The 72,089-nt window shown below is 34.4% G+C and overlaps 1 non-coding gene across 1 annotated transcript; it reads right to left on the bottom strand.

The window, feature by feature from the left end:
• Positions 1-23,180: 23,180 nt before the first annotated feature.
• LOC123573715 (U6 spliceosomal RNA) lies at positions 23,181-23,286 on the bottom strand. The gene has a single exon (XR_006698457.1). It is a non-coding gene; the product is annotated as a U6 spliceosomal RNA (small nuclear RNA).
• Between the last annotated feature and the right edge of the window lie 48,803 nt (positions 23,287-72,089).

The raw sequence follows: 72,089 nt of genomic DNA, 5'->3' as shown, positions 1-72,089 counted from the left end.
CCAGATGTTTCAATATTTATCTTCCACCAAATGGCATACTGCTTCTCACGAAAAGTCACGTGTATGTGTGTGTGTGTGTGTGTGTGTGTGTGTGTCTGTATGTGTGTGTGTGTGTGTGTGTGTGTGTCTGTCTTCCCCATGCTTGGTAAATTTACAATCTTCTCAATTGTGAAGCACATAGCCACCTCATAAATGATTCACAGGGTGCCCAGAGGTATAGTTAAAGAGGACAAACTGATGTTATGAATACGTGTTTGCATAAAGCTCTATTAATAATACATTAGTTCCCTCTTGTAGAGCTCAGGATATAGTGCCTCTGTCCAATAATGGTGAGCATGAAACTAGGCAATTATTTATTATGAAAATGTGTCTGCCAGCACTTCCTTTCACTCTTTGTAATAATTGTCTCAGAAGAATAATGATGAAAGTACAAGAAGGCATTTAAAATAAATGTTGTACTATAATATTATTAAAAAGCAGATAATCTTTATTAATTTATATTTCAGTAAATTGTCCTTATTTCTTAATCTTTGCTGGTGGAATACTACTAGAAATTTACACATTGTGCTAAAAATATGCTAGCAAAGGTGTAACAAGGAAGAAAATGTTACAATTATCCTTCCATTTAGCAAACTTCTTATAGCTTGATGACTTTCTAACATGTTTGAGAAGCATTTTTGTATGTACCTTCTATATAGATATAGATAACAGCTATACTAATACTTGTAAAGTGTTATATTTGAGGAAATTTGAGGAAATGTTATACACATTTTCCTCAAATTTGAATTATTTTTACCTAGTCCATCATGAAAATAAAAAGTCCCTAAGAAAAACAAATCCTCTGATTAAAGCAAGTGTCTTAAACATATTTCATTTATACCCACAATGTCCGCAAATTACTAAAATGACCATAATGAGGTTTTTAAAAGTATTGCCGACAAGAACAAAAGCAAAGATGAGGAAAAATTGGAAATATATATTGGGATTCAGAAGGAAGATAAATGATAATTGGCTTATTTGAACCAAAAGTTCCGAAATCAAGACAAAATGAAAATCAATTTATATCATAAAATTCCAAAACACTAAGGAAGATGTGGCTGTGAAGATTTCATAAAGAATGAAAATGAAAAGATTATGTGGCAGTATTTTAAAGAGGCTAATGGATCTGTTTTACAAATATGAATTTTCTCTAAACCCCTGAAAGAAGCATGGAGGTTATACCCTGCAAAGGATAAAAGGGAAGATCTCCTGACGTCAGGTAAAATAGGGCACTCAGGTGTCACAGAGAAGAACAGATATTGAGTATGTAATTTTGAAATGTAAAGACCACAACCTACTTTCTTCATATGCTAGAGAAAACATTGGTAACTAGGAGGTTTAAAATTAATGTAGGATACTGGAAGTTTTCCCTTTAAATGTAATGAACCCAAGAGAAAATTCATAAAGATAATCTTACTGAGTGTTTGTGTGTTAGGGGAATAGAAAATGGTCTTTTTGGATCAGTTTCTTAATTTTCTATCACTAAATACAAGTAACAGCTAAGGCTCACCACATATTTATGAAAATATCTAAAATCGAAAGCAGAAGTAAAAAAAAATAAGTACAAATTAAACAAAACAGAGATAAGGCTAGAAAAATAACACATTAAAAATTACTGTTAATATTCTTAGCCTCTTAAATACATGTGATAAAAGAATGCTGTAATACATCACACACCGGGGCCTATCATGGTGGGGGGGAGGGATTGCATTGGGAGTTATACCTGATGTAAATGACGAGTTGATGGGTGCTGACGAGTTGATGGGTGCAGCACAGCAACATGGCACAAGTATACATATGTAACAAACCTGCACGTTGTGCACACGTACCCTAGAACTTAAAGTATAATAATAATAAATAAATAAATAAATAAATAAACAAAACAAAACAACAAAAAATAATAATTTCAAAATAATTGCCACACCAGTCTCCTGTGGTCAAGATTTAAAAAAAAAAAAAGTACTTACTTATTATTAAAAAATGAAAATTGAATATATGATAATAGAAATTTTAAATTCAGTAGAAATATTGGAAAATAAAGATGCTTTCAAAAGTCTGCACAACTCATTTTGTAACATGAAATTACAAATATTTCATTTTCTAATAACACTTTTTGTGCCCACATACATTATTGATAAATAAATACTATTACAGTTACAGTTATGTTTTATATTATTTTTATTCACAATTAGACTAATTATAAACATAAAATGTAACAAGTCACATAAAAGGTCACATTTTATTCTGGAAATAATCTTGGACTAGTATGATTCTGTCTTGCTAACTTACTTTGTATTTAATTATATTGTTACAAACCAATATTTGATAGGTAATATTCCAGTTTGGGACACAGCCAAAACAATGTAAAAAATATGTGAATTTTATTACTCCATTCTCACACTGCTATGAAGAACTGCTTAAGATTGGGTAATTTACAAAGAAAAGAGGTTTAATTGGCTTAGTTCTGTGGGCTGTATAGGAAACATGACTAGGAGCCCTCAGGAAACTTACAGTCTTCGCAGAAGGTGAAAGCGACACAAGCACCTTATTCACATGGTGGCAGAAGAGAGAACACAAAGAGGGGAGTGCCACACACTTTTAAACTATTAGATCTTGTGAGAACTTACTCACTATCATGAGAACAGCAAGAAGGAAATCTGCTCCCTTTGATCCAATCACCTCCTACCAGGCCCCTCCTCCAATTCAACATGAGATTTGGGAAGGGACAAAAATCCAAACCATTTCACGACAATATAATGGAAGTACAGATTTAGGTGAGTATTATAAAGGAAATATACCAGCATTATGTTTCTTCTTCATGTAGTTTTCAAGGAACTCTTGGAGGGGGTGACATTTAGCTGCAGATTCAGACGATGAGAAGAAATTGTTTTGCAAGATAGTGGTGGAATGTTTTTCATGATTGAGGTATAAATGATGCAAAAGCTCCAAGGTGGGAAAAAGCTCAATGTGAAATAGGACTTCAAGGACCTGTATGATTAGATTGCTATGAAAAAGTATCATGAGATACGAAGGAAAAGCTCAATAGGGATGAGATCACACAGATTCTTATAAGCCATGACATGGAGTTTAGGTTTCCTTTTAAGTGAAAAAAAATTCACTGGAGACTTTGTGAGGAAATATTTTTATTTTATTTGTTTTTAAAATCATCCTTGTTTTAATCAGTTAGGGCTTCTATAACAAAATACCATAGACTAAATGACATACACAACAGGTTTTATGTCTCTGGTTCTGAAGGTTGGGAAATCCAGGATCATGATGCCAGCAGATTCAATTCCTACTGATGCCTCTCTTCCCAGCTAGCAGATGGCTGCTTTCTTGCTGTGTTCTCATAGGTGGATAGAAACAGCAAGTTGTTTGATCTGTTTTTCCGAAGGGTACTAATTCTCACTTTTATGAACTCATCTAAACCTTATTGTTGCCCAAAGACCTCACCTCCAACCACCATCTGTTTGGGAGTTAAAACTTCAACATCCTGATTTTTGGGGAACACAATTTAGTTCCTAAGAGTCAATTTGTATGCTTAATAGAGAAGTGATTGTGAAAACAGCAGAAAGTAAGCAGGTAAAAGTTATATTTTCCTCAGATGAGAATTAATAGTTGCTTGGATATTTTTTGATTGAGTAGGAGAAGAGAAAGTGATTGATTAAAAATGTAATCTGAGAGTACAACAGAGAGATTTCTAACTGCCTGTGTGACTGTCGGACAAGGTAATTCTTTGATCTCTTTGGAATTCATTTGGTTATGGTATTATAATGATTATTGTAATGAAAGGTTTTGTTAAAAAGTTGCTAATTTCATAATCCAGTTGATTATAAAAATCTATATTATCATGCAATTCTTAAAATAATATAGATTTCTATATATTTAAATTAAATTTTTCCTTCAAGATTTTAATCTGGTCCCAATGACACATTCAGGGATGATAGATAGCTATTACCTGGTACATCTGTTTCACTTGTAAAAATATTGCATCTGAACACGTCTATACTGGTTAGTAAATACTCACTGCCCCAATCCCTAGAGTGTTCACTCTTCTCAGTCAGAACCTTTGGACTTGCTTGTGATCCAATAATTAGAGAATTAAGCCCTGGCATAATAAAGGGCATTCAAAAGCCTGTTCTCATTTTATGGTTTAGTACTTGTGTTCACTCAGAATGGAAAATACCCAGTCACATATTTTGCATATCACACAAATCAATTTTATTTAATTTTTCACCAGCTAAACTTTTCTGGCTAGACCCATTACATCTTTTGGAACCATTTTCTCAATTTCTAAAAAAATACTATAATAGAATTTTGTATTGTGATTCAATAAATATGCAGATAAATTTATGGAGACAAAATCGTTACAAAAGTGCAAATTTTATGTCAACAACACAGTTCCTTCATATATTCAAATTCCTTCTCAGGTCTCAAAATAAACTTTTATAATTTTATTGATGTTAGATTCTGCACATTCCTCAATTTTCTAATGGTTTTTATTTGCTTGTGCTTTATACTTATAACATTAAATTATTTTTTTAAATGATTATCAGTTTTCTTCCTTTTTTCCTATACTTATATCTCTTGTGTGTATATTGCATACGTCGTTGTTTTTGCCAAGAATTTTATGATATCCTCTAAGCAGATGAGTGATTGCTCTTCTGTACTTCCTTCAAATCAAATATGACTAGGTGACTGGCTTTGAAGAATATCTATATATGCCATTTCCAGGTAGGATGTCTAATAGCCAGATATTAATTAGTTGGGTTTCTTACTTGCTGACCCAGTCATCTGTAAATAACATGTAGAGGTGATTGCTACATTAGCCTGGGTACCTGAATGATTACAATGTCATACATTCAGAGAAATCATTGGGCTTACAATCTAAGACATTCACATTTTTAAAAAACACTAACTTTTGTTTTCTTAAATCCTTAAGATATGACATTATTTATTCTTTGTTGTGTTTTCTTAACTTTTGAAAATAACAAGGGTTCCAGAGTAGATTTAAATTTTCATTGTGGGTGCCTTAATTGAAAAACACAACATAATCTTAGATCTTGCATACATTCATTATGCTACATGTCTATAATAATTTCTACAAAATATGCTAACTGTGGTTAATATTAATCCCTACTTTCAGTTCAGAGAGAATTGTCCTTTTTGTAATGTTTTCTATAAGGAAATATATATAAATTATTCTACTAAGAAAAAAATGATAAGTAATTTTTGCCTATATATGTGTATGTACTTATGACATGCTTTATACTTATGACATTAAATTATTTTCTTTGTAAATGATTGTATGCATACATATATATTTCTTTTTTAAAGATATATATTAAAGATGTGTATGCATACACATCTTTATGCATTTAATATATATTAAAGATATATATTAAAGATATAAAGATACGTATGCATACATGTATATTTCTTTTTTAAAAATAGTGCTTCTAAGAAGACATACGAGTGGCCACTAAACATAAGAAAAAAATGCTGAGCATCACCAATCATCAGAGACATGCAAATCAAAACTATGAGATACCATCTCACACCAGTCAGATGGCTATTTATTAAAAACTCAAAAAACAACATGCTGGTGAGGCCGTGGAGAAAAGGGAATGCTTGTACACTGTAGGTGGGAAAGTAAATTAGTCCAGCTACTGCAGAAAGCAGTCTGGAGATTTCTCAAAGAACTTAAAACAGAGCTACCGTTTGGCCCAGCGATCTCATTATTTGGTATATACTCAAAATAAAATAAATCATTCTACAAAAAAGATACATGCACTTTCATGTTCATCGCTGCTCTATTCACAATAGCATAGACATGGAATTTACACAGGTGCCCATCAATGGTAGACTGAATAAAGAAAATGTGGTACATGTTCACCATTGAATACTACACAGCCACAGAAAAAGAATACAATCAGGTTCTTTGCAGCAGAGTGAATGCAGTTAGAGGTCGTATCCTAAGTGAGTTAACACAGAAACAGAAAACAAAATACTGCATGTTCTCATTTACAAGCGGTAGCTAAACATTGAGCACATATGCACATAAAGATGGGAACAATAGATAATGTGGAATACTAGAGGGTGAAGGGAGGAGGTGTGAATTTAAAAACTACCTATTGGATACTATGCTCTCTACCAAAGTGACAGGATCCATATTCCAAACCTCAGCATCTTGAAATATTCTCATGTAAAAATTCTGCACATGTGCCCCCTGTATTTAAAATAAAAGTTGAAATTAAAAATAATAGTGTTTAAATTAGACAAAACGAATGCAAACTATATATATGGTTTAAATATACATATATAAATACATGTATATTTCTACTATATAATAAGTATTGACAGGAGAAAGTAATTTTTTAAAATTTACCTTTTTATTATCACATATGTAGTTTAGGAAAAAAATTTTTGACTGATGTTCTAACTGTAAATGCTGCTATGCATCTTACAGTTTCTATAATTTTGACGTAGTTAAATATTTTGTATACTTGTCATATGAAAGGATATAAAACTTGCCTTTGTTTAGAAAAGAAAAAAATTAATTTCATTTTCAGAGATAACAAAATGCTGACATAAGAGAGCTTTAAATGACTATATATATATGTGTATAGTAATCTGCTTATAGTTGAAAAAGTACAGTTATTATTTTGTGAGGCATCATTAACTTTAATGGTAGTTTTTCTACACATATCAAGTCTCTGCCCATTTATTGTACTGAAAATTCCTATTATAAAATTAGTATAAATAATTTCATGCACAGTGTTCCAGTTATCTTTTTATAAGAGCATATTTTACTTAAGTTTGAATGTCTAGGCAAGGAGACAATAACTGGGATGCCAAACATAAAGTCAGTCATCTTTATCAGGAACTGTTCTTTGGGCTGATCTTTAAGATTTAAGTCATGAACACGTTATTACATATATCCTGGCATACAAATCTGAAGACAAGTGATTTAGCCCTAGTCGAGTGGTTTTAACTCCTCTTACTGGAATTCTTTCTCAAAACAGGTATATAACATGGTGGTGTGCCTGTCGGCCAACTACTATAACTCCAAACCTAATTGACTTTGCCTCTAGATATTCAAGACCAAAATGTTCTTTACAAAACTCTCAGTTTGAGGTAGAAAATATATATCTTTTCCTTCCTAGGAGGTAAGTGAAATGGGCTTAGTAACTAAGTTTTTAAAATGTAATGTGCCAAATACAAGAATAAAGTAAAATTAGATGATCATATGGTAATGATGGATGAAATATGGTGATAATCATTTGCATGGCAAAATAGCTAAATAAAATACCTAAATCACAGGCACTGTGAAAAGTGAAGTAGTTAAATTGTAAGAAGGATAAAGGTCATTATCATTCATTTATATATATATAATAAACAATAAATATATATATATATATATATATATTTAAAAAATATCCAGAAAACATTCTTGTCACATGTTGGGAAGGTGCAAGAAAATGATTTTAAGAGTGACCATACATAACATGGATTATTACGGTCTCATTAAAATATATAAATGAGGGGCTGGGTGCGGTGGCTGACACCTATAATCCCAGCACTTTGGGAGGTCAAGGCAGGTGGAGAGGCCAGGAGTTCAAGGCCAGAGAGGAGCCTGGCCAACATGATGAAACCCCGTCTCTACTAAAAATACAAAATGTAGCTGCGCATAGTGGCGCATGCCTTTAATCCCACCTACTCAGGGGACTGAGGCAGAAGAATCACTTGAACCCAGGAGGCAGAGGTTACAGTGAGCCAAAATTGTGCCAGTGCACTCCAGCCTGGGCAATAGAGTAGACTCCTCAAAAAAAATATATATATATATATACACACACATACACACACACATCTATATACATATGTGTGTATATATACACACACACACATATATACATATATATATGTATGTATATATAAGGGCTGTCTTGACATTTTCAGCTTACAGGGCATTGGGAAAGGTATAATTCATCATTGTATTTATTCTGTCTTCTCTTTAATACTAAAAAGTCCCAAATTATTATTTTATGTGTTTCAGGGTTCTCAGTTGAAAAAGCTCATGGGACTGGATGCTGTTAAGAATGTGGTACAGTTCTCCACAATTCCCAGACATTCCATGCCACATTTTAATTCTAAATTTCTAGAAACGTAAATGTGAATGTCCAGGGTGAACCAGTGCATTGTAAGTGGAGGGCTGGGTCCAAACACAGGGATCTGACAGGAAGTCATCATTGTGTAAAAAGCAGACATTTCCACCAAAGAAATATTGGGCTCTCAAACAGATATTTGTGTCTTATTATGGCTACCTCTGCAATTTCACCTTGAATCATTGTCACCATATCCCACTATGCTACAGACATTTTGTCTCCCAGCCTCTTGACTATACCAAACTATGGTTTCAAATGTCAGCCCCTTTCACTTATTTCTCCTAACTGGCATGAGCCTCCCTTTACTTCTTGCAGCGTTTACCTTGGGAGTCTCCTCCGCTTGCATGCCAAGTTTTCACAGATAAATCACCCTGTTGAAACCAGCATTGTCTCCATCTGTAGTCTGTCAAAAAATTCTTTAACCATCTCTGCCAATAATTTATTGCAATCTATGATATCCTTTATTCTTTTTTGATTCTTTTTAAAAATTGGCCATTAGAATTTAACTTCCAGGAAGACAAAATCCTTTTTGTCCTCATAACTGTTACATCGCTAGTGAATAGCACAATAATCAACACATTTGTAAACAAATAAACTTAAACATTTCAATAGTAAAAGCAGATTTGAATTTATGATTCCTTATTTTTTCTCTGTCCATTTCACAATTTTAGAATATAAAGAATTATCAGTTATGCTGATCTATTAAGCATAATTGGTAAATACATATAAGTTATTTATGTAAAAAATGAGAAAAATCATATACTATTAGCATTATTTTGAGTTAATGCTGCTATCTGGAAATCTTCATGCTCCTATTGACACTAATTTTTAAATTTTTATACAACACCTGAGAAATATAGTAAGATGCTAAATGTGTATGGAGTGGAATCAAACTGTAGTTTAAATCCTAACTTGACACTTTCTATTTATGTTGCTTGATATTTCAGTGCCTCAGTTTCTGTAATATGAGGAGATAAAAATGGTAACTATAAAGTCGATTTTTATGACATTAAGTAAAAAATATAACATGCTTACAGCATCAAAAAGATATTGTCTATAATTATGTTTTCTTATTAAGATAAGAATCTTCACTAATCATTTATCTCTCTAAAAATGAAACACACAGAAAACTACTCATCTTCTTCTTGGTAAATTGGTCGGAAATGTTATAATCCAATGAGAGAATGTATTATATTTTATTGTAACAGATTCCAAAGCAACTGTGAAAATATTTGCACTGAAATTTGCGCCACACTTAATCTAAATCAATTGTAATTACTGTGGTCATTTATTTTGTAAATCATGGATTTTTTTCTGTAATACAATTTTAAATTTTAATTATCTTTTTCATCTGCTTTACAATAAACAATAAACTTTTCTTCAACTTGAACACACAAAAAATTACTGCTTTTTAACAGTATGTGATTATCTTTTTTATTTATGCCCACAGCCAAAATGACGAATTTGCTGTTTAAACTATATGACATATCTTCAACTGTTACTGGCAATAATTGTCATTCTACAGCAGAAGTCTCACTTTTATTTTTGCTAAAGGCAGAATATGTCTCTTTTATGTCTAAAACAGAGAGAATGGAAATAATTTTTCTATATAACCATTTGAATCCTGGGGAAAATATTTAAAAACTATGTTTAGGAATTCAGTGTCTCATTTTCTTAAATGTAAGTTTTATCTTAAATTTAAGTTTATTATAATAGTGGGATGTGAGATTCAAATGATTTGCTAACTTAAGAAAAATCATTTATGGTTTTACATACTTGGTGTTAAATTCTGTTTTTGAAAAAGGAATTCAGCAGATTTCACATTTTAAATAGATTATAAGGATCAAAAGAGATGTTAAATATACATAGATGAGAGCAGTGAACATAAAGATTAAAGCTTATTTTTTTGAGGTCCCAGAGGTGGTCCTTAACAGAACTACTACTTATTGAACCCAAGACTGTTGATTACCAATATTATAATTTCATTGCACTGGGTATGAGATTTATTACACCAAGTAAAAGATGTTTTTAAATTTGCAATTTTATTTTTGAGACTCTGTTTCAGCTGTGCTATTACACCTGCCATTTTCCTACAGATGCTTGAGACCATTATAGAGATAACATAAAGAAACTAAAAGTTTTTTAATTTATACAAAAATTTAAGGACATAAATCAAAATAATAATTTTATTTTGTTGTAAGCGTGAAAGTACTTAAAATACCTTGTTGAAATAAAACCAGATCATTACAAGATCATACATTTGAAGGATCGACTGACCCTCGTCTACCTTCTAGCCTTTTTTCTTTTTATTACCAAGTGGTAACAAATTACACATTTTATCCTTCACCAGCTCCCAAACAGAGCTCAGGCTGTATTAGTCCATTCTAACACTGCTATATAAACTACTTGAGACTGGGTTATGTATTAAGAAAAGAGGTTTAATTGACTCACAGTTCTGCAGGCTCTACAGGAAGCATGGCTCAAAGTCCTCAGGAATCTTACAATCATGGTGGAAGGCAAAGAAGAAGTAAACAGGTCTTCACACATTGGAGAAGGAGAGAGAGAGAAGGGGAAAGTGCAACACACTTTAAAACTATCAGATCTCCTAAGAACTTACTCACTATCATGAGAAAAGGAAGAGAAAAATCCGCCCCCATGATCCAATCACCTCCCACTAGATTCCTCCTCCAACACTGGGAATTACAAATCAACATGAGATTTGGATGGGGACACAGACCCAAACTATGTCATATACCTTTGAACATCAATCCTCCTCTCATGACTACCCATTTTTATTTTTCTTACTTTGATGATTCATTTCTAATTCTATATCCTGTATGAAAGCTTCCTTACTTCCCTAATTAAGTTGAAGCCTCTGTCTTCTAGCTCTCCATCACAGTTGTCACTAGGGCACTAAATAGGTCCCTAGACTCTGGATGGGGCAGGACCTATATATATCATATTCATTAATTTACTGTTAATAACTCCTTAGTGCAGTTGTTGACATGTGGTAAGCATTTAATCAACATAATATACTAAATACATTCAGCATATATTTTCACTATAATAATGTATCATAGCTGTAGATGGGTAGAGAGTTTAACTTGGAACGACCTGTGTCAGATATTCACATTAGTTGGGACTACTCAGTAAGGTTGTTTCATCTTCATGAGGTTCAGTTTTATACATTTTTTCAATAAAGGATGTAATGGTTAATAACACTTATCTGGCAATTTGTATGGAAGACTAAATAAACTAATATAAAAAGCATGCTTACATAAAGTCTGGTAGGTAGTAAGTACTCAGTAAGTATTTAATAAATGGTATTTGTTATTGTGCTTGTGATATAACATTATTATGTGTTTTTAAAATTATTTTTATTGGAGGATAAATTCCTGGATAACCAGAATATAACCACCTAATATATAATAAATATTCAATAAATATTTATTGCATTAATATTTACTGATTAAGTTTGTTCAAATATTAAAAAGTAAACTATAAAATGTATGGAAATAAATTATAAAACTATAAAAGGTGAAATGTATTAATTATAGAACTGTACTCATTTGCTCCATAGTGGTCTATTTTGTTAATGCTAGAAATTTGAATATACATTTAGTGAGGTAATATATGTAATATAGTTTGTCTCTGTGTTCTTATTCAAATCTCATCTCAAACTGTAATCCACATGTGTCAAGGGAGGGACCAGGTGGAGGTAATTGAGTCATAGAGTGGGTTCCCCCATGCTGTTCTCGTGATAGTAAGTTCTCATGAGTTCTGATGGTTTTACAGAGGGCTCTTTACCCTTTGCTCTGGCTCTCTCACCTGCCCCCAGGTAAGACATATCTGCTTTTCCTTACACCATGATTATAAGTTTCCTGATGCCTCTTCAGCCATGTGGAACTGTAAGTAATTAAACCTCTTTTCCTTATTTATCACCCTGTCTGTCTTGAGCAGTTGTTTATAGCAGTGTGAATATAGGCTAATACAATGTCTAACTATGACAACGTATTAAATAAATATTTTATGGGAATGTGTGAAAAAAATAAAAATTAAGCAGGGACTTGTGGTAATGAAACATAGGGATACTGATCAATTCTTCTTCACACAAAGTAAGTTTACATGTTGATGAAATTATTGAAAACAGAATTCAAGACAACAGAAAATAAGCAAAGTCAAGTAAAAATACATATTTAATCATTAATAAGGTTGTTTTATATCACGCAAGATTGTATTACCTTCTTTCTATTTCAATTTTCTTACTCTATTTTTCTTTCTACTGCTATTACCTGCTTCCAATTTATTACTAGGTCAAGTAATGAAAACACAGCTTTCCACTCTGGAGGTGATAGACTGAGTTAGAAGTAAGTAGCAGAATACTTGGAAAAATAAAGTGGATTATTTTCAGTAACAGAGCTTTAGAAGGACTGTACTCTTCACACATCACTTACTGGCTGCTAAAAAGTACATACATGAAAAGAACACTGGGAGTCCAGCAAAAAATTGAAAGAATGAGAAGCTTTGCAAAGTTTCTGGACCATCGTATGTGTTTCTCAACTTACACATAGCTCAGGCCTAAAGGCTTGAGGTATCAAGTATAAAATAGCCTTTCCAGAAATTACTTTTCAATATGCTATGAATATGCTTAGGAAGCCATGCAAAAGTGAAAACAAAGAAGAGAAAGAAAGAAGAAAGGAAGGAAGGAAGCAAGGAAAGAAGGAAGGAAGAAAGGAAGGAAGGATGTTCTTTCCATGTTTTCCCCTCCCTCCCTTCCTCTCTGTATCTTTTATGTTTTAAAACATAAAAGGTCTTTATAGCAGTGTGAATATGGACTAATATAATGTCTAACTATTACAACGTATTAAATAAATATTTTATTGGAGTGTGTGAAAAAAATAAAAACTAAGCAGAGACTTGTGGTAATGAAACATAGGGATACTGATCAATTCTTCTTCACACAAAGTAAGTATACATGTTTATGTTTTAAAACATAAAAGATACAGAGAGGAAGGGAGGGAGGAGAAAACGTGGGAAGAACATCAGAGACATCAGAGAATGAACACCATGAAAAAATTTTACTGTTTGATTAAAGAAAAGGTAATTGTCTACTTATAAAAGCAAAACAATAATGAAACCATAACAGGAAAACAAAACTGAAAAATCGTTTTGCAACCACAAAGTATACCATTTTTAAATGGTATAAAATCCAAGACATGGAAAGAAACAAGAATATATAAAGTTTATTAGTCCATTTTCACACTGCTACAAAGCCATACCTGAGACTGGGTAATTTATAAAGAGTTTTAATTGACTCACAGTACTGCATGGATGGGAAGGCTTCAGGAAACTTACAATCATAGCAGAAGGCAAAGGGGAAGCAAGGCATCTTCTTCTGAAGGTGACAGGAAGGAAAATGAACACAAGAGGAACTACTAATCACTTATAAAACGATCAGATCTTTTGAGAACTCATTCAATATCATGAGAACAGCATGGGGGAAACCGTCCCAGTTATCCAATTACCTACACCTGGTCTATCCATTGACACGTGGGTATTATGGGGATTATAATTCAAGATGAGTTTTGGGTGGTGACACAGCCTAACCATATCAAACATATATGCAGGGAAAAAGTCACTGGAAACTGACTCCAGGTGGGCACTGATGTTGAATTTTAGCTGACCGAGACTTCAGTGAAACTATGATAAATATGTTCAAATGAAAAAATAAAATATGTGGAAATAATTAAATGAAAATCTGTTAATAATGAGTGAAAAAGCAAAAACTCTCACCAGAGAAATATAAACCATAAAAAGTAACCAAATGGGAATTCTAAAGTTAAAACATAAAATAACTCAAATAGAAAAATTACCCAATGGGCCCAAGACCATATCAGAGATGGCAGAAGAAGAAATCAGTCAACTTCAGAATAAATTAATAAAAATTGTCCAGTGTAAGAACAAGGAGGAAGAAAAGATTAATCGAAGGAAAATAAACAGAATCTCAGAGAACTGTGGGATAATAGCAAACATTCACATGTCTGAGTAATGACAATCTAAGGAGAAAAGAAAGAAAACCAGGCAGAAAAGTATCTGTGTGAATAATGGCTATAAATTTTCAATTTGAGGAAAAATAATGGCTTACAGATACAAGAAGTACAGTAAATATCCAATAAAATATAACCACATGTGAACACAGCATAACAACATTGAGAAAGAGAAAATACGCGATGCAGAAAGAGAAAAGTGACTCTCTCTCTCTATATATATACACATATGTATATATATAAAACAATTAATGAAATAATAGCTGATTTCTCATCAGAAATAATAGCAGCCAGAAAATAGTAAAATATCATATTTAAATATTCAACTGGCCAGGTGCGGTGGCTCATGCCTGTAATCCCAGCACTTTGGGAGACTAAGGCAGGTGAATCACAAGGTCAGGAGATTGAGACCATCCTGGCTAAAATGGTGAAACCCCGTCTCTACTAAAAAATACACAAAATTAGCCAGGCTTGGTGGCAGGCACCTGTAGTCCCAGCTACTAGGGAGGCTGAGGCAGGAGAATGGCGTGAACCCGGGAGGTGGAGCTTGCAGTGAACCAAGATTGAGCCACTGCACTGCAGCCTGGGTGACAGAGCAAGACTCCGTCACCAAAAAAAAAAAAAAAAAATTATATACATATATATATATATATTCAATCATAAAAACCTGTCAACCAAAAATTATTTATTGAGTATAACTGCTGAAAAATGAAAGAAAAACAAAGATATTTCTAGACAAACCACCAGAGTTTATATTTCATAAGTTTATTTCAGTCTTAGAACTGTTTAAAGTAAAATAGAAGAAACAAATATGCCTAATGATATTGTCCCATTTCATGTAAAATATTTTGAAAAATGTAGGAGAAATAAATATTCCTAATGTTATTGTGCTTAATTTTACATAAAAATAAATGTAGTGTTCTGTGCTAAAATTGTTATAATTGCAATTTCATTAATTTATAGTATATATTTTATATATATTACATTCATTTAAATCCTGTTTTAGAAAACAAACATAAATAATTTTAAGCATATGCTAATAAGAAATATCCACAAGTTTCCTCCTTTTATCTAACACCCTTATCTTTGTAGATAAGGCAATTTTGTATTGTGTTTTTGAAATAATTTTATGTGAATAAAAAAGTTACACTTCCTTTTGCAAACATAACTTTATTAACCCTTTGTAGAAAATCAGATGAAATCTCAAAATTGTGTGATATGGTCTGGCACAAAACTCATTTTGAATTGTAGCTCCCACAATTCCCACATGTCATGGGAGGGACCCAGTGGGAGATAATTGAATCATGGAGGTGGTTCTTTCCTGTGCTGTTGTCATGATAGTGAATAACTCTCACAAGATATGATGGTTTTATAAAGGAGAGTTCCCCTGCACACGCCCTCTTGCCTGCTGCCATGAAAGATGTGAAGTTACTCCTCATTCATCTTCACCTGTAATTGAGAGGCCTCCCCAGCCATGTGAAACTGTGAGTCAATTAAAACTCTTTCCTTTATAAACTACCCAGCCTTGGGCATGTCTTTATTAAGAGTGTGAGAACAGACTAACACGTTGTGTTTTTAAGAAAGCACAATGTCATGTTTTGGGCTCAATTGTGTCCCCAAAATTTATTTGTCAAAGTTCAAACCCCTAGAATGTGACTGTACTTGTGGATAGGTAAATGAGGTAACATGAATGGGCATTTATAAATATGACTGATGTCTTTATAAGGGGAGATCAGGATATTGGCAACAGAGACCAAGGAATGGCCATGTGAAGGAGAAGGCTGCCGTCTGCAAGCCAAAAAGAACGCCTCAAAAAAAACCAAACTCGCCCACACCTTGATCTTGGACTTCTAGTCTTCATAACTGTACAAAAATAAGTTTCGTTATTTGAGCCACACAGTCTGTAATATTTGTTATGGCAGCCCTAGCAAACTAAGTTTATTTTTCTTCTGGTTAAAGCTAATTAGTTAACACAGATGGTCATCCTAAGTACAAGTGAATTTAGGATGATGTGTGACAAATGGTGCTGCTAAATCCTCTTACTAGGGCTAGTTATTACTCATTTTGAGAACATGTATATAATGATTTTAATTTAGTTGCCAATATAAAAAGATGAGATTTTCTGTCTTTGCAATTTCTTCATGGATTTTCTGTGATACACATCACACTGTAGTTTAATGTTCACTCAATAATAAAATTATGTTTCCTCTTTTTACCTTTGTGAGCACTTTTTCTGGGTTAAGAAGACATTGTGTTTCTTATTACATTTCCCCCAAAGAATCAAGAAGGATTACATGGTTACATTTGCTGTTAGAAGCTTTTGTGCCTCTTTTGTCACCAAGACATGCCTAGACTAGTCCATTATTCTCAAAAGGAAGATGACAAATAGGTGGAGAAGAATCTCTGTGGCCAGGTGCACCTGCAGAAATCATCTCTTTAGCCACCCCTATTCTCCCCCTAAAGCATGAATGAGCTTGGCTAAGATCAGCAGAATCCACAGGTGTTCCTAGCCTAGATCAGCTAACATTCAGTCAACCCATGATCATAAGAAATGCACACTGTTATATACTTATGAACTTTTGTGTTGTTTCTTTTACACTGTGGCAAAAGATAACAAAAGGAGGTAACCAATGAGGCAGGGTTCAAATACTATCTCTCTTCTTACTTATTGGCTATTTAATCCTCAGCAAGTTTCTTAAACTCTTGAGGTTCCTCATGCATGTCATATGCTTCATATTTCATTCAAGAGCATTAAATGAGAAGAGCATGCAGTTGTTACATACTAAGGACATAATGTGTGCCAAATGCAGCAGTAGTAAAATTATAAAAGTATTTCAGATACTATTCAGCGTATTTTTTTTTTGTCAAAGAACTTTCTTTTTTGTTTGTTTGTTTGCTTTTTCATTTATTTCATCATTTGTTTCATACACCTACTATGAAAGATATAGTTCCTACTGTATGTCAGGCTATGTCTCATGCACTGGGAATAAATCAATAAGTAAAATAACGCCAATATCTGTTCTTATGTAGCTTATAGTTTACATAAGAATAATATGAATTGTTGTAATAAAGATCATAGCTTCTAAGATTGATAAAACATCTAATTATAATGGGAAAATAGTAAGATCTTATTTTTTTGTCACTTGGAAGTATGTATTACAGTTTAGTAGAAGAGATAGATCACAAACGATAATATGAACATGCATAAACAATTGCAGCAAGTATTACAAAAATAACACTTTTATAAGTGATATAAAATTTTTAACAGTGAGATAGTCTAGGGTGAAATTATTAGAAATTTAACAAAGGAATGCTATTTGAATTAAACTAAGCATGGATAATTTCATACAGAGAAAATGGCCTTAGGGACTTTGCATATGCTAATGCTTAGGAATTCACATGGTATTCTCCTCTCTGGTTAGTTATCTCTTACTCTGTGACATAGAAAATGGCAAATACTACAGACAAGGTTGGAATAGGCTATTGTTTACTAGAAATTCTCAGTGTATATTTTTTAGTAGATACATCTGAACTATGGAAATGGCAAATACTTTTGCCCTGGTGTCCAAATTATTGAGTATATTATGTCAAGACATATGGCACCCAAAGAGCTAACTAAACTTTAGTGCTATGTATTTTGTTGTTGTTGTTGTTTTGAAAGGGAGAGTACAGGCAGGGGTAAGTCACTCTTTCCACATAGGTAACTGTGACTAAATACAACAAAAAGGAAACATAAAATCTGAAATCCCCGCTTCTTTTGAGGAAATCTATACAAGCAGGGTAGAATAGTCAAAAAAAAAAAAAAAAAAAAAAAAAAAGGCTGTATAGTTTAATAAGGTTCATTATGTGTGATTGAAGTATTTGAAAAAAATCCAAAATTGTGACGTAACCTAATAATATATTTTATCTTTAAATCTCTGAAAGGATTAAAAGTTTCTCTTCTGTGAGTTTCTCTAAATCATTATTTTACTAATTTGGTTCATATTGAAGTAGTTATAATTGGGCCATTCCCGAAGTTAATCACCTCATATAAAAATTCTTGTTTATGAAGAGCAGAGAAATGAGTTTGTAATTTAGAAGCATATATTTAAGATATCTAAGTCCTATTAAAAAGAGAACAATGAAATTGAAGCTATTAAAATTATGTTAAAAATGTAACTTTGTAAACAACATTAGATCTTTTTATTGAAGTTGCTTGCTTTGAACTGTATTATGGTTTCTGAGATGTGCTTTACCATTGCAAATTCAGAGATTATTTATATAATTCTTATCACATTTCAGACCTCACAAACCAGACAAAAAGTGTTACCCCTGCTATACATAGTAATCTTTAATCAATGGACTGGTATTCCAATTGCAAAATAATAAATCCTTTGCATCCTGGAACTACTATATGAGTGGTAAGAAGAAGCAGTATCCCAGATACTTCTTTGTTAATTGAGATCCGGTTTATTTAACTTTATCTTACTCTTCATTGTTCATATTTTTTTGAATAGGTTACTCTACTTTGTAGTCTCTAAACTCTAAATACATGGACCAGGACTTAAGAGAGTGATCAAAATCATGAGTTGACAAAGGAGTAGGACTAGAGTTGATGAAATACTGTTGATGGTGAAATTTTTCAATATTGATGCATTTATGCATGTATGCATACCATACATTAGAATAAAATGAAACATTACACTGATTCTATGTATTTATTCCAATATATGTCTAACAATTAGCATTTGAATACAAGTTGAGTATCCCTAATCTGAAATTCCAAACCTGAAATGTTCCAATATCTAGAACTTTGGGTGCTAATGTGATGCTCAAATAAAATGCTCATTGGAATATTTCAGATTGTGGATTTCCAATTAGGAATGCTGAAACAGAAAGTAAAATGCAAATATTCCAAAATCTTAAAAATCCAAAATTGGAAATATTTATGGTCCCAAGCATTTCAGATAAAGAATATTCAATCTGTATTATTTCTATAAGCACAAGAAAGAAGAAAAATAAATAACATCATTATGCTATTGTCAAAGCAAAAATTGCACATGGCAAAGTTAAACAGGCTAAAAAAAATTTATTCAAGTTATTGAAGTGGCCTCGTTGTCTGGGGTGATACCTGAGGTTCATTGTCTCATAGCCACAGAAAACTAGGACACAGACACACAAAGAGTAGGTTCAGAGCGAAAGATTAATAGGTGAAAGAAGGAAAATAGGTCCCTGCAGCAGAGAGAAGGATTCCAAACAGGTTTCCTGGTTCATGGAAAAAATGCAAGGGTTTATAGATTAGATTGAGGAGGCGGGGTTGATTTATATAGGACATGAAAGATTGGTTGGACCAGGTGTGTCATTTGCTTAAGGTGCAAAAAAATAATTAGGGCTAGGTGTACCATTTGCATAGGGCACAAAAAGCAAGCTGGCCGCGCCCTCTCGACCCCCACCCCCACCAGCAATCTTTTATTATGCAGAGTAGTTCTCTACCTGGCCGGTGCATGTTGCCTGTTCCTTTACTGTACACGTGGTAACAAAGGAAAGGGAAGATGGAGCCTCTATGTTGAACACGCCTGGCCCTCAGCCCTTTTCTATTGGCACAGCTGCCAGCATTTGCCCACGCAAGCTTCTAGTTTGCTTAACCATGTTGGCGGCTTAAATTTCAGGCTATGCTTTGTTTAAAAAGAAATAATCTGGGGGCTACTTTTTGTTAAAAGGAAGGCTTTGCCGAGGACTGTCTTACCCTCACTATCTGCCTAAATAATTTCTTTCTACCTCTGCGTCACTATAACACTTGGGTGAGAGACTAAACTCAACTTCTTCAAAATAAAAGGAAGAATAGTTTTTAAGCTCTGGGTGAACTAACAGGAAAGAACTGAAGAAATTACAGGGAAGGTTGATTAAGGGAATATGAGGGGCACATAGTTATTACTGAGTTTGCAAATGTTTTTGTCCCCATGAGGCCATTTATGTTTGCTAATCAATGCCCATTTAAGTTAGGCTTCTACTCTCCCCTAACACTGGGAGGTTGGGGTGATTCCTTCCTTAATAACAACACTTCGAAGCGATGGCTCCCAAATCTTTGAGAAAGTGCTGCGTTGTAAAACTGGCAAGAGGCTTTTAAAAAGATGTATCTCTTGGCCAAGCGTGGTGGCTCACGCCTGTCATCCCAGCACTTCGGGAGGCCGAGGCGGGCAGATCATGAGGACAGGATATTGAGACCATCCTGGCCAACATGGTGAAACTCTGTCTTTACTAAAAATACAAAAATTAGCTGGGCGTAGTGGCGTGCACCTGCAGTCCCAGCTACTCGGGAGGCGGAGGCAGGAGAATCACTTGAATCCGGGAGGCGGGGTTTGCAGTGAGCTGAGATCAGGCCACTGAACTCCAGTTCTGTCTCAAAAAACAAAAAACAAAAAACAAAAAACTGTATATCTTAAAGGGATAGAGTAAGAATTTGAAATTGTAAGTTTTCTAAAGTCAACGGACAATTGAAAGGGAAATCAGGGTCAACAGGTAAGAAAAATGTTGTCTTAAGTTTAGTTAAATTTAGGGAAACGTTAAGGCCCGTTTGATAACTATGTTTATGTGGTTTTATGAAGCTTAATAGATTAACTTTTTTTTTTTTGTACTAGGTTCAGAGCATCTACAACTCAAGAGGTTATGATATATTATGCTGAATTTCCTACTAAGTTAGTGACTATACATTTGCAAATTTCTCATGATCCCACACCTGAAAACAATATTCATTGCTCCAGGTTTTATTTGCCGTTATAAAAAACACTTACAGTTTTTCTTTCTTTTTTAAGATATTTATTTATTTATTTTCTTTCCACCTTTTTTTTGTGTGTACTTTAAGTGCTAGGGTACATGCGCACAATGTGCAGGTTTGTTACATATGTATACATGTGTCATGTTGGTGTGCTGCCTTAAATCTGTGCCATGGTGGTTTGTCGCACAAATCATCCCATCATCTAGGTATTAAGCTCAGCATCCATTAGCTATTCTTCCTGATGCTCTCCCTGCTCCCACCCTTCCGCCCTCCAACAGTCCCCAGTGTATGTTGTTCCCCTCCGTGCCCATGTGTTCTCTTCATTTAGCTTCCACCTATAAGTGAGAACATGCAATATTTGGTTTTCTGTTCCTATGTTAGTTTGCTGAGGATAATGGCTTCCAGCTCCATCCATGTTTCTGTAAAAGACATAATCTCTTTTTTTTTTTTTTTTTTTTTTTTGAGAAGGAGTCTCACTTTGTCGCCCAGGCTGGAGAGCAGTGGCTCCATCTCGGCTCACTGCAAGCTCCGCCTCCCGGGTTCACGCCATTCTCCTGCCTCAGCCTCCCAGTAGCTGGGACTACAGGCGCCCGCTACCACGCCCGGCTAATTTTTTGTATTTTTAGTAGAGATGGGCTTTCACCGTGTTAGCCAGGATGGTCTGGGTCTCCTGACCTCGTGATCCGCCTGCCTCGGCCTCCCAAAGTGCTGGGATTACAGGCGTGAGCCACCGCGCCCGGCCAAAAGACATAATCTCATTCCTTTTTATGGCAGGAGAGTATTCCATGGTGCATATGCAGCACATTTTCTTTATCCAGTCTGTAGTTGATGGGCATTTAGGTTGATTCCATGTCTTTGCTATTGTGAATAGTGCTGCAGTGAACATACGTGTCAATGTTAATAGAATAATTTCTATTCCTTTGGGTATATCCAGTAATGGGATTGTTGGGTCAAATTTTTTTTTTTTTTTTTTCTACCTCTAGGTCTTTGAGGAATTGCCACAGTGTCTTCCACAATGGTTGAACTAATTTACACTCCCGCCAACGGTGTAAAAGTTTTGCTTTTGCTCCACAACCTTGCCAGCATCTGTTGTTTTTTGACTTTTTGATAATAGCCATTCTGAATGATGTGAGATGGTAGCTCATTGTGGTTTTGATTTGCATTTCTCTAATGATCAGAGATGTTGAGCTCTTTTTCATGTTTGTTGGCTGCATATATGCCTTCTTTTGAGAAGTGTCTATTCATGTCCCTTGCCAACGTTTTAATGGGGTTGTTTGTTTTGTTTCTTGTACATTTGTTTAAGTTTCTTGTAGATGCTGGTAGTTAGACCTTTGTCAGATAGATAGATTGCAAAAATTTTCTCCCATTTGGTAGATTTTCTATTCACTCTGATGATTGTTTCTTTTGCTGTGCACAAGCTCTTTGGTTTAATAAGATCCACTTTGCTAATTTTTGCTTTTGTTGCAATTGCTTTTTGCATTTTTGTCATGAAATTTTTGCCTGTGCCTATGTCCTGAATTGTATTACCTAGATTTTTCTCCTAGGTTTTTTTATAGTTTTGGATTTTACATTTAAGTTTTTAAAATCTATCTTGAGTTGATTTTTGTATATAGTGTAAGTGGTCTAGTTTTAATTTTCTGAATATGACTAGTCAGTTCTCCCAGCATCATTTATTACACAAAGAATCCTTTCCCTATTGCTTGTTTTTGTCAGGTTTGTTGAAGATCAGATGGTTGTAGGTGTGTGGTCTTATTTCTGGGTCCTCTATTCTGTTCCATTGCTCTGTGTGCCTGTTTCTGTACCTGTACAATGCTGTTTTAGGTTTTAGTTACTGTAGCCTTATAGTATAGTTTGAAGTCAGGTAATGTGATGCCTATAGCTTTTTTTTTTTTTTTTTTTTTTTTTTGCTTAGGATTGTCTTGGTGACTATACAAGCATACAAGCTCTTTTTTGGTTCCATATGAATTTTAAAATAGTTTTCTTTTTCTAATTCTGTGAAGAATGTCAATGGTAGTTTAATGAGAATAGCATGGAATCTATAAATTGTTTTGGGCTGTATATGGCCATTTTCATGATGTCGATTCTTCCTATGCATGAAAATGGAATGATTTTCCATTTGTTTGTGTCATCTCTAATTTTTTGAGCAGTTGATTGTAGTTCTTCTTGAAGAGGTCCTAAAATATGAAATGTTTCATGAATTTTGCATCATCCTTGCACAGGTGACATGCTAATCTTCTCTATATTGTTCCAATTTTAGTATATATACTGCTGAAGTGAGCACTATACAAGATTTTCTACAAACAATGACACATATATAGGTAGTCACAAAATTCTATCTTGCATAGCCACATTTTCAAGATAATATTATTTCTTAATCATATGCTATCTTTTTCTACACCCAATGTATTTTATTTTAGTGAAAAATATTTTAAAAATGGGACTTGAAGGCTACAGTTGTAGGACACAATTGTATTTGTTTCTTAATTTTTCAGTATGATAGTTCTTATTTGTATGTGTTTATACAGTCATGAGCAGTATAACAATCATAGACCATATAAATGATGGTGGTCCCATAAGATTACAATAGAGCTAAAAAATTCCTATTACCTAGTGATGTCCTAGCCATCTTAATGTAATTGTGCAATGCATTACTCCCATATTTGTGGTGATGTTGGTGTAAACAATCCTACTACACTGCCAATTGTACAAAAGTATAGCTTGTACAATTACATACAATATATAGCATGTAATAATGTCATGAGATCCTTGGGGTGTTGCTTTTGCAGCCAGAAACCTCTGTGGCCAGTGGTGCCTTTGCCTGAGTTTTGCTAAGGCCTGTTTGGCTCATTTCATTCATTCATCCTGGCAGGCTGTGTTCAGCTCATCCTACTGGCCTGGATGCCACACCTGCCAAGGGTGAGACAGGCGTGGAGCAAGGAGGGGTTTGTGAGTGAGCAAGTGTGGGGTCCAGCCACTGTGCATAGCCAGGCATATTGGCTTCAATGGGGAGGGCCGCTCCAGGCACCAGCATAGGTATCAGTTCCCTGTAAGACTGTGTCTGGGCTGGGCATACCACAAGCAGCCTCCATGGCTGGCACTGGGGAACGTGGTGGCACCAAAAAGCTGGAAGATTCCAGAAATCACAGAGTCTCAAATAGGGTGTCACAACCCTGGGTCAGGGAACTACTAGGTCTGGGCTCCTCAAAGGGCCACAGCTCTTCTCTCCTTCTCTCTTCACTCCTTCTCATGACCTGCAACATGGCAAGCAAGGGGAGTGTTTCAGCCCTGTTTGTGTTATAGCTCTTTTAGCCCTGTCATTTACTGTGTCCCATTTCCAGGAAGAATGAGGTACACGAAAGAGTGTAGGGTGAGCAAGGCAAAGAGGTGCTTTATTGACAGAGCAGCTCAAAGGAGACCCACAGTGGGTAGTTCCTCTCCACAGGCAGGTCATCTCAATGAGTATCCACCTCTCAGCAGAGGGGAGATCCACAGTGGTTAGCTCCTTTTCACAGGCAGGTCCTCCCAACATCCCTTTAGCTCTGGGCAGACTAGGCAGAGAGGAGACCCACAGTGGGTAGGTCCTCTCCACAGGCAGGACGTCCTAACTTCTGTTCAGCTCTCAGCAGAGAGGGGTTTTATGGGCTTCAGAGGGGAGGAAGTGTGTGTGATTGGTCCATGAATAGCCATGGGTGGGCCTGGAAAAAGCACCATATGTTCTCACTCCAGTCCATGGAATTGGCAGCCTGTACCAGGCCTGAAGATGGGGCTTCACTGGGAAACCATCCCTTTCCACCCAGGAGCCTGTCAGCCTCTTGCTGCCATCAGCGTGCCATCCAGAGAGACCAGGCAGTTCAGGCCAAGGGATGCCTGCAGGTCCGTGCTGAGCCATCCTTAGTACCCCCCTCAGACTCTCTCCTGTGCTGTCAGGGCCCAAAGTCTGGAGGGGGCCAGGGCAGCAGAGAGCTGTCACATCAGCACCACCCTGAGCACAGGCACAACTGGATGGGTTGTGACAGTGTCTGAGCTGAGCCTCAACTTTGCTCCAAAATCAAAGTGGAGGACAGGAGTAAGGGGAGTCCAGGCAGCGGGGGCAGGCCCTTCTGAGCCTGCAGGGGTGGGGGACTGCCCAGAAAGCACAGGGATGCCCAGATCTGCAGCTATGGCTGGGCAGCTGCATCTGCACCCAGGAGCGCAAGGCACCCACCCCTCCAACTTGGAAGCAGGCAAAGTTTCTCCCTGTTCCCAGCTCTTGCTGGCTCTGTGGAGCACACAGCCCTGGCCACGCCTCCTTCACTGCAGCCAGTGTCATGGGAGTGTCCATGCAGATGGGCCGCTGCTTCCATCAATACTGAAAATAATTGACTATGTTACTAGTTTATGTATTTACTATATTATACTTTTCATCATCATTTTTAAGTGTATGCTTTCTACCTATAAAAAAGTTTACTGTAAAAATAGTTTGCTGTGTTATGTTGGCAGCAGCCGCATACATCTCATTTATGGTGTAACTTGATTGCTTCATTTTCTCTTGTGCTTGGTTTAATCTTGTGTTGTTTTGTTCATCATGATCCACAGGCATACAAAATCCACGTGTAATGTTGTCAATAGGTGAGTGTTGTCAATAAGTGATTGGGTAACAAAATTAAAAGTGATTAGGGACTACAAAAGTGGAAAGTCAGGGGTGGTTATTGCTCATCAGTCTCATCTTGTCATAGCTTCAATCATGAAGAACAAGAACAAAGTGATAGAAGGTGTTTAAGAATCTGCTTGATCAGGTCAGGAGTTCTAGAGCAGCCTGACCAACATGGTGAAACCCCTTCTCTACTAAAAGGACAAAAATTAGCCAGGCATGGTGGTGCATGCCTGTAATCTCAGCTACTCAGGAGTCTGAGGCAGGAGAATTGCTTGAACCTGGGAGGCGGAGGTTGCAGCGAGCAGAGATCCAGCCACTGCACTCCAGCCTGGACAACAGGGCAAGACTTTGTCTCAAAAAAGAAAAAAAACAAAAAAACAAAAAAACAAAAAACCAGAATCTGCTTGATTGTAGGCAAAGAAGCTTACAAAACTTTGAGAATGATTTAGATTAGATATGGAGAAACTTCTCATGACCTGGATTTAAAAGCAGACACAGAAGTGTATGCTTTTCAGTATTGTGACAATCACAGCCAATGCAAAAAGTTTGTTTGCAACATTGAAATAAAAGATTGAACCTATTTCACAGGTTCTAGCTTGGATGCAAGCTTACTTATGTGTATTCTTTCAAATTTTATTATTAGTATCTTATTTATTTGAGATAGGTTCTCACTCTGTCCTCCAGGCTGGATTACAGTGTCACACACATGACTCCCTGCAGCCTTGAGCTCCTGGGACCAAGTGATCCTCCCACCTCAGGCTCCCAATATTCTTGATTCTGGTTTTTTTGGATTTCTCTTGCTATCTCTCCAGCTAACAATGTAGTTGAAAATAATTGTTAATATATATCTTATGAAGCATGTTCAAATATAAGGTAAGTGTTATCCTAGAACTTATCTTCAGATATCTGGTCTATCATATTTTCAGAAACTGATAACTTGTTTTTATGTAAAACAGTGTTCTATTTTACTAGGACCAGAATATTTCACTCACTCAATTATATTTCTGGTCCTAAGAACCAATTAATGGAATCAAAACTGATTTGGAAACATAAATTGATTTATGAATCTGATTTATGCCATGCCAATTCGGATTTCTTAAATATGGAGTCTGTGGATTTTCTTCTCCTTCAAATAATATAGATTATTCTAGCTGTTCATGTTAGAAAGCCCTAAGTAATCTAATATATTAAAATATTTTATTGTGTTATATTCCACCCCTAGATAACACAAAAAGTGTAACTAGGAGATAGTAAAACTATGGTATTTCCACTAGTTAATGAAAATTATTGGCATAAAGGTCTTTTCTAGGTTAATGTTTTATCTCTAACATTTAACTCAGAACAAATCCAAATTCAGAGCTAAGCTTTTATTTTTAGAGCAAAATATCTTTTTAAAAATGTACTACATTACTTTTCCCAACTTTAAAATATACCTTTTTGAAAGAATGTTATAGAGGAGCTCTTAAACATAATGATACCAAAAAGTGGCAAATACCTTGTAATGCAAACAAAATAACAAATTTGATCTATCATTCAATCAAGTTAAATGTTTTCTCTATGCAAATATTATCAAATTTTAATTATTTAAAGAGATAATCAAAATATGCAGTCAAGATGTAGGAGAAATGTATTATTGAGGTGTGTTAGGCAGTTAGTTAATAAAAAAAAATCATATATTATCTGAATAATGTGATTTGGAGATTTTTTTTTTTTTTTTTTTTTTTGAGTCGGAGTCTCGCTCTGTGGCCCAGGCTGGAGTGCAGTGGCCGGATCTCAGCTCACTGCAAGCTCCGCCTCCCAGGTTCACGCCATTCTCCTGCCTCAGCCTCCCGAGTAGCTGGGACTACAGGCGCCTGCCACCTCGCCCGGCTAGTTTTTTGTATTTTTTAGGAGAGACGGGGTTTCACCGTGTTAGTCAGGATGGTCTCGATCTCCTGACCTCGTGATCCGCCTGTCTCGGCCTCCCAAAGTGCTGGGATTACAGGCTTGAGCCACCGCGTCCGGCGATTTGGGGATTTTTAAAGTTTTTTTTAAAAATTGCAATTTGTGGGGTTTTGGTATTATTCTCAACAGCTTTAACAAAAATCCTTTCACCTTTTTCCATTTCCAAATTGTGTTTCAGCTACTTTAATAGCATAATTAATTGGCAAACTTGAGTATAGCTGTGACTTTTGAGTAAACAAGGTCACAAATTTGTATTCTAGTACAGTACTTTTGTCTTTGTACTTTTAATGGAACAAATTAATGATATTCCTTTGGATCAATGTATTGTAATCATTTCTGTAATACTGTAAATTTTTGAGTACTCAAGATTTAATAGTAAATTCATTAATCTTACATAATTGACTCATTTGCATAAATATCTATTTTGTATAACAATTATCCTTACAAACTGCACTGTTTAAAGTGGAAACTCATGCTCAAGTTTTCTGTACTACGTAGAGACACTAGTACATTTCCATACAGTATTTATGAAGATTGACTGCATGTTCAACTTGACTGGGCCACAGGGTGCCCAGATATTTGGTCAAACATTTTTTCTGGGTATTTTGAAAAGGATGTGTTTGGGTGAGATTTATATTTAAATTAGTAGACTGAGTAAAGCAGATTGCCTTCCATAATGCAGGTGGACCTCATCCAATCAGTTGAAGTTCTGAATAAAACAAAACTGCCGTCCCTCCCCTGAGTGAGAGATAATTTTTCCTGTTGATGGTGTTTCAACTGGAACATCGGCTTCTTTTCCTGCCTTCACACTTGAACTAAAACATTGGCTCTCCCCGGGTCTTGAACTTGCCAGGCTTCAGATTAGATCTATACTTTTAGGTCTCTTGGTTCTCAGACCTTTAGATTCTGACTGGAACTAAACTATAGCTCCTCTAGATCTCTAGCTAACTGATTCACACTGCAGGATTTGGTACTTGCCAGACTTTATAATTGTGTGTGCCAGTTGCTTATAATAAATCTCTCTATACATATGTGTGTATGTGTGTGTATTCTATTGGTTCTTTTTCTCTGGAGAACACTGACTAATACAAAGTTATAAATATTTCAATTGGAAAAAAAATAGGTAAGTGACTTCATTATATATATTCGTTTTGGTGGGGGGAAAAAGATGTCATCACAAACAACTGAAGGCAAATTTTTTTGACTGTAATTCAAGATAAGGGAAAAATTTTTAAATGTTTTCTTTACATGGTGTGTTTTTTCCTTGAAAGAGTTTCTGTTAATGACATATATTAAAAACTAATATATATTTCTACATTTATATTGTACATTTAATAAAATGTACAAATAAACCACTAACTTCAGATAATACATTATCTCATAATCTTTTATGCATTTAACTTATGAAAGCATTAGATTTTGCATTGTTTTGCTGAAATACAGACATTTTGACTTTATTGGGTCATTTTCATAATTTTTTGATAACTGTATAATTAAGCAAAGGCATATTCCAAAGTGTAGCTCTTTATATTATGTAAAATATATTAAAAAAAGCTAAGTCGTTTAAAAGAGAGTAAAAAAGAGTAAAACTATGAATGAAGCTTTTATACATATGCTTGTTATAAATATACTACAAAATATAAATAAAAAAATAAGAGCACTTATGAAGAAATTAAAATTTAAGCAGATATTACTGAAAACATACTTGAGGAGTTTACATTAAAATGTTTACAAAAAGCAAACAATGCAAATGGTTACTCATTTTTAAAATGCTTTTTAAGTACTTTTTTTTAAAAAACTGGGACTATAAGTTAATCAGACAACACACAGTCCACATTTCTAGATACACAATTTAAAAAATGATTTTTCATTATGTGAAATCAAACAAATATACTATACTACATTTGAAAAGCTTTTACAATCTTTCAGCTATTTTTCAGGCTTAACAAGACATCTCCACTGCCTAATTTGTTTGGAGTAAATATGTCAGCTAAAAAATTGAATACTTTCCTTCAAATCAGTTCTGTACTATCTGCAGATTATTATACATTCCTAAAACAATAACATTTTGAAATGCATGTAAATATTAAACTTCTTGAAACGATCTTCAAAGTGCTAATTCTTGTCCTGACCTAGGCGATCCTATTTTTCACCCACTGTGTTTGATTTTCTATATTGACAATTTCCAGGTTTACTTAGTGAAGAAAACTTCAGTTCTCTTTTCCTTATACACTTGATATTCATGCGATATCACCTGAATATTAATCTGTTCCTTCGTAACTAAAATATATAGCTACCATCATTCTGATTTGTTCTGAGGAAAGTACAGGCTATAAATAGGATGATTAAGATGATTTGATTTTCAGTAAAGCTCTCTTCTTCCCTTGTATACTTGGATGTATTTCTTGCCATTCTGTTGCGTGAGCTTTGATTTCTTTTTCATCATGTTTTTCATCAAAATCTCTGCTACTAGCATCATCATTTTTATTTTGGGAACATCTCTTCTTTTTCTGTTTTTTTTTTTTTTTTTTTTTTTTTTTTTTTTTCGTTTTCAAAATCACTGTCATTACTGTCATTGCCTGACACTTTTACTTCATCTTTGTTTACTGCAGTTTCACTCTCAGTAACCCCATCTGCCTGATTCTGTAGATCCTATTTCACTGGAACAATGGCATGAGGGCTTATAATTTTTTTTTATTTTTTTATTTAGCAGTTTTCTTAGATACTTAGGATTCTATTTCCAACCTCTTCTTTGATTTGTTCTTGTCGGTATCAACTTGTCTATGTTATTCTGGTTATTTCTCTGCAGTGCAGGTAAGTTGCTCTTTCTCAAATGTCTGCCATTGCCTACCTTGAAAATTTAACCAATTCTGCATTGAGGAGTCTTCTGTGATACTATCTTCTTTCTCTACCATTTGCAATTTTTGGCTTACAATCGCATAAGAAAGTTTCTCAAGTATAGTTATACATATTCATATTTCTCATCTTCAAGGTCAATAGATTGGGATGATATGATTGTTTAGATTTCTATAAATTCTGTATAGTTGCAATGTCATAATTTATTATTACAGTCCATTTCAACCACCCTCTTCAACAACAGTGAGTGGCAAAATGTCGATTGAAGAGCTGAAGCTACATGAGCAATCTCATAGCACAGCTTCATAAAGTTTCTAAGGATACCAAGTTTGAAACAAAAGGTTTGCTCCTCAACTTTGGTTCATTTTTATTTTGGGGGGAGATTATATAATTTTTTTCCCGAGGTACTACATGACATTATCTTAACATAAATTGTTGATGTTTTTCAAGCATCTAAGAATTTTAATCACAGCCATATGAGACAGTTATAGAATTCTATTCTTCAAACTGGGTAGCTAATAGGGGCTTCATTGTTAAAGTTAATCATCTCTTATCAGCTATAGTATTAGAATATTATCATTTAGTATGCTAAGTAGATTGTTGTTATTTTGGGGCTCAAATTCAGCTAAACTTAAGAACAAAATATTACATCCTTACATTTTGATTTCGATGAACAAATTATATACAAATCTGTCTTATGGACATTAGGATCTGGTCTCCTCTTTAGCACATTGATACAACCAAGAACACGGACAAACTGAATAGATAGCCATAAATTTAAACATACATTGACTAAAAACTAAAAATTATGTCTTTCTTATTGACTTTCAAAACTATCAAAGCACTGCTAAAGTTTATGGCTTGAGGACTTGCTATATCGTCAAATTATTTTTGTTCTCAGGACTGTTCATCAGTTAAAGTAGTGTTAGCTTTGGCTGTCCTCATGAATATCATTTTATTTCATTGTTTTCTTGGATAGTATTTTGTAACAGCCATTATAATTTTTAAAAACTTTCTTTTACAGTTCTTTCTTTAAGCTAAAGCTTAAAATGTCATAAGACCATCTTCTTGATATTATTTGTAATCTTTGTATGTAAGAAATGAAATCAGAAACTCTGGAAGTACACCTTATTTTTTATCTTTAGAAATATTTTGGTAATGATGCCACACAGATCTTACCTACATTTTCTAATATTCTTTAGCTGGATTTTCTCAGTCTTCCGGTCAGGGTGTCTGACGGTGGCATGTCTGGACATGAACCTCACGAAGGAGGTGAAGAAGTCGTTCCTCCTGACATTGTATTGGAACTGCTTCCCCACCATGGCACCCTCCTTTTCTTTCTCATTCTTTCCCTTCTTCCTGCATGATCCTGTGCACTGCTGCAGCTGCTCCCAGGATGCCAACCCTGTGGGATGTACCGCTGACTGCGTGGTGCTGCTGTTGACATTTCTAGCTCACCTATTTCTCTTTTCATTTTATCTTTTATTTTAGGTTCAGGGGTACAAGTGCAGGTTTGTTATATGGGTAAACTTGTGTCACAGGGGTTTGTTGTACAGATTATTTTGTCACCCAGCCTAGTACTGGGTGTACTAAGCCTAGTACCCAATAATTATTTTTTGATCCTCTCCCTCCACCCATCCTTTACCCTCAAGTAGGCCCTAGTGTCTGTTTTCCCCTCCATGTGTCCATGTCTTCTCATCATTTAGCTCCCACTTGTAAGTAGCTAAATAGTAGCTCACCTATTTCTAACATTCAGCGCAGGACCTTATTGTAAACGTTCTGTTTGTGCCACAGCAGTGTTTCTCAAAATGTCCAAAGTAAGTATCTTTGTCTCCTCTGATGCTCCCCAAATATGCAGATTTCAAGAAATCAGATCAACTGGATCTGATCACTTAGAGTTGGGTCTACAATGTAAAAGTTTAATAAGACTTTCATAAAAAGCATGAGGAATGTTGTACTTGTGAGTGAAAACGTACTATGATCTGTTAAACTGAACGTAGTATGTTTTTGCGTTTAATGAGCAATGTGAGGCAGTTAAGCTGTTGAAAAGAGAGGGGAAGGTGAACTTAAGGCACAGAACAGAAAAGTGCTGCACTATTGTCTAAGTAATTTAGTTATGCACCTATTCAACAAATGTTTATCAAGTCCCTATTATATTTTAGACTCAGCTCAAGGACCCAAGTATATTACCGTATGTGCTAGTGAATAAAATGAAAAGAATATTCTTCGTGGAACATGGAGTGAGCCTGAGGGGTGAGAAGATTAAGCAAAGAATTTTACAATTTCCTTCAAGTAGTTTGGTAAGTTGCACAGCAACATTTCTATCTATCTGTCATCTATCTATCTATCTATCTATCTATCTATCTATCTATCTATCTATCTAATTGTTTTTACCTGAGTATAAACTTCTGCTCCAAAACAAGAGAACTAGCCAATATCTAAGGGTTGCTGCTCACACCATCATTTCCCAAGGGAAACAGCAACACTGAAAACTGAAGTTTTTAGCTAGAATGACTCAGTCGTTTTTCTAGGAGATGTCTGAAGTATAACTCTAATGCTGTTTACAAAACTGAGATCACTATGTGTTGCTCTTAACCCAGGAACAGCAATAAAACACACAACACCAGTCAGGAGTTTAACCTGCCTGGGTGACTGTGAGAGCCCACCAATACAACAGGTCAAGGGCAAATGAACAAACATGGCTTTTTTATTGTTCAGTGCTCCATTATGTATACATTTAAAATATTTTTAGTTGTATTGAGGTACTGTTGATGTACAATAAAGTGTACAGTTTTACAATGATGTCTGTGTGAAACCACCATCACAATCAAAAATTTCCATCAATCCCAAATGTTTCCTCATGTTTCTTTGAAACTCATCTTCCCTTCATTACATCTCTAGATACCTGTATATATACACACACATACATATATATATATACACACACACACACACACACATATAATCTAAATGTCACTATATACTAGTTTGCATTTTCAAATATTTAATGCAAATGGAATCACACAGCCTGGCTTTCAAAAAAAGTGCAGCATAATGATTGTGAGAATTGTCCATGTTGTATGTATCAATAGTTTATTTATTTTATTGTGGTGAAAAAAGCACCATGAAAATATGGGTTTCTCAGTTCCACACAACATAAAATATAGCTTTTAACAAAGCTTTGGGGGGACATTATTGCTAACTGTGAGAACAACGTTATACAGCAGAAGTCTAGAACTTCCTCAGTTTACATAACTGAATAGTTTCTATTGCTATGTACTATTTTTTCTTCTAAAGTTTCTAATATTCCATTAAAATGTATCTTTAACTCCAGAAGATTAATTTGGGACTTTTAAGTTTTGATCTTTTGCTTTTGCCGTCTTCACACTAATGCTTTCCTTCACCTTCCTAAACAGATATAGTACACGTTTAATAGCTCTCTTAATTTTTTGGCTACTACCTCTATAATTTCCATCATTTTTGAATCTATTTCCAATAATTGATTTTCTTACCGTGAGTTAAATATACTTACGTTTTTGCATGTCTGCTAATTTTTTTATCAGATGCCAAACATTATGTCTGCATGATTGAATGCTGAATACTCAGTATACTTTTTATTATTATCGAACTTTGTTGTGGAATTTGGTTATGTGACTAGGAAATGCTTGATCCTTAGAGGTTTGTTATTAAGTTTTGCAGATACAACAAAGTCCAGGGCTACTTCCGTGCCACTACTAAGGCAATATCCTTCTCAGAACTTCACTTGATGCTTCTAGTATAGGAGATATTTCTACTTTTATAAGTACCTGAATTATTTGCAGGTCTTCTTGAGCTCTGAGGATTTCTCTACGTGCTACTTTTTAGTGGTTGTTTCCCTGGCTCTGTTTCTTTTCATCCATGACCTATTCACTATTCAGCTAAAGACTTGAGAGGAACTCTCTTTGGATTTCCAGAGTTCTCTCTGCAGTCGTCTCCCCTTTGGTACTCTAGCATGCGATCTCTGGATGTCTGAGCTTATTGAGCTCTGAACTTCGTGTTCTCAACTCTGGGGAACCTCTGGCCTTTTCTAGTGTTTCTACTCTGCAGCAGTGTTACTGCTGCCTGTAATCTCTCTGTAATCGGTTAACTCAGCCAATTCTGTGGTTCATCCCAGGTACTTCCATTCTCTCAAGAGTAAGTGTCCTGTATTATCTATTGTCCACTATGTGAAAACTCTTGTTTCGCATGTTTTGTCTAGTTTGTTGGTTACTTTAAGGTGAGGTGATAAATATGCTCTATTTTACTACATCATGGAGAGAGGTAGAATTCTCAACATTATGTTTGAAAATGAATTTGTTAAAATTTCTCCTCTATTTGTTTAGTGAAATAGACTTTGCAAGAAAGAAAGCATTTCACACATATGTTCCTACTTCAAAAAATTTAAACTCAGAGATTTTAGTAATGGCTAAATTTATTAAAACATCAGTTTATATTCATCAGTTAAATTTCACAAGATTTATCAGCAAATCCAGTCAAATATCTGTTTCGACAGATGATAATACACAAACGACAGTTATATATAACATAAATGAATTTCATAATGTTGAACCAAAAAGCTAGATACAAAAGAATTTATATTGTGTGAGTCCTTGTGTGCAAGTATCAAAAAACTGCAAGAGTAATCCATGGTATTAGAAGGTATAATCACAGTTAATTTGTACACACACAAAAAATGTGATGATCATACAATAAGAAACTTCTTGGGCGCTGGTAATGTGTTTCTCAATACCTTGTAAATATTTTCTCCAGTTATTTTTAGTGTGCATGGATTTGTTATATTTTAGTTGTATGAGAAATTTTCATTTGTAGCTAGTAAAATTTATACATTTTATATTTTTTCTCTGTTAGCATTGAATTCTTCTAAAATATTTTAGATCCAATTTTTTTTATAATTGTATTTAAATATTTGCTCTATCATAGCAAAAGTCTATGCTCCAACAACATATGTTTTGAAAACAGGAGTGAGATATCCTTTCTATTATAGGTTTTATTTTCCTCTGAAAAGCAGCTACTTGGTTCAAAACCATTTTTTATATCTTAATTTTATAGACAGATTCTTGCTTTCTTGCCCAGACTGGAATGCCTCAGTCTACCTATTCAGATGCTTATCTCCTATGGAAACACCTTCAAAAACATACCCAGAAATAATGTTTACCAGCTATCTGGGCATCCCTTACCCCAGTCAAGTTGACATATAAAGTTAACCATCATAGTGATAAATTAAATGCTTCTGGAACATTTTATGTTGTGTAAACATACAGATATATATGAGATGATACTATATACATGCAGTATGGGGATGTGTATATACAGATCTGCATATGTATTATATAGACAAACATACAGATACTTTCTCTCTCTCTATATATATGTAGTATTGCCTCATGTGTTATGCTAGTTATGAGGTATGCTAGTTTCCCAATTTTTTAAATAGTTATATTGTACTCCTTGTCTATTTTATTGTATTAGATGACTTTCAGGAAGGATGGTATGTTACTGTGTTAGTTTTACCTAGATATCTAATCAGTTTAAATGAAATTGATTTTACAAAATTATCTTCATTGCTTATAAACACATTTACTTATGAAAAACCAAAATCAACTTTTAAAAGGTTTTTTTTTTTTAATCAAAAAATTGTCCACAAAAGGATGTAAATCCAGGAGATAAAAGAAGAAAATGTACAAAGAATCCCAGTGTGTTCTTGAAGGTACAATATGATTTTTTTTTTTTTAATCGAAAGGCCCTAATTCAAGTTTTGTGAAGTGTTACATGAGGCTTTAGCTGTGTGATTCCTGATAAAGTCAGTGATCCTCATGGACTATAATGGGAGTCACACAGCTACAACCCCAGGAATCCCTTTGCACATTCAGTTATGTCTATAAAACTGTTTAGGCAATTTAGATATTATTTTGCTTCAGTAAGAAGAAATAATTTAGTGTTTTAAAAAGCTTTTAGTCTCCATCAAAAAATACAGACTGAAACAGTTTAATATAATTTTAAAGAAAGAAATGATCAACATAATTAATAGTTGTGAATATGTTTTGGCACTACTTAATTTCATATCGTAATAAAATGAAGAAATGTAGTTCAATGACATGAACATTTCAATGAGAATGCAGCATCTACCATGAATACCTGGTCTGGTGACTCCAGAGTCAAAGTACTTTTGGAACTTTATTATTTTCATCATTTGTCATCTTTTCAATGCAAATAACAGTGATCATAAAACAATGGTGCATTCCCTTAGAAAATTTAGAGGAGAAAAAGAGAAAAAATAAATCCTTTGTTTAAAATTTATTCATTTATCAATACAAAATTGGGCAAGTTCAGTATCTAATTTATCAAATATCTTTTACTCCTTTTCAATTTTACTCTATTTCTTTCTTTTTATTTTCTCACAACACACACGTATGCTCACACCCGAGCACCTATGCACACACATGAATGAGTCTGAAGATGCACAAAAACTTTTATTTCTATATATTTTGACAGCTAAGAGGGCTTTTCTAAAGCCAGATTGCTCAAAAGGGAATCTATCCCATACCAGATAGATTCCTAAGTAGGTATCAATACCTAAGTAGGTATCAATAACAGTCTTACCTCTGTGTATCTCAATTTTTTCTAATCTGTAAAATAGGAAAACTAATAGATGTATATTGTAGCATTATCACGAAGAATATATGTGTTAATGTGTGGAACAGAGCTTTTACATATTATAAGATCTCTAAATAAAAGCTAATAAATTTAGATTATTTACATCCACATTTCAACTAAACATTTTACATTATGCATACTTTGCCTAAGGGAAGTGGTAAGGTATTTAAAAATTTGTACATTTATCATGAATATCAAATATTGTGCTTGACATTATATTGTGCATTCTATAAGTGTGCTATAAATTTGTATATATTAATATGCTTATTTTGACAGAAGAGGAAACAAGTGCACAGTAGTTAAGTGTGTTATTGAAGGTCATGAACTTAGTTACCAGTAGAGCTGTAAATCAGACTTTGATTTTCTGGCAGCATATTAATTAATTCATGCCAAAACAATTTTGTGTATGTTGGATAAGTGCTGTACAATAGCTCTGAACAAAGGTAACAAGGTCCCTTCTCTGACTCTTCTCATGTTGTAGCAAGAAGTGAGAAAAAACAAATACGTTAAGAATTTTAACAATGATAATTTTCCAAAGAAAATAAAATGAGATAATTTAGAAGAAATAAATAGATAACGAAGGGTTATTTTAGATTAGAGGTATCAGAAAAAAATGCCGTTAGCAGAGTTAACGTCTGAAGTGAGAAGTTAATGATGAGAGGGGCTTCCCAGTTGATCTAGTGGTGGGAGTGCAGGGTCAGGTTTTAAGGCAATGAGAACTGTAAGAATAAAGGCCTCGGTGAGAGAAAAGTGAGATTAAGGATGCCAGCTTGAGTGACTGAGTGAATATTAGAAAAGATTATTGGGGGCCCGGTGGAGTGGCTCAGGCTGATAATTCCAGTACTTTAGGAGGCTGAAGTGGAAGGATTGCTTCAACCCAGGAGTTCAAGACCAATCTGAGCAATATAGGGAGACTCATCTTTACAGGAAATTAAAAAAAAAAAAAAAAAAAAGATTATTGGGAAGGGAAAGAAAATGATTAGGAATTGAATCAACTATAATAAGTTGATTTTGGACAAGTTAAGTATGCAATATCTGAATAAATTATTAAAATGGAAACATTGGATTGGGAATTGAAATATACGTGTGATGCTTGTGATGTATGATGTTAATTTCATTGATGGCACTGAATGAGGGAACTCATACAAAGAAGTGTAGGTGGAGAAATGAAGAGGGCACTGGGTCAAGCTTTAGGGTACTCTAAATTTTAACAATAATTTAAAAAAATGATCCAGCAAAATACATAGAGATGAGGCACTTGGATCCAGACAGAAAACAGATCATATTGTCATAATAGCTAAATTAAACTTTGTTTTTCTCAAAGAGATCAGAGATATCATGCCTACCAGATGCAGTTAAATGGTCAAGGATGATGAACATAGAAAATAGTTTACAACATGGATTTTAGTGGAATGATGTGGTAAGAGGTCTGATTTCTCTGGATTACAGGAGGACAAGGAAGTAGGAAATGAGAGGGTGTTGTTTGGGACAACTCTTCCAATAGATATTCTAGAACAGAGACCTGCTTTAGTGGCAAGTAAAGAAAGGTTATACATTAAATGTAAAAACGTATTAGTAAAAGTAATAGGCCATGTTAGCTAATAAAGATGATCAAATAGAGAAAGTTAATTTGATGATGCAGACAAAGACAGTAAGTGGAAGAGCAAAATATTTAAAACGATGAGAATATATCAAATCTTGGACACAAAGAGAGGAGTGAGCCTTAGATTAGTTCAGCAACGTATTATTCACTTGGAGAGGAGGAAAAAAAGAGAGTAATAGTCTAGTTACAGTTCTTAGTCTCATCTAGGTTGTTTTCTAACACCAACCACCAATTATCTGAGACAGCAAGTAGGTGCCCTATGAATTATTAATAGTTGAATCCTGACAGTCTATAATTGGAGTTAGAATCAGACTCCGCAAGTCAAGGGCTCAGTATCTGAAGAGTACCCTCACTTCAGAGGTCAATCACAAGTCCAGATCATTTATACTTCTGACTGTCTAGCTTTAAAATAAGGGTTCTCACCACCTCCTCCTCAGCTTCCATAATTTGCTAGAATAGTTCACAAAAATCAGAATAACACTTTCCTTACATTTACTGGTTTATTATGAAAGATATTATAAAAGATACAGATGCACAGCCAGATGAAAAGTATATAGAGTGAAGGTCTGGAAGGATCCCAGTGTGAGAACTTCTGTCCCTTTGAGTTGAAGTGCACCACCTTTCTAGAACATGGATGCATTCACTAACTCAGAAGCGCATCAAAGCTTGCTGTCCAATAATTTTTGCGGAGTGTCATCTGCTGTCCACATTCCTTCCCAGAATTGGGAGGTGGGTCAAAAACTTTCAGTCTTCTCTTCAATTGGTCTTTCTGGTGCCCAGCCCCATTTGGGGTTTATCAATGGGCCTCACACTAAGTCACCTCAATGACAAAAATTCAGGTATGATCAAAATGGAATCCTTAGACACAACAAAAGACATTTCTATTACTCAGGAAATTTCCAGGGTTTCGGGTGCTCAGGGACAGGAACCAGAGGCAAAGACCAAATATATTTCTTATTAATACGATAGCTGACATTTTTGCACTATGGGATTACAGAAAAAAACACTTAATTATATCCCTGTTCTTAAGAGTAAAGTGAGTTTGGTGGGTTAGATGTTGATGCGGGTAAGAGAATGTACAAAATATTTGTTTAGCCAACTAAGAAAGTAAACATACTCATTGAAGTGAAGCAGAATTCTGTAAAATGTCAAGTGCATGAGCTAAATTGAAGTATCAGATAATCAGTATTACTTGAATCAGGGATGAAGATAATGCTAAAAATTTCAAGTAATTGGTCATTAAAGGGGCTCAAAAAAATTAGAACGAGATCTAAGACATCGGGGACAACTTCTTAGGTCTCGTCTATGCATCAGACATGTGCTGTCTGGCCCAGAATAACAAACTGAGTCTCTAATTATGTCTGCAAATCATTTCACACAGAAAGCAGAATTTTAGCAAATGAAACGCATGCATTTTATATTTCAGACAATTGTGTAAGTTATGATATTATTCAGAAAGCTCCATTTCAGAGATTTTGGGGTTTATTTAGTATAAGAAATCCTTTGGAGAGGGAACATTTTGGTAAGTTTATTCAATAGATAATGATCTTTTCTCCTAACAAATATTTAACTGGAAGTCCAGTTCCAAGGGCCTGGGTCTGTACCTATTTCTCTTCCTTTTCCCTCAGAGTGGTTCCACCACCCTCCCAAAAGGAGCAAGACAAACATAGACCAACTGTTTTAACTCCTGATTTTTCAGTGCTCATCTTCAAAAACTTAGTGGTTTTTAAATGAGAGAAGTCATTATGATTTTGCTGTTGTTTGTTTGTTGTATAAGAGGAGTAGGGTTAATGGACTTGAAGCTTTGAAAAGGTTTAGAAAATATTAGAATGGGGATAACAGAAAAAAATGCTAAGGAGGTAGTGGTCTAGCAGTGGAGTGATGAAAGATAAAAATGGTATAGTTATTGGTAACAAAAATTTAAGATATGAAAGTGGAAGGTAGAAGTAAAACACAGAAGAATACTGTAGGAGGTTAGTGAAAATTGAGAATCTGATTGAAGAGAAAGATATATATTTTCTTCAGTTAAAACTTAACTACTATAGAGAAGTTAAAATGACATGTGTTCACATTGAACTCTTGTGAAATATTTTGTGAGTTAAGTGTCTGAAAAGTATTGTGTTCAGTGTTATTATTCTAAAGGCATAGACCTTTTAGGGCTGAACCATGTTTTTTGCTAATGAAATCTACCTTTTAATGTTTATTCATAAGGTCCTAATGAATTGTCAAGTGCAATCCATCAAAACAAATTGAGATACATTTGCAGAACATTGTGCAGAATCTGACCTTCACCTAAATTTTACCTAGCTAAATCTTCTGTATACTCCTTTGAAATTTCCATCATTAAGCCAAACGTGTTTCCCAATTGGCTTGGATGTCATGGACAAACATAATGTAAGGAATTGAATAAGTTTATATTATATATTTAATAATCAACCCTCTTCTATTCAACAGCCAACTCTGGCAGTCCTAGAATTATTAATAATTAATAGTGGGGATAATATTATTTGCTCCCCATATAACTAGAAGATTTTCTCCCTTTTAATCAAGTGAAAAACAAATTAGATTAGAATTTGTGCATGACACATACATGCATTTCATACCTGTGACATAACCACACCATCAAAAGGATAGAAAAGATTACGGGGCTACATGTTATAATTGGTGAAATCTTCCAATAGCCAAAAAAGTTACACCAGGCCCATTGAGTTAATAATAAAAATATATCAATTAAGTTCTATGACAAATAACCTATTGAACTTAAGAACAGCTTAAGTAATTCTAGTAAAGCACAAATTATTTTGACCAGTAAAGCATTCTAGATACTAGTTTAAGTAGATTGGCATTATTTGCAGATTAAAGTATGTGATAATAAATTAGGCGATTCAAGAGTTTATCAAAAATGTCCTGTTTTCCCCCAGTGCTGAATTAACCTGTAAAGTATAAACTGCATGTTTACTTGCTTCACCTGTAAATATTCACTATTAAGTGCTGTACTAGTTATTGATAAGGTATCATAGGAAAAGAAAAATGATTAAGACAGTAACTATTAGTATATTTATATTTACATAATTTGCAATATCTTGGGAAGAGAGACAAGTATAATATTAGCAATAGATCATATCACAGACTTTAATTGAAAAAAAAAGTCATGGTGAAAACTCAGATCACAGCAACATCAACATTTAGCGTGTAGAAGAACTATTTATTTTAGAAAATGGTACCTGTATGTAAGATTAAACTTTGTTAGCAAAATTCCCTGAGCCAGTCAAAACATGGAGGGAGTTGTACAGTCATGTGCAGCATAGTGATAGACCACATATACAATGTGGTCCCATCAGATTATAATGGAGCTGAAAAATTCGTATTGCTTAGTGACATAAAAGCCATCATATAGTCCATCTGAAATAGATTACTCACATGTTTTGTAATGATGCTGGTGTACACACACCTACTGGGCTACCAGAGGTGTCAAAGTATTATAAATACAATTATACAAAATATGCAATAGTTGATAATGATAATAAATGATTATGTTAATGGTTTGTGTATTTACCATAGTTTTTATCATTATTTTACAGTGTACTCCTCTATTTATTAAAAAAAAAAAGTAACTGTAAAACTAGGCAGATTCTTCAGGAGGTATTCCAGAAGACATTGCAGCTCCATGCATGTTACTGACCTAAAGGCCTTCCATTTGGAAAAGATGTGGAGGTGGAAGACAGTAATATTGATGTCCTAACCCTGTGTACGCCTAGGCTAATGCATGTGGTTTTGTCTTAGGTTTCTGCAAAAAAAGTTTAAAAAGTAAAAATAAAGAATAAAAAATATTAGAAATAGAAAAAAAAAGCTTATAGAATAAGGATATAAAAGGAAATATTTTGTATAACTGTAAAAAGTGTTTGTGTTTATAGCTAAGAGCTATTACGGGAGTCAAAAATTAAAAAATAAAATAAAAATGTTTAGTACTTTGGAAGGCCAAGGTGGGCGGATTTCCTGAGCTCAGGATTTCAAGACAAGCCTGGGCAACATGGTGAAACCCGTCTCTACTAAAATACAAAAAAAACTGGCCGGGCATGGCAGTGTGCACCTGTAATCCCAGATACTCAGGAGGCTGAGGCAGAAATGCTTGAACCGAGGAGGCAGAGGTTGCAGCGAGCCTAGATTGCACCACTGCACTCCAGCCTGGGCGACAGAGCGAGACTACATCTCCAAAAAAATAAAAATAAATAAAAATGTTTTTTCATGTTTAAATTTTTAAGCCAAAACATTACATTTTCAATGAAGAAAAATTTATTTTTAAACTATTTAGAGTAGCTTTAGTGGATAGTGTTCATAAAGTCAACAGTAGTGCCCAGTTATATCCAAGGACTTCACATTCACTCACCACTCACTCATTGACTCACCCAGAGCAACTTCCAGTCGTGCAAGCTCCATTCATGGTAAGTTTCCTATACAGATGTACCTTTTAAAAAAAACTTTTATGTCATATTTTTACCATAACTTCCCTATGTTTAGATACACAAATACCATTGTGCTATAGTTGTAATGGTTTGTATCTTTGTGCAATACAACACTGTGTACATTTGTTATTGGTATTCAGTACTGTAACATGTCCTACATGTTTGTAGCCTAGGAGAATAGGCTAAACTCTATAGCCTAGGTTTGTAGTACCATATACCATGTAAACTTGTATAAGTCCACCCTCTGTTGTTCACACAGTGAGGAAATTGCCTAAGGATACGTTTCTCAGAACATATCCCTTAACATTGTTAGGCAATGCATGATTTATTTCAGGTTGCGACAATGTGAATAGATTTCCAGAGTCTACATGAAATGTTTAGGGTGGTAATATTAAAAAGGTGGGTTGGGTCCACAATTTCAAGCATTATGAAATATGCTCATTAAATTGTTTTATATCAATTTTAAATATCAGCACAAGTCATAGAGAAATAAGATGCCTACTGAAAATTGTAGAATTTTGTAAGTAGTCCAAATAATGATTCCTTCTTTTCTGGATATAATAAGTTATTTATTTTATAAATGATATTATAAAAGTAAATTATACCTTAAAACATTTAATTAAATATTCAAAAATGTTCTTCTCCTTAATGAAACAATAAGATTTTGGAAAAACAGAATTCTACCATTTTTATAGTTAACACCATTAGGAAAAATAAAATGTGACTAGCAATTGCAACAAGGTAAGGTACTAAGGGTGCAAGGCAAAGTAAAAGAGGGAATTGTTCAAATGTAGAAATAATGCTTCCTCATAGAAAATCAAATGTTACATTTTTTCAATAAATAGAATATATTACTCTAATATAAAATAATTATATTCTTTGATTCAAATATCAGAAATAAGAATATTAAATCCTTAAGTTTAGAAGTTGAAGGGAAAATTGATCCAGTAATTGATCATCCTTTTGACACTGAAAGAAATAGAATTTTAAGGAAATATTAATTCATTAAAGGATTCAGATTCTGAAAGGTATTGGTAACTGTTTAAAATAAAGTGACTATCTATGAAACAGTTCCAGTGCTAGGTTGGCAAGGAAAGGAAGAATTCAATAGAGCAAGATTTATCACCAGAATGAGGAAGATCATTGACAGGAGAGCAATGGAAATATAATTGTGTTAGATGGTGTAATAATAAAAACGTAATAAAAAGGTCAAAGGCTTATAGGCTCATAAAACATTTTGAAAGGTGAACAATTCATATTCTATTAGCCAGACAAGAAAAAAAATATATATGATAAAGCTACTTTTCCCCAAAGTTTAGGAAAATGTTCTTTGCTAACCCATGCAAAGCTTAAGAGATTTGTACCCTAGAACATTATCCTGCAAACGTATTTCTTCTCTGATAGAAATAAAGGCAACATTGTTTACCAATAGATGTTGATAAAATGTAAGAAAGTAATAGCCTACTATAATATTGTATTATAATTTTTTTCTGTATTTTTCATGCATTATCTTGACTACAATGGTGGTTAGCAAATATTTTCTTTTGTTTTATTACTAGCAGTAAAGAATTTTAGTCCTGGGGCAATTTCACACGGAAATTTATTATAAAGGTAACTCCTATATTTAGCTAAATAATTTTAGATATTTAAGATCAATACTAACAGTAGCATAGAAAGACTATGCACAGTGATGCAACAGGAAAAAGTATATTTGGCTTCCCCACTGTCACGTACACACACACACATATAACATTACATGTTTGTCATATATACTTTATTTTGTGTTTTATATATTATATTTCATGCATTCAAACTGACAGAATATTTTATAATGTCCAATCAGAACTAATCTTATATCATTAAATCATACATATATGTGTAATAAAATGTGCTATACATATATGTGTAAGAATAATAAACTCCTAGAAAGCAATAATACAAAAAATAAATAAAAAGTGAGAACTGGGGAAAAAAAGTCATGAAAAGAAGTTCATAGAAGAGGAATACCAATTGCCTCTTTCTAAGAAGAAAGGTTAAACCTCTTTGATGATAAGTTACATGAACATCAAAATTTCTTTGCAAGTAAGATTTTAGATACTGTCCTTGGGCATAAATTCAGTCTGACAACACCAAATATTGGAAGAGATATGGATCAGTAGGATTATTTGGTCATTGTGAAGGGATAAGAAGTACTGAACACTTTAAAAACAATGGTGCTGTTTTTCAAATTGGGCACATCTATACCAAAGGACAATAATGTTTAAAACTTTGATCTGTTGGTGGTAGTTTAAAAACTAAATATCTGAAAACAATCAAAGTGTCTGTTGATAGGAAAAATGTATACAGAAGTATATTCACACAATGGCATATATTATAGTAGGTACAATTGTGCAATGATATGAAAGAATCCTAGTAACTTAACTGTGAGTTGCCAAAAAGAAAGTCCGAAAGTAATAACATGATATTTTATAATGTTCAATCAAAACTAATGCTATATCATTAAATCATACATATATGGGTAATAAAAATATAAAAAATTAAATAGGAAAGAAATCATGGTGTCCTCAAACAGGAAAACCTCTGTGGAGATGGTAGATTGAAGAGTTAGGGAGAAAACCATGAATAGACACAAGAAGCAGGTCATTTCATTGTTGTTTGGTTGCAAGTCAGTTTATTCATGTGAATCATGCTATAATAAGTTCTTAATTGAATCATTTGTTTACTTTTTAAAATAACAAAAGGACATATATAGAAAAAAATAAGCTTGATACAATTCAGTGCATCAGGAACAAAAACAATCACCAGAATAAAATCTGTGACATAAATTCATATTTTATGTATAATTAGTAGGTAAATAAATAGTGAATAGAAGAGTCAAATTTGTCAACAATATTTTTAAGTTGTTTTAGTCTATAAAAGTAAAATGTATGAGTAGGCCTCCAAGGGTTATGGCTCCACTTTTCTGTAAATCAAATTCCTGAAACTTTCTTAACCCCTCATTCTGCATATAGAAAATCGACATAATGATGTCAATTTGCATAGTTATTTGGGGATATTAATTGCAGTTATATGTGTGAAAAAACATGGGGAAGGATATTTCCTCAATAAATATTAACATTAAAACTCCTAGTGGTGACAGACTTTCCCCTCTGCTAATATTATCTGGCGATGTTCCATATTAAAATCAGATGTTTTGGATTTGCAACAAACACTATCTACTATTTAAGCTCATCTTTCTGATCATGTCCTCAGAAGAAAACCACAAACAGCCCAGTTGTTTGTAGCGGGTATCATACCACATGTAGTGTTGTGGAATTTCTTATTTCTTACTCAACATTAATGTTACAAATATTCACCTAAATTGTTGTATGTCTCTTTAGTCCATTCCATTTTTATTGCTATATTATCAATCATTGTATTAATATATGTTTTCAGTTTCCTGTCAGTAGGAATTATGTTTCCAAGCTTTTTAATATTAATAACATTCTTACCATAATAACAATGTCTTGTTAATATCTTCTGTTCATTATGTACAAAACATTCTCTTGAGTGTTTACCTCGAAGAATGAAGGCCAGAAGGTATACAGAGGTATCATATAATGTAACTTTTCTGCAATTTGGTTCTGTCCATTTTGACTCCTACCAGACATGTGTAATAGATACTATTAATTTACATTCTTTCCCTTGTGTGTTTTTCTCATATTTCTTATGTAGCAAATTGAATATGATTTAAGATAGCATTGCATTATAGTCTTTATTTGTATTTTCTTGATTAATAGTAAAGTTGAACCTTTTTTTAAAAATCTATTAGTTATAGCTGTTTCATCTCTGAAATTCCTGTTCATTTTTTTCTACCAATTTTTCCATTGGATATGTATGCTTTCAAATTGGGTTTACAGGAGTTATGAATATTACTTCTTTGTTGGTTATAGATGTTATGAATACATTCTCCTAGCTATTGTCTTATAGTTTTAAGGTGTCATTTTATCAAACAAAGTTTTAAATTTTAATGTAGCTAAGTGTGTCAATCTTTGTGTCTTGTCTAAGCAGTTACTTCTTTCTTGATAAACAAATGCACCTGTATATTCTTAAATTTGCTAAGTTTACACGTGATATATAAAACAGCTATAGTTAATTTTTCACATGCAATTAGGTACAGATCTAATTTTACATTTTTCATGTGTTTTAATAGATGGTGCACGATTTATATTCCAGTTATTCTAGAGTCTTTGTTTTGCTCAGTGGTCTTCCAGGATATCTTTTATAGCAAAGTTTCATGTACATAGGGTCTGTTTCTGGGCTTTCTACAGTTTTTACGTTGTATTTTTATTATACCTTAATTCTAGGATACATGTGCAGAAAATGCAGATTTGTTACAGAGGTATACATGGTGGTTTGCTGCACCCATCAACCTGTCATCTACATTAGGTATTTCTCCTAATGCTATTCCTCCCTTAACCCCCACCCCCTGACAGACCCCAGTATGTGATGTTCCCCTCCCAGTCCATTTGTTCTCATTGTTCAACTCCTACTTATGAGGGAGAATATGTGGTGTTTGGTTTTCTGTTTCTGTGTTACTTTGAGAATGATGGTTTCCAGCCTCATCCATGTCCCTTCAAAGGACATGAACTCATTCTTTGTTATGGCTGCATAGTATTCTGCTGATATTTTCCCTTCAGCTTATTTTACTACTCCCCATCCCGTTTATTCCTTTCATTCGTTTTTCTGTATTTCTATAATACTACATCAATTTTTTCATAAAGTGTTGTTAATTTTAACTTTTTTCATAATTAATTAAAAACTGTATTCAATAGTATGATCATTTTAAATATTGTATGCTTGTCTACCAGTTGATATTAAAATTAAATACAACCGTAATATTTATATTATTATATCAAATTTGTCCCCTGCGCAGAAGCAAAACTATGATGGTATCTATTTCATTTCATATTTTTTTCTGAATAATATTATTGTTTCTCTATATCTTGCATGATTTTAATGTAGACAGCTTCAAAGTCTAAGAGACACTGGTAAATATTTTTAATGCCGTTCCCCCTCAACAATTATCTTCCTCCAGAAAACTCTATCCATCTCCTTGCATCTCAATGGATGAGTCTTTGGGCTTCATGCACTTTTATCTTGTTATGGTGATCTGTTCTGTTTCTTGTTTTTGTTAGATTTGGGTTCATCAAGGGCTCTGTGAACTTGAAAGTGGCTTTGCGAACTGCAAGATTTACTTTGCACAGCATTACCTGAAAGCAAAAATATAATATGCTTATATACCATGGTATATGCTATGTCTACCAACCCATCCATAATAGCATTCTTAAGCCTCATCTCTAAGTTGCTTTAAGTTATTCAGAAAAAAAAAAAATCCTTCAATTTGTATCTCAAAGAATGGGAGTGGAGAGAGGATAGAGTGCTTAGCTGCTAAGCACTTAAGTTTAGATACACAATAGGTAGGTGAGATAATTAATTATCTGGATATAGTAAGATAATTACGAGATTGAAATGTTATCTAGATTAGGAAGATACTATTTAAACCAGAACTTTATGGAGTAGTAAAAGCTTGGCAATACCTATAATGTTCAAAAGAGTAGATGTTCTTAGTCTTTTACAGTTGGTGGGTGCTAAACTTGAGCATCTAAATTTGTACTTGGAAAGACATTTGTATAGACCCTATGCAAATCATTTTTAAAATTTATTCAAATTATTCTTTTTAAGTTAATTTAATTTTTTTCAAATACTTGGAGGATTCACATTGAGTTAACCAACTATTGAGCAGATAGAGTGTAGGAATATCTTTCAGAAGATGTTAAAACATGTTTTGCTTTGTCAGGTAAAGGAAATTTTTGCCAAAGAATAACATTTTATTTATTTCTCAATTTCTTCAAAATTTTTAGCAAAAATTCTTAAAACAGGTGTCTATACAAGCTGTCTGTGATTTATTTCTTACCTTTTTTTAATCCCCAAATCCTCCATTTATCCTCCTCCTACAGCCACTCATATAAAGATGAGCAATGAGCTCAGCATGCCAAATTTAGTGGTCAATTCATAGACTAAACTTATGAGAATTGTTTAATATATTTGATCATCCTTCCTCCTTGAAACACAGGTTTACCAGGGCACCATATATTCCTATGGTTTTGTTTTGTTTTGTTTGTTTTTACTCATGTAGTCACTCTACCTTAGATTTGTTGATAGTTTCTTTCCATCACTCTAAACTCTACCATTTGGAGATCCTTCATGAAAGACAAGTCTCTAGTTGACTTTGGCCAACCCAGTTCTTCTTCCTTTCTCACTTGTAGTTCTCAAGAATAACTGTAGAATTTGCCTGGAATGCACAATTCTGAGATGAAGAGACACTAGCCTGAAAAGCCCCAAATCTGTTTTAGTGTCTCCTAGAGTAGGATGTCCTTTAATGCTATAGCCCAGTACATCATGTTGTCCCCTGGTATAAAACCCCAGGCAGATTATGCTTTTATCACATCTCAGCTGAGGTGCAAAGTGGGACATGTGCAGACAAAACTTCATCCACACTGGGTAGCTTTCTTAAGTCTTAGGGAATTGGCTTACCATAAACCCTAAGCTTCTGTTGTCCCTTGTTGCCTGTGAATTGAAAAGTTGCTTTGCTTAACTTGTTATGTCAGTGTTCTGTCTCATCAGCCTCACGCAGGTGGATTGACACTAGTGCCTGAAATTTAGAGAGGTGTTTGGAGTCCTGGTATTGACGCTGGCACATAGTAAAGGACTTCATATTGAGGGTTCATATTAAAGCCTGTGGTTTCTTTAAGAAATTTTAAATCTGATGTTAACAATGGTCATATTTCTATCTACACTCATGACTTCTGAAGTCTAGACTTGTACATCCCACGAACCTGCTATTTATGCAGCTTTTTCCCTCTCTGCAAAATCAATATTTTCCTTTCAGTTACTCAGACCCAAACTTTTGATTCTTCCTTGATTCTTTGTTTTTTCTCACAACTCACTTCAAGTTCTCAGCAAATTGTGTAATTACCACCATTGGAATACAAAATAAAGAGCAGAGATTTATTTTGAAGAATTGTTTCACATGACTGTTGGAGATGTCTGGAATTTTATTGTCTGGAGGCATAGTGGGGAGTTGATGTTGCAGTTTGAGTCCAAAGGCAGTTGGAAGCAGAATTTCTTCTTTCTCAGTCTCAGTCTGGGCGCTCCTCAGTCTTTTTCTCTTAAGGCCTCCATCTTATTGGATGAGTCCCACCCACATTATGGGAATGTAATGAGCTTTACTCAAAGCCTACTGATTTAAATGTTAACATCATGTAAAAATACACTCCCAGGTGGCATATAGACTTATACTTGATCAAATATCTAGATACCGTGGCCTAGTCAAAGTTGAAATATAAAGTTAACATCACATGAAGAAGGAAAGTTCATCTGCCTTTATTGAATGTCCAAATTTCAACTAGTTAGTACTACAATGGTCTGGATATGCACCCATGGATTATCAGACCCATTAATGGGAACACTAGAGGTGCTGTCACCTCTTTCCTCTCTGAAAACCATTTCACATAAACATCACGTTTATCTGGAACACTGAGCATGATAATTTCAGACACAGCACAGGACTTGACTTGAAGGCAGCATAGGTTGAATATTTTTCAAGCTGAGGGTCATTGCCTTTCCCAGAAACAAATTAAGAAAATGAAATATACAGATTTGGATTTCGAAAGATAAACTCAGTGCTCTTTTCTATTCGCCTGCTCCATTGTTCTAGCCTTAATACAAAGATAGATATTTTAAAGATGATTCCAGTTTACAAACCCTTAAGTGTTAGGTTTGGGTAACAGAATGTAAACAGCTGTCATTATGAGAGAAATGGTTAAGTCTCTTAAAGGTGATCTCTTTACATTTTTTGTCTTTTCTTAGTCACATGTTTTACTAATATCTTGGGAAACTCCTCTCTGTACCTCCTCCCAACACACACACACACACACACACACACACACACACACACACAAACACACGTGTACATTCAGACTTGGTGGAAAATAGATGTATATCATACTTTCATTAGGTTTGTAGGAAAGACTTTGCCTTTCCTTCCTTATTTTCTTAGTTATTATACATTGAATTTATCTTCAGTGGTGGCAGAATAAAATTCAGGAAACCCAGGTAAATGCCACCATTTCCATCACGATGCAGATAATTGATAGGAATTATTTATATGAAACAATTTAGTAATAAGCTATTGATGTAGAAGTTATGGGAAACACTTGGTAAGAAGAAAAAGTAGAAGCAAACGTGGAAGAATTATTTGGTTAATGAGAGGGAAAATGTAATATTTGCTTATAAGTTTCCTGCAAAGTTGAGATGAGCATAGAGGAATCCTTAAAAGCAGCAACTTGGGGAAGATATAGTGAGAAACCTAAACTGTTATCCTTTGTTCTAGGATACAATGGGTTGAATGATAAAACACATTACTCAAATTTCTTGAAGTTCTGGTTCAAGCTTATGGCTGCAAGCACAATAACTAAGTGTTAACTACGTTAATGAAATAAGTAGAGAAAGAATTTATGCATATTTCAATGGCTATAGACTATGTATATTTTTCTTTTTCTCATCATTGCTAATCTTTGAAACTGTAGTTCATATAATTTTAGTTTTAATTCTTTCTAGCTAATACCATAACCCTCCAGGTTCTTTCCTGTTCATAATTTTTATGATTAGTTTTGGTCTTTGACTTTATTAATGAACATTCTCGTATATCTAATCATATTAGCTACTTATTTAGCCTGTAAACCTCACCTAGGAGATTTGGAAAGATAACAAGTTGAAATTCACAGTTTCCCTTTGTGGTAATTTGTGTCTACTACAAATGCAGGGTCTACATGTTATTTAATTTGGATTTTATAATTATATACAGCATTATTTTGCTCTGAGAAGTCTCTTTTGGTTCATTTGCATCAATGTTTTAATTATTTTTCTACATAACAAGTTCCTTTAACTTTTGGTATATTAAAAACTAACAGTAAATTGAAAATTATCATAGCTAAGTTATAGGTTACAAAAATTAAATGGAAGTCACAAAAATAAGCCCAGAATTGTATGTCTAAGTTTTAAGAATACATAAAGTTGCTTAAAAGTCATCTTTGATATGTTTTCTAATTAATCTTCCATCATGACAAATTGCTTGTCAGTAATTTCTTGATTAGTTAATAACCCTCACCTTCATTGTATTTTGTGTGTCTGCAAAGCATTTTTTTGTATCCATCTCATCTAAAATTCACTAGCAAATATTCCACCTATTTATTCTTAATATTTAAATGTAAAGGAGAATTCACCAAAGCCAAGCAAAATTAATCTTAAGAAGGCAGCAATTAAATAATTAGAATTTTTTAAATTCTCAGTGTAAAATAAATCAAATCATATAGCAGTTTCCAAAAGTCATTTGATAAAGTTAATTCTTCACACTCTGCTATTAAAATAATATTCCGACTAATCAGTTCACCTAATATTGTTCATTATAATTCAGTCTATAATGTTTTTCTCTCAATAGTAAAAAATTAGAAGTTTCCTACTAAAATAAGAAATAAATAAGATATCTGCTAACACAACGTAATTTGAAATTTTTGCTGACTTTATATTAGTGCCATAAGTTGTAAAATGAAAATATAATTAAATTACTTGTATTGTCCCAAACTGAGGCTGTTTTTACATTCATTCTCTGTATGCTTTTTTCTGTTCATTTTGTATAATATTTATTGTCATGTTTATTAATCTTTTACAGGACAATGTCTAAATCTACAGTGTTTTGTTTGTTTTAATTTCAGATATTTTAGTCCTTATTACAAAAAGTTCCAGTTAGTTCTTTTCTATATTTTCTATTTCTCTCATCACTGTGTTCATGCATTTCTTTAAGTACCTGTTCACAGTAATAATGGCATTTTTAATTTCTTTGTCTGCATGTTCTTTCATGTAATTTACTTCTGAGTCTGTTTCTATTGACTATTTTTTTTATTATTACAGATGATATTATTTTTTGCTTCTAGGTATATCTAGTAATTCTTTAGTGTGATGATGGACATTGTATATTTTACATTGCTAAGTGTCTTGATTTTTTGTTTGTTTGTTTAAAGCAGGGATATTCAATCTTCTGGCTTCCCTAGACCACATTGATTGGAGGAAGACGAATTGTCTTGGGCCACACACTAAAACTGATGATAGCTGATAAGCCAAAAAAAAATTATTTAAAAAAATCACACAATGTTTTAAGAAAGTGTATGAATTTGTGTCAGGCGGCATTCAAAGCCGGCAGAGGTTGGACAAACTTGGTTTAAAGAGTACTGGTCTTTTATCTAGCAAGGAATTAAATATTGTACTTCTGTTTTATAAATTAAAGTCTTATCTTTAAAAGGTTTATTAGGGAGGGTCTAAGCTAGCTTTTACTCCAGAGATACTTCAGCCTCTGTACTAAGGTTTGACCTTTATTTGATCTCTAACAAATATCCTGATATTCTCTCTAGCTTGTCAGAACTTGCAAAACTATCAACAATTTGTGAATTCTTGGGATTAGTTAGCTCATAGCTCCCCACTGATGTTTGACTTAGTCTGTTGATTCTGTGTTCAAGCACATCTTCATACTCTACAAGGATTCAATTGTGACTGTATGCAAATTTCTGGGGCTGATTATTATTATTCATAGTTCCCTTTTCTCTGGGAAATTGCCTTGCAAATTCTGTAATTGGAAATCAATTTCAGTCTCATGCACTTAGTGAAAACTTTATGCTCTGCTTGGGGGTCTTCATCTCTACTAAGAATTCCATAATGTGCTTCCAGACAGAAGAAACAGTATCATAGGAATTACCTCATTACTTTCCCTCTCTCATGAGTCACAGTCCTATACTGGCTAGAGTTCAATGATGAAACCATTCTTTCATATATTTTGTCTAGTTTTCTCACTGTGTAAGGGGCTAATTTAATTTTGTAATAGCTAAAAGTTTTATAACAATTTGGGAGCAATTATGAATACCCAGAATATGTATATATGTAAATGTAAAAAAGTATACATACACACATGGACATACATATATACCTTAAATATTGTCACATTTCAAAAGATTGAAATTTTGCTACTTAAAGAACAGATTTTTGTGTACTTGAATTATGTAAAGTTAGAAGGATATATATGTAATCTAGTATCTAGCATGCATATTTAACAGCTTCGGCAGAAGCTGAGGTTAGTAATTAACTTTTGCGTCTTTATGGAGAAAATATTATAAAGGTCTAGATTCTATAATATTGTAAACTAGAGTACAGGGATTAAGTGTTGGTAATTTTTATAGTGCCTTCTGGGACTTTCAAACACTGGAGCAAGATATAGGAAGAAATCAGTAAACCTAGAATTGGAATTTTAAATTCAACTTATTTGTGATATATCTTGAGAAAAACAATCTCATAAACATATGAGTAAATATTAATAAATACAAATCAGTTTGATTCATCTTGATTCAACCAGGTCAACACTAAAACAACAGAACTAGGAGAATGGAATGTTATAACAGACTGTGGAATCATTGGCATCATTTTTTGACTAAGCAGGAAAAAAATCCATTAACAATTTAAAATAAAACGTAGAATTAGTCCTATTCTAAATTTAGAGAGAACTAGATTTCTATAATTTTTCATTGTTCTATTATAAAATTAATAAATTTATACTTCCTAATACATGTTGACTTAAGTTCAACTTACTTTACAATAAGGGAGAGTTTGTAATCCTGATAATGGCTATTGTAAAAAGCAATATAAAACCATATATTCAAGATTTGCTCAAACTATAGACTATTGATGTTGGAACTCAGAGAAAATAACTGTGATGTTATTGAAGCGCTATTATATTGTGCTCTAGAGAAGCAACTCATTTTTTCTTTTTTTTTCAAATAACACAGGAAGGACAGTGCCTTACTTTTTTCTTTTTTTTTCTTAATTTCCCCATCCTGACACCAGAGGAAAAAGAATTGAAGTAAATGAAAAATGGAGGAGTTTTATTTATTTCCTAAATGTTAGTGAAACAGGAGAAGGAAGTTCCCTTATCCCCCTCACGGGGCCTGCAACAGGGGTGTGGCTTGCTTCTTCGGTGCCCGCTGCTCAAACCTCTAGGGGGAGCATACACACATTCAGGTCTTGGGGAGCAGTGTCTAGGATTGAGTGCTTACAGCTCCCGAAGCCCCAGTGAGCGTGCTACAGTACGCCCTTTCAGCTGCGCCATCTGCAGGCGGTTTGTATTAATCACCTCAGTTAGATCCTCTGCCTTATGGCAAGGACAGAGGGCTTTCTGTATCCCGGGATCTTGCCCTAGTGTATCGGAAAAATCGGCTTACACGTGGGCTTGGATAATGAGTGCAAGATTGTATTGAGTAGTGGAAGTAGCTCTCAATGAGATGGATGAGGGGGCAGAAGGGTAATGAAGGGGAAGGTGGTCTTCTCCCGGAGTCAGGCCACCAAGCGGTCGGACTCTCTTCTGGCTGCCCCTTGCTGAATTCCCCTCGGTGTCCGCGTCGTCGATGGCCTGCCAGTGTCTGTTGGTGTCTGTCGGTGTGTTCTTCTGCTCCTCTAGATGCCCAACCACTTGTGTGTGTGCCTGCTAAGGTCTCTCAGGTTTATATGGGCACAAGATGGGGAACATAGCGGGCCTGGGTGGTCTTGGAAAATGCAACATTTGTACATGAAAACAGGAATGCCTGTTCTCATTTAGGTCTGTGGGCACAGGTCTGAGGGTGACGCCCTTGCCAGGGACACTAATCTTCTCTACCCAGCACTTCCCTTCTCCACTCCCATATCATTAGTCCTGTTCTGTTTAGGTAGGGCTTCAAAATGGCTCTACATATAGTGTCCATTAGTGATAATGTCCTAAACAAATGTTTATTGTTGACAATCAAACTGGTATGCAAAACAGTTAAATACCACTATATTCCTGGGTTCCTGAAAGAAAAACTCTTTCTAGAGAAATTCCACCCCCATTTCCCTCGGTCTCCTTATCCAGAGGGAATGTGACCTATCTTACATTATAGGCTACGTGTGTACAGCATTGCTGATATTTTACTGCATAATTTGCTCTGTTAACACAACCTAAGATCTTTCCCTTGTGGAAGAGTATTTATTCAGGTATACCTGCTCTGGATAAGTCAAAGATATCTAGGAGTGAAAATAATACATTATAAGGTCTTGATTTTCATGTAGCTGTTGGGGAAGAATTTTAGCCATATTTAATCAAGACTTATGATGGGAGGGAGACAGAGCAAGACAGTGGAATAGAAGACTCCACCATTCATCATCCTGGAAATGACACCAATTTAATAACTAACTACACAAAACAAAACACTTTCATAAGAACCAAAAATTAGGTGAGCCCTCATAGTACTTGGTTTTAACCATGTATTACTGAAAGAGGCACTGAAGAGATAGAAAAAACACAGTCCTGAATTGCAGATGCCACCCTCCCCCACGCCTGGATGGCAGCCTGGTTCAGGAAGCTCCTATGGGCACCAGGGGAGGGAGAACGTAACAATTGTGAGGCATTGAACCCCGTGCTGTCCTGTTAGAGCAGAAAAGAAAACCGGAGCAAACTCTGCTGACATCCACCGATGGGAGAAGCATTTAAACCAGGCCAGAGGGGAATTGCTAATCCCAGCGACTGGAACTTGCATTTGTGCAAACCTTGCCACCAAGTGCCAAAGTGCTCTGGATCTCTAAGTAAACTGGAAAGGGAGTCTAGGCCATAAAGACTGCAACTCTTAGGTTAGTCCTAGGCCTGAACTGGGCCCAGTGACAGTGGACTGGGGAGGTACATGACCTACTCAGACATGGCGAAGAGAGTGCAGGCATCACCCCTCCCCGCACCCCTGGCTACACAGTTTACATCTGCAAAAGACACCCCTTCCTTCTGCTTGAAGAGAGGAGAGAAAAGGGTGGAGAGAAGTTCATCTTGCATCTTGCATACCAGCTCAGTCAGAGCAGGACAGAGCACTGGTCAGACTTGGGAATCCCTCTTCCAGTCCCTAGCTCCTGGAAAACATTTCTAAGCACACTCTGGTCCAGAAGAAAATTCAATGCCTTGAAAGGAAGGACCCAGTCCTGGCAACATTTATCACCTTCTAACTGAAGAGCCCTTGGGTCCTGAACAACCAGCAATAATATGCAGGTATGACATTAAGGACCTTGGGTGAGCCTCAGAGACTTGCTGGCTTCAGGTGAGACTCAGCACATTACCAGCTGTGGTGGCTATGGGGCAAAACTCCTTCTGCTTTAAAAAAGCAAAGGGAAAAGTAAAGGGGACTTTGCCTTGGACCTTAGGTACCAGCATGGCTGCAGGGGGTTGGAAGTAGAGCACCAAATCGGCTCTTGCTGTCCCTGAATTAAGGACTTGACTCTTGTATGGCATCTTTGGCACTTGGCTGGGTCAGAGGTGGGCCCAATGTCTTGAAGGGTGAGTCCCAAGCAGGCACAATTCACCACATGCTGACTTAAGAGCCCTTGGGACTAAAGAGAACATTGGCAGCAGTTCAGCAGATCTCCTCATGGCTTGTGGTATAAATGGCTATGGGGTGATGCTCCTGTGCCTTTGAAAGGGAAGGAAGAATAGGAAGGACTGCATCTTGTGTGTGAGTGCCAGCTCAGTGGCAGTACAATAGAAAACTAGTAGATATCTAAGGTCTTTGACTCTAATCACTGACTCCCAGACAGCACCTCTGGCCCCAGCTGGGCCTGGGAGAACTTGCCACCTTGAAGGGAAGGACACAGGCCTGGCTACCATTGCCACCTGCTGATTAGAGAGCCCTAGGACTTTGAGTCAACATAGGCACTTGCTAGGGAGTGGTTACAGCGGGCCCAGGGCAGGATTCAGTGCTGTGCTAGCTTCAGGTCTCATCCAGCAGAGTTACAGTGATGATGTCTACAGGGGTGCTCGTGTCACTCCATTCCCAGCTTTACATGGCTCAGAAAAGGGAGAGAGACTGTTTGGGAGTAAGTTATGAAAGAACACAACACTCTCTGCTGGGTAATCAAGAGAACTCTCCAAGATCTTTCCCAAAATCATCAAGGCAGTAGCTCTGTAAGTCTTCAAGAATCACAACATTAGTGGGTTTTGGGTGCCACCTAAAACAGATACAGCTTAGATCACAACACCCAAGTCCTTTCAAATATTTGGATACCCTCTACAAGAAGGACGGGCACAAACAAGCCAAGCTGATGAAGACTACAATAAATATCAAACTCTTTAATGCCCAGACAATGAAGAACAACTACTAGGATCAACACCATTCAGGAAAGCATAACCACATGAAGTGAACTAAAGAAGGCACCAAGTGAACTAAAGAAGGCACCAAGTGCTAGTCCCAGGGAAACAGATGTGTGACCTTTAAGACAGATAATTCAAAATAGTCGTGGAGAGGAAACTCAAAGGTATTAAAGATAACACAGAAAATGGATTCAGAATGCTATCAGATAAATTTAACAAAGATATTGATATAATTAAAAATAATGCAATTCTGGAGCTGTAAAATGCAATTGGCATACTGAAGAATGCATGAGAGCCTACTAAAAGCAGAATAGATAAAGCAGAAGAAAATAATAGTTTGAAGACAGCCTATTTGAGAATACACAGTAAGAGGAGACAAAAGAAAAAAGTATAAAAAACCATGAAGCACATGTACAGGATCTAGAAATTCTCAAAAGGGCAAATCTAAAAGTTTTTGACCTTAAAGTGGAGGTAGAGAGAGATACGAGTAGAAAGTTTATTCAAAGCAATAATAAGAGAGAACTTCCCAAACCTAGAGAAAAATATCAACATTCAAATAGAAAAGGTTTAGAAGACTACCTCAAGACATTTAATAATCAAACTGCCAAAGATCAAGGATATAAAGAGAATCCTAAAAGCAGCAAAAGAAAAGAAACAAATGACATAAAATGGAGTTCAAATAAGTCTGGGAGCAGACTTTCAGTGGAAACCTAACAGCCAGAAGAGAGTGGCATGGCATATTTAAAGTGCTGATGGGAAAACACACACACACACACACACACACACACACACACACACACACACACACACTTACCCTAGAATAGTATATCCAGTGAAAATATTCCTCAGACATGAAGGAGTAATAGAGACTGGCCTAGACAAAGAGCTGATAAATTTCATCAAAACTAGACCTGTACTACAAGAAATGCTAAAGGGAATACTTCTATTAGTGTAAAAAAAAGAATGTTGATGAGCCTAAGTAATCACCTGAAGGTACAAAATAGTAAGTACACAGAAAATCCTAGAATATCATAACATTGTAATGTAACTGTCATACATAAACTACTTGTATGCTAAGTAGAAAGACTAAACAATGAACTAACCACAAATTAAAAACTGGAGAGACAAAATTGGCATGTAGAATTTTTATTAGTTTCCTTTTTCTTTGTCTATTTGTTTACACAAACACTGTTAAGTTCCTATCAGGTTAAAATAATGGCTTATAAGATAGTATTTGCAAGCCTCATGATAACCTCAAAGCAAAAAACATACAATGGTTATACAAAAAATATAAAGCACTGAACTAAGTAATAGCACCAGAGAAAATATCACCTTCACTAAAAGAAAACAGAAAGGAAAGAAAGAAGAAATAGAAGACCACGAAACAACCAGAAAAATAATAACAAAATGGCAGAAGTAACTTCTTAATTATCAGTAATAACATTAAATGTAAATGGACTAAACTCTCCAATCAAAATAAATAGGTTGGCTGATTGCATGGTAAAACAAGACCCACTGATCTCTTGCCTAGAAGAAAAAACATTTCAGTTATAAAAATCCGCATATAATGAAGATAAAAGGAAGGAAAACAGATGTTTCACACCTATATAAACCAAAAAAGAGCAGATGTTTCCATTCTTATATTAGACAAAATAGATTTCAAGTCAAAAGCTGTAAGAAGAGACAAGGAATGTCACTATATAATGAGAAAGGCATAAATTCATCAAGAGGATATAACTCTCTCTCTATATATATATACACACATACACACATATAGACGTCTGTGTGTGTATATATATGTGTGTGTGTATATATATAAAACACAAAATCACCCAGCTATATAAAGGAAATATTATTAGAGATAAAGACAGAGATAGATCCCAATACAGTAAGAGGTGGAGAATTTAACACCTGACTTTCAGCATTGAACAGATCTTCCAGCCAGAAAATCAACAAAGAAACTTCAGATTTATTCTGCACTGTAGACCAAATGGAACTAATCAGTATTTACAGAACATTGTACCCAAAGGCTGCAGAATACGCATTCTTTTCCTATTCACATAGCTCATTCTCAAGAATAGACTATATGTTTGCTTACAAAACAAGCTACAAAACATTAAAAATGGAAAAATATCAATCATCTTCTCTCACCACAATGGAATAAAACTAAAAATTAATAACCAGAGGAATTTTGGAAAGTATACAATTACATGAAAATTAAACAATATGCTTATGAATGATCAGCTGGTCAATGAAATAATTAGGAAGAAAATTGAAAAATTTATTGAAACAAATGATAATAAAAACACAACATACCAAAACCTATGGGATACAGTAAAGGCAGTACTAAAAGGGAAGTTTATAACTATAAGTGCCTACATCAGAAAGGAGGAAAAAAATCAAATACAAAAAAACTAATGATGCATCTTAAGGAACTGGAAAAGCAAAAGGAAATCAAATCCAAAATTAGTAGGAGAAAAATAATAAAGAGCAGAGCAAAATAAATAAATTTGAAATAAAGAAAATACAAAAGATAAATGGAACTAAAAGTTGGATTTTTAAAAAGTTGAACAAAATTGACAAACTTTTAGTCAGACTAATAAAAACAGAGAAAATATCCAAATAAAATCAGCTATGAAAAAGAAGACATTACAATTGATATTTCAGTAATTCAAAAAATTATTAATTGCTATTATAAGCAAGTATATGTCAATAAATTGGAAAATCTAGAAGAAAATGCCAGTTTCTTAGTTACATACAATCTACCAGGATAGAACCAGGAAGAAATCCAAAACCTGAACAGACCAACAACTAATGAGATGAAAGCCAAGATCAAAAGTCTCCCAGTAAAGAAAACTCCAGGAACCAGTGGATTTTCTGCTGAATTCTACCAAATATTTAAAGAATGGCTAATACCAATTTTACTCAAACTATTATGAAAAATAGAGGAAGGGTGATTATTTCCAAATTAATTTGACCAACTCTTTTGTCTTCCTTCCTTCCTTCCTTCCTTCCTTCCTTCCTTCCTTCCTTCCTTCCTTCCTTCTTTCCTCCCTCCCTCCCTCCCTCCCTCCCTCCCTCCCTCCCTCCCTCCCTCCTTCCCTCCTTCTTTCCTTTCTTCCTTCCTTCCACTGTTTTTGAGACAGAGTCTTGCTCTTGTCACCCAGCCTGGAGTGCAATGGATGTTGCAAGAAGTGGTAAAAGTGGACATCCACTTTCCTTGAGAACATTACCTTGCTCACACAAGGTCCCTCTAACTGCTCCCTGTACTTGAGCTGTAGTAGTGGGCACCACACTGGGTGTACACCAATTTTTTGAGTTTGTTTTGCTAAGGCATCTTCAACACTTGTGTCTTCACATCACTGAATTCCTTGCAGAAAATGCCCAGACACCAATGAACAACACCCAGATACCAAAGAACATTCACAATCATCAAGACCATCTAGGAAAATATGAATTCATCAAACAAACTAAATAAGGCAGTAGGGACGAATTCTGGAAAGAAAGAAATTTTAATTTTCAAACAGATAATTCCAAATAGCTGTTTTGAGGAAACTCAAATAAATTAAAAATAGCACAGAGAAGAAATTCAGTAATCTATCAGATAAATTTAACACAAAAATTGAAATATTTTTTAAAAGTCAAGCTGAAATTCTGGAGTAGATTAATGCCACTGGCATACTGAAGAATGCATTAGTCTCTTAATGGGAGAACTGATCTAGCAGAGGAAAGAATTAGTGACCCTGAAGACAGACTATCTAAAAATACACACTTGAAAGATACAAAACAAAAAAGAATAAAAGACAATGAATCATGCCTACAAGATCTAAAAAAAAGTTATCTGACTCAGAATAATATTCAAATTTATAAAGTCTCTCTGTATAGACTAATATATATAAATATATTAGATATATTTATATCTAATATAATATAACCAAAGCAACTCATAACCAAAGCAACATGGTGCTAGTACAAAAGTATACACATAGTCCAATGAGACAGAATAGAGAACCCAGAAATAAGGCCACATATATACAACCATATACAATATATGACAAAACTGAAAAAAAATAAGCAATGGGGCAATGCCTGCCTATTTAATACATGGTGTTGGGATAACTGGCTAGCCATTTGCAGAGGATGAAACTGGACCTCTCTCACCATGCACAAGAATTAACTGAAGATGGATTAAAGATTGAAATGTAAGACATAAAACTATAAAAATTCTAGAAGGAAACCTAGGAAATACCCTTATTAACCTTGGCTTGGCAAAGAATTTATGGCTAAGTCCTCAGTAGCATTGCAACAAAAACAAGAATTGACAATTGGGACCTAATTAAAATAAAAAGCTTCAGCATAGCAAAATAAATTACCAATATATTAAACAGACACCTACAGAATGGGAGAAAATATTTGCAAACTGTGCATCTGATAGAAGTCTAATACTGTCCAGAATCCACTAGGAACATAAATAAATCAAAAAGGAAAAAAAAGCGCAGATAATCCAATACAAAAATAGGAAAAGTACATGAACAGACACTTCTCAAAACAAGATGTACAAGTGGCCAAAAAACACAAACAAGCTCAACATCACTAATCATAAGATAAATCAAATAAAATCCACAGTAAGATACCGTCTCACATCAGTCAGAGTGGGAGTGATTAAAAAGTCAAAAAATAACAGATACTGGTGAAGCTGTGGAGAAAAAGGACCACTTATATACTCTTCGTGGGAATGCAAACTAATTCAGCCACTGTGGAAGGAACTTTGGAGATTTCTCAAAGAACTTAAAATAGAATTCTTATTAGAATCAACAATTCCACTATTGGGAATACACCCAAAGGAAAACAATTCTATCAAAAAGACACATGCACTCATATGTGTATCACAGTGGCATTTACAGTAGCAAAGACATAGAATGAACCTAAGTGCCCTTCAAAAGTGGATTGGATAAAGAAAATGTGATCCATATACACAGTGGAAAACCGTTCATCTATAAAAATGATAAAATCAAGTCCTTTACAGCAACTTGGATGGAGCTGGAGGATCCTAAGTGAATATACGCAAGAAGAGAAAACCAAATACCACATGTTCTTATTTATAAATGGGAGTGAAACACTGAATACACAAGCACATAAAGATGAGAACAGCAGACACTGAGGACTATTAGACAGAAGGAAGGAGAGGGGCATAGGCTGAAAATCATCTGTTGGTTACTATGCTCACTACTTGGGTGAAAGGATCGTTTGCACTACAAACCTCAGCATTATGCAACGTACCCATGTAGCAAACCTCCACATTTACCCTTTAATCTAGAGTAAAATGGAAATTATAAAAAATTATTAAACTCTATGTCCCTCTCTCTTTGCTCATCTCTGCATTCTACCAAATTTCTAAGCGCCTCATCCATTGAGGACTTTGATGCCAAACATGCCATAATCCATCATGCATGACATTAAATGTAATAGATCATAAATGATGTCTCAATTCTTTCACCTTTTTCATTCCCAAGCCCTATTTTTTTGCCATTTGGATATGTTTCATATGTATTTGCTTGCCCTGTATCTTTCGTATTTCAACATATTATCAGCTTTTGCCTGGACTTTCTTGGAAATTTCTATCTTGATTTGAAATTTGTTTTCCCCCAAGATATCTTCCAAATTACAGAGATAATATTTTCTGCATAAATCTATTTCTTGCTGAAGCTCCTTTAATTAATATCTCTTAGGAAAATGACTGAAAATGCTATTTAAAATGGTCTAAGAAGCATGCATATTCTCCTTCGTCTTTACCTATACAGTCTTGTATTTTTTTACCTTTCTTTATTCATTATCTGGACTCTAATACCACAATATCTTTCAGAACTTCGAATAAGCCATACTTGTATTTAATCACAGGTATTTTCCACATGCTACTCTCCATGCCTAGACTATATCCACCATTGTATTCTACATAGTTAGCTTCTATACATCCATCTCTCAACTCAATTTTCTAATCTTCAGAAGGGCTTCCTTAACCTCTAAACTATGTTGAGCTCTAGACTACTTAACACTGCTTGTAATTAAACAGTATATTGACTAGTAATGTCTTATTACTTTCTCCATATGGTAAGCTCTATGAGAGCAGAAGTTGTATTTGTTCTAGTTTACCATTTTGTGCCAAGTGCTAGCACATAAAAATGCTTAATTATTTTAAAATTAATTCATAAATGTTATGCTTTTGAGCTGCAGTTTTCTCATCTATGATGCATAAGTTATAGCTAACTCAAAGGTTTCCTATGACTACATTTATCCAAACTACCATACTACATAACATAAAGCAGCAGCTCAGAAATATGAGTCAATTTTCCTTTCTTTCCTTCTTAATATAATATCTCTCAGTAACAACATGCATATGATGAGAAAATACTGAAATGAAGATTTCATTTGAATTTATTTAAAATTGAATACACATTTATAGATACAGCCTTTTGAAGCAAGTGTTTATAATATTCTGCTATTTTGTATGCATATAGGAATTCTTGTTAATATTACTCTTTTGGAATCTTAACTTTTTAGGAAAAGAAAATAGCCTCAGTTGATTCTTTACAACACATGCTGCATTAAAAGTAAGATCAGAGAGATATTTTGGAACTTCATTCTGCCATAAAAATGAATAAACAACTCCAGTGTTTGAGATGTTAAAGCTATTAAAGAAATCTCTGAAGACCTCTTGATTTTATCATCATTCAACCTTTAGAGTTAACAAGAGATGTTCTTATCAAACTTCCATGAAGTTGAGAAAACATGTTTTCTACATGGTTTATTGTAATGTGAAAGCCACTATGTTGGAAAAGATAGCTTGCTGAAAATAAATTATTCTGCTTAAAATGTTAACTTTTCAATTCTGAGCTCATTTATACAAGATTACGTGAACAAATTTAATAGTATGAGATGAGAAAGTCACACTTAATGCAAAGGTGAGAATCATGGTAAAGCATGTGCAAATTTGATGTTGTACTTTGTCTTTCTTCTAATTGAAAAAGAAGAGAAAGTGGAGGAGGAAGAGAAAAGAAGAAATAGCTTCATTGACCAAATGACTTTTCTTCCTACCAACTTCTGCTGTTACACATTGATTTGTATTTAAATAATTTATTCAATCATCACATATTTATTGAGAATATACAACATGTCAAAAGCTATCCTAGGATTTAATAGTGGACAAGATGGACAAGATTCCTGATCATGGTTCTAATATTTTAGATCAGGGGGGTGCTTATGCTAAGCAATGCAGCTTCTAAGATGGCCCTTCCTGATATTTATGACACTGTAATATCCCCCTACAAATTAAGTAATTTCAATTTGACCACTAGAATATCTCAAAGTAGAGATGCTATTTCTATGATAATATTTATTTAGTTTTATACAAAGCCACCAAATGCCATTTTGCATTCCTAATAGCATTGAGTTAAAGTCCCAGTTTCATATTCTCACTATCATTTGATATTGCCAGTGTTTTGAATTTTTGCCACTCAGTCTAGGTTTTTATTTAATTTGTAATTCTCTGATGACAAATAATGTGAGCATCTTTTCAAACATTGATTAGTCATGCATATATCTTCTTTGATGAGGTGTCTTTGACATGCTTTGGTTCTGTGTCCCCACCCAAATCTTATCTGGAATTGTAATCCCCACATATTGAGGGAGGGAGGTGTTTGAATCATGGGGGCAGTTTCCACCATTCTGTTCTCATGATAGTGAGTGAGTTCTCATGAGATCTGATGGTTTTATAAGTGTTTGGAAGTTCCACTTTTGTGCTTTCTTTCTCCAGCTGCCTTGTAAAGAAGGTGCCTGCTTCTCCTTCTCCCATGATTGTAAGTTTCCTGAGGCCTCCCAGCCAGGCGGAACTGTGAGTCAACTAAATCTCTTTCCTTTATAAATACCCAGTCTCACGGAAGTTTGTTACAGCAGTGTGAAAACAAACTAATACAGTCTGTTAAGGTCTTTGTCTTGTTACGGTCTTTGTCCCATTTTTTAATCGAGGTGCTTGCTTTCTTATCATTGAGGATAAGAAATTTTTGTATATTTTGGAATGCAGTCCTTTATCAGATGTGTATTTTCAAATATTTTTTCCCAGTCTGTGGCTTGTCTTCTCATGATATTGACATTGTCTTTTGCAAAGCAGAATATTTAATTTAATGAAGTCCAGTTTATCAGTTAATTATTTTGTGGATTATTTCTTTGGTTTTATATATAAAACGTCTTTGCCATTCTCAAGGTCTCTTAGGGTTTGTCCTATGTTAGCTAATAAAAATTTTATAGTTTCTTATTTTTGTTTGTTTTCCATTTAGTTCTGTAGTCTGTTTTGAGTTAATTTTTGTGAAAGGTTTAAGGTCTGTGTCTTGATTTACTTTTCATTTAGCTGTCTAGTTGTTCCAGCATCATTTGTGAAAAAGACTATTTTTGCTCTTTTGCAGTGCCTTTGCTTCTTTGTCAGAAATCAGTTGACTTATTTATTTGGTTATATTCCTGGGCTTTCTGCTCCATATATATATATATATATATATATATATATATATTTGTCTCTTCTTTTGTCAATGCCACACTGTCTTTATTACCCTAACTGTACAGTAAGTCTTGAAATCAGTAGTGTCAATTCTCCAACTTTATTCTTCTCTTTCAAAATAGTATCGGCAATTTTGGCTCTTTTGTCCCTGCATATAAGCTTCAGAATCAGTTTATCAATTTTCACAAAATAACTTTCTGGGAATGGCACTGGGTCTATACATAAAGGTGGGAAAAACTGACATCATCATAATATTGAATCTATCCATGCTCATGAAATTTCTCCTCATTTAATTAGTTCTTTGGTTTATGTAATATGAAACTTATCTTTGTTTTCCTTGTGTAAATTTTATACATACTTTATTACATTATATCTCAGTATTTTGTTTTTGGGGATTTTAACATAAACCATAATGCATTTTAAGTTGTAAATTCTATTTGTTCATTGCTGGTATGTAGGAAAGTGCAATGTATATTTGTATATTAATATTTTAACCTGCAAAGTTATTATAATTATCAGTTTCAGAAAATTTTTGTCAGTTCTTTGTTTTTTTTTTATATAGTCTTGTAATCTGAAAACAAAATAGTTTTCTTTCTTCCCAATCTGTATACTGTTTGATTTCTTCTCTTGTCCTAGGAAATTAGCTAAGACTTCCAATATGATGTTGAAAGGAGTGATAAAAGAGGACATCCTTACTTTGATTTTAATCTTAAGGGAAAACACTCTAGTTTCCCACCATTAAGTTTAATGCTCCCTGTAGATTTCTGTAGATATTCCTTATCATGTTGACCAAGTTTTTCTCTATTCTAAGTTTACTAAGGGAAAACACTCTAGTTTCCCACCATTAAGTTTAATGCTCCCTGTAGGTTTTTGTAGATATTCCTTATCATGTTGACCAAGTTTTTCTCTATTCTAAATTTACTGACAGCTTTTGTTATGAATGGGCGTTGGGTTTTGTTAAACACTTTTTCTGCATCTATTGATGTGATCATATACTTTCTCATTTTTACCCTGTTGATGAAACAGTTAGTTGATTTTCAAATATTGAGTCTGTATTGCATACCTGGGATGAATCACACTTAGTTGTGGTATATATTTCTTTTTATACATGCTGGATTCAATTTATTAATATTTTGTTTAGATTTTTACATATGTGTTACAGGACTAGTTTTCTTGTAATGGTTTTGTCTGGTTTTGATACAAGGGTAATTCTGGACTCATAGAATGAATTAGGAAGTATTTCTTCTGCTGCTTCTGCTGAAAAATATTATAGAAAATTCGCACAATTTTTTCCTTAAATGTTTGGTAGAATTTACTCTGATTCATCTGGCCCTGGTACTTTCTGTTTTGGAAGGTTATTAATTATTGATTAAATTTCTTTAATAGATACAGGTCAATGCATATTGTCTATTTTAGTGTAAATTTTGAAATACTATATCCTTCAAGAAATTGACTTATTTCATCTAGGTTTGCAAATTTGCAGGCATAGCATTATTCTTAGTATTCCTTCTTTGTCCTTTTGATATCCCTGGAATGTGTAAAGATGTTCCCTCCTTCATTTCTGATATTAGCAAATTGTGAACTCCTATTTTTTCATAGTTAGTTTGACTGGAAGCCAATCAATTTTATTGATCTTTTTAAAGTACTCGCTTTTTATTTGGTTGATTGTCTCTTGATTTCCAGTTTTAAGTGTTAATTGATTTTTGTTCTAGTTCTTCTTATTTATTTTCTTCTGCACACGTTGTGTTGGATTTACCCTTTATTTTCTACTTTCCTACGTTGAAAATTTAAATTATTGATTTTATATCGTTTTGCTTTTCTAACACAGTGTATGCATTCATTGTGATAATTTGCCTTTAAGCACTGCTTTCTCTGCATACTACTAATTTTGATAAGTAGTGCTTTCAATTTTCACTTAGTTCATAATGTGTTTAATTAACACTTAGATTTCTTCTTCCATGTATACGTTATTTAGAAGTGTGTTGTTTAACCTTTATGCATTTTGAGATTTTCTGTTACTGATTTCCAGTGTAATTTTATTGTGGTATAAGAGAAGACATATGATTTATATTATTTTACATTTGTTATGATGTGTTTTATTGGCCAAATTGTTGCCTATCTTGGTGAATGTTCCGTGTCAACTTGAGAGGAAAATGTATATTCTCCTACTGTTGGATGTAGTTTATAATAAATGTCAATTATATCCAGTTGAGAGGCAGTGCTGTTGAGTTCAATTCTGTCTTTTCTGATTTTCTACCTGGTGGTTCTGTTGATTTCTGATAGAAAGATCAGAAATAGATAAATTTATTATCACAGTTGAAGTCTCTTTATAAGTGTGTGATGCCCTTTATTCTTTTGACTTTCCTTGCTTTGATGTCTGCTCTGTCTGAAATTAAGACACCTATTCCTATTTTCTTTCTATTAGGTTAGTATGGTATATTTATGTTCATCATTTCCTTTAAGCTGTATGTGTATTCATGTATTTTTAAAATTTTATTTTATATTTCAATCGCTTTAATGATACAAGTGGATTTCGGTTACATGGATGAATTTTTTAGATGGGTGAATGAATGAATTGTGAAGTATTGGCTTTGCGTGTACCCATCATGCAAACAGTGTACATTGTAACCAATAGGCAATCTTTCATCCCTTATCCCCTCTCACCTTCCCCTTTTCTGAGTCTTCAGTGTTCATTACACAGCTCTGTATGCTTTTGCATACCCACAGGTTAATTCCCACTTATAAGTGAGAACATGTAGTATTTGGTTTTCTGTTCCTGAGTTACTTCACTTAAGATGATGGCTTCCAGTTACATCCAAGTTGCTGCAAAATACATTGTTTTATTTTTGTGGCTGAGTAGTATTCCATAGTGTGTGTGTGTGTGTGTGTGTGTGTGTGTATACACACATATATATGTGTAAATATATATACATACACATGTATATATACGTGTATATATACATACACATACATATATAAACATATACACACGCACACGTAAACACACATACCATGGAATACCACATTTACTCTTATACATGAGCAATGTGATATATATGAGCAAACGTGATATTTACTCATATATAAGTAAATATATAACTATATTTATTCAACTTGTGCATGTGTGTGTGTACACACACAAACGCCATGAAATAAATACCACATGGTATGTCTGTCCACTTGGGAAAGTAAATACAGTAAATATAAATAAGTACTTTATCCACTCATTGGTAATGGGCACTGAGGTTGATTCCATGTCTTTGAAATTGTGAATTGTGCTATAATAAACATGCACACAGGTGTCTTATTTATTTATTTATTTTTTAGTAAAATGACTTCTTTTCCTTTGGGTAGATACCTAGTAGTGATGTTGCTGGATCAAAAGGTAGATCTGCTTTTAATTTTTTCAGAAATCTTTATGCTGTTTTCCATAAGGGTTGTACTAATTTACATTTCACTAACACTGTATAAGCATTTCTTTTCAACACATCTGCACCAGAATCTATTGTTTTTTTGCGTTTTCAATAATGGCCATTGTGGCTGGGCAAGGCAGTATCTCGTTGTCCTTTTAATGTGCATTTTCCTTATAATTAGTGTTGTTGAACATTTTTTCATGTTTGTTGGCCCTTTGTATAACTTCCTTTGGAAAATATCTAATCATGTCGTTTGCCCACTTTTTAACGAGATTATTTGGGGCTTTTTTAAAATTGATGATTTGAGTTCTTTGTGGATTTTTTATATTATTTCTCTGACAATGTATAGTTTGCAAATAATGTATTCAGTTCTACACTGTCTGTTTGCTCTCATGATAACTTATTCGGCTGTGCAGAAGCTTTGTAAGTTAAATGGGTCACATTTATTTATTTTTGTTTCTGTTACATTTGCTTTTAGGGTCTTAGTCATAAATTATTTGCTTAGGCCAATGTCCAGAAGAGTTTGTCCTAGATTTTCTTCCAGAATTTTTTTTAATCATTTTGGGTTTTTGATTTATGCTTTTAATCCATCTTCAGGTAATTTTTGTCTACGGTGAGAGAAAGGAATCACATTTAATTCTTCTACATGAGGCTATACAGTTTTCCCACCATCATTTATTGAATACTGTGTCCTTTCCACAGTGTATTTTTTGAATGCTTTGTCAAAGATCAGTTGACTTCCTTCTTTCTTTCCTTACTTACTTCTTCCTTCTTTCCTTCCTCCCTCCCTCTCTTCCTTCCTTTCTTCCCTCTTGTTCTTTCGTTCCTCCCTCCTTCTCTTCCTCCCTTCTTCCTTCTTTCCTTCCTTCATCCCTCTCTTCCTTCCTCCTTCCTTCCCTCCCTCTCTCCCTCCCTCCCTCCCTTCCTTCCCTCCATCCCTCCTTCCTTCCTTTTTAACCTCCTTCTTCCTTCTTTCCTTCCTCCCTTCCTTCCTTTATTCTTCCTTCCTCCCTTCTCCCCTATTCCTTCCTTCCTTCCTTCCTTTCTTCCTTCCCTCCTTCTTTCCTTACTCCTTCCTTCCTCCCTCCTTCCCGCCCTCCCTCCCTTTCTTCCTCCCTTCCTTTCTTCATTTCTTCATTCCTTCATTCCTTCTTCCCTCCTTCTTCCTTCTTTCCTTCCTCCCTTCCTTCCTTCCATTTTTCTTCCTTCTTCCCTCTTTTTTCCTTCCTTTTTTCCTTACTTCCTCCCTTCCTCCCTCCTCCTCCCTCCCTCCCTCCCTCCCTTCTTTCCTTTCTTCCTTCCTTCCTTCCTTCCTTCCTTCATTCTTTCTTTATTCCTTCATTCCTCCCTCCCTCCCTCCCTCCCTCCCTCCCTCCCTTCCTTCCTTCCTTTCTTCCTCTGTTCCTCTCTTCCTTTTTGTGATGCATATTTTCTCTGGTGGCATACTCTCATTTCTTGCTTTTTATTTTTTATGTATCCATTGTATGTTCTTTGATTTGAGGTCCCAGAATGCTTGCAAATAATATTTCATGACCCAGTATTTTGAACTGATGAGAATGTAACACTGATTGCTTAAACAGATAAGCAGTCTAACACAAAAAATTAATAAAAACTCTGAAATTTAATTTTTCCCTCTGCTTTTTAACTTGTTGTTTCT

This window comes from Macaca fascicularis, chromosome 5 (genome assembly GCF_037993035.2).
Source record: "Macaca fascicularis isolate 582-1 chromosome 5, T2T-MFA8v1.1".
Classification (NCBI taxonomy): domain Eukaryota; kingdom Metazoa; phylum Chordata; class Mammalia; order Primates; family Cercopithecidae; genus Macaca; species Macaca fascicularis.
The sequence above is the reverse complement of the archived record's forward strand: the minus strand, read 5'-3'. Positions and strand labels throughout refer to the sequence as shown.